Here is a 55614-nt window from a genome sequence, read left to right as displayed (position 1 = left end):
AAAATAATTAGTACAAAAAAATGATCTATTTCAATACTTTTTATTTACAATTATAAATAACAAGGTAAAGGTTAAAGAAATTGTTTTGGAATTATTAATTTTTAAGAAACTAGAAGAAAATTTATTGGATATTTTTGAAACCAAAAAATTCCTGATTAAAAAAGAAAGATACACATACCTTTATTTATTTTATAAAAACACTAAAACATATGAATTGCAATATGTGTTGGCAGTCATGACTAGTTAGTTTGTCAGTATGTTAGGCCATCAAATTATTGATGTTAAGACAAAGATCTGCTTAAAACGTTTGACTTACATAGCAAACTTCCATAAAAACAAGAAAGAAGTAGTAATATCCTAATTAATTTAGGTAATGTTTATTGTTAATTTCTTTTGTATTAACAATATTTTAAATCCTTTGATGGAAAATATAATATTGTTTATTGTGTTTAAATTTAGTTTTCAACGAAAATAGACAACAATACCCTAAAAGATGTAGGTAGCTAAGTTATATACAAACATACTCGTACAGTAGTATACATATTGTAAGTATTGGAATCATGATCCCCTATAACCCTATGTTTATTATTTTGCATACAACTACTTAGTGCATACATTTTTAGTTAGCATTTAGCACTGAAACTTATTATGCCGTATAAAATAACAAGTACTAATGAATCGTTCAAACAACCTACACTCAGCACTCGCACACTTCAACAATTGTTAATTATTGAACTTTTTAAAAACAATTAATATTAAATCCTCTTAATCTAAAGGAGTGTTATAAAAATTTTTAATATTAACAAGTACAAATCAACTATTGATATCATCATTCCATAGGTACAGCAAACAAAAAAATAAACTGTTTTATTCGGTACCTAATTAAAAAACAATATACCTATTGTGCTCATAATATTAGGAAAAAAATAAACATAATTAGATTAAAAAGTTGTGTGCTTTATGAACTAATATCTTCTGTCTCACAAAGGTGCCAATTATCTCAACTTTTTTTAGAAAGAAATATAAAATATCATGGATTAAAAAAAAGCACCTACATTCATAAATTGTTTGAGAACGTATAAGGGCGAATGGCCTATCCATTCTTAATTATCTATGTCTATAAGACCGTGAACCGGCCATTGAACTATATGATATCATATAGTTCAATGGAACCAGCCTAATTCGGACGATTAAACTATGATTAATTTTAGTTAGAGATGGTACTACTGTACATCTTTTTAATCAGTTCTTATTTATTTTATTTTATGTGCAGTTGTGAATTTATTAGTAGTGTTAGTACAAAATATTAAATAATATCAAGAAAGTTTGACGCAAAGTTGGAATTGGAAAAATATAAAACGTATTTACGGCAGATGTGGTTGGCAGCCTGCGATGACTCAATACTTCACCAAACGATTGTTGATTTTGTCGATTATCAGTTAAAAAGATGGAAATTATATATTATGACATTATTATGTCAAATATTTTAATATTGATATAAAAATAATAAAATTCGAGCATTGCGTTTACAAATAAATTGCAATTATCTTGACATTTGTTGGTTCAACTTCTGGGCTAACTTCATGTAGGTAGGGCCCTATAAAGATCTCTACAGTGCCTTAGTGTAGGTACGTCTAATTGATTTGAAGGAAGATTGTTTTTATAACTTATTTGGACAAGGAGGCAATCATTTTGTGACGCTACGAAGTGTATGCTTTATTTTAGTTTCTGTTTAATATCCACGGACAGTACTCTCCATCTAAAGTCATGTTAGTGGTTATGTAGGTAATAAATGTGCCGTCTTTCCATTACAGGTAATGAACAATATTAATTTTTATATAGAACATTAGATATAATGATTGTAATTTTATTACAGGTTTTGAGGCTGATACTATAAATTCTGTGCAGTCAAATCATACTGGATATAAAACTTATCGTGGCCAAGAATTAAACGAAAGTAATTTGGGTAAGTTGTTTATTTATTATAGGTATTATATTTTTGAATTTATTCATATCAATAAATTAAAATTGATAACTTTTTAGCAAAATTAATAACTGGTCTTGTTGAGAATGAATTGCATAATTATTCACATCTATTAAATGGTTACATCGGATGTCCAATGTTTTTAAAGTAAGTTGTAGATGTTTATAAAATATTAAAAGAGAAAAATCCAGATTTGATATATGGTGTATATTTTATTTGTAAATATATTAATTTTAGATAAATTTAATGCATTTATATGGTAAATAGAAAACAATTCTAATTATTGCAAAATAAAACTAAAATTATTCATTGATTCTGCATTATCAGTTATTAATACTTAATTTTGGGTAAGTGTGAATTTCACATGCATGTAGACTGAACAAAAAAATACTTTTGCAACAATTAATCTCACTGTCATTAATACACAAACAAACCATTATTTTAATATCAATAGGTACACTTGTTGTACATAAAGTAAAATATAGTACAATTAGTACTTGTTTGTCATAACCTCGCCGCAGCGAGTGAAAACTTTATAGCCCTGCCATCCATAATAATAATAGTAAATTCACTGGTTTAAACATAATTGAGTTAATCATAGATACAGTTTTGTGGACCTCCTTAACTCAAGAGCTCACACACAAAATATTGAGGGAATGTTGAGTTCTGTCAAACAGGGCAACATAAACAGAGGAATAGGTACACGGCGGAGTGTATATGGCAATCAAAACAAAATAATAGTGATTTGAAACAGTTTTAAGATATGTAGCAAGATTTTGGGAATCACGGAAAGCATAAACATTTTTATTCATTTTAAAATTTATTATTTGATTATTAGAATTATTAGATTCATAAATATCAATAAATAAACTCATTATTTTGTATTTATGCAATGGTGAAGAGATAATAAACCTGTCGCGGAGCTTTACATTTTCCACTCGCCGCCTCAGGGCAATTAACAAACCAGTACTGTATAGTTTTAATTATCTATTTCCAGATTTAAGATTTCAGGTTTCTAAAGTGGTGTTTTTTAGAGATTACTCCTTTTATTCTTACGTGTTTCATATATATTTTTTTATCACAGACAAAATTTAATGATTGTCTTCAATTATGATCTCACATTTTAAAAAAACGATTTGGAATAGAAATTATTGTCAGTCTATATATTTAACAAAAAAATTTGTGACTAACGTTTTTAAATTTTAAAGTCTTATGGAAAAATATATGAGATCTTATAATCAATTTTCAAACCATATCTATAAGCTATAGGTATAATAATTAAATTAATTTTTAACTACAAAATGGATTTGAGAATGCTTTTAATATTTTAAAAAATTTACAGACATTTGCAATTTAAACACTTGTGAGAAAAACTGTACAGTATTTTAATTTTTTTTATTAATTTACGAAAACTTTGTGAGGCACCTTGTAATAAATTTTCAAGTATTTCTATTTGCAAACAATTATTTTAAAACTTTCCAAATATCTATAAATAGCTTAAAAAGAGCTAAATTAATGCATAAATGCATATTGCAGATTTGTTGTTGAGAAAATATATTAATAATGAATTTGACAAGGAAATTAATATTGAAGGAGTAATACTATTTAATTAAAAATATTATAAATGTTTTTAAAATAGCTGAGGCTACAAAACATAACCTAGTTTTAGTGAACATTTTAGAATACTATAATGAAGGTTGGCCGAAGAATAAAAATAAGATTTGTGGTGAGACTCAACATTACTGGAGTCTTCATACTGATATTGTTGTTGAAAAAGGAGTTTTTTATGTGAAAAATAAAATGATTATGCCTTACAGCCTGAGACGGTTGGCATTACAGCAGATACACGAATGACATAATGGTGTGAATAAAACTGTATTTAGAGCTAAGCAGTTAGTATACTGGCCTGGGTTGGATAATGAAATAAAACAATATATATTGAGTTGCAAAGTTTGTGGTTAAAAATTTTAATACAAAAGAACCATTAGAGCATCACAAAGTGGCTAAACTACGTTTTGAAATTATAAGTTCTGACATGTTGACTTATGGTGGTAAAGACTATGTTATTGTATTTGATCATTAATCAAAATGGCTAGAAATAATCAAAATAAATTTTAAAATAGCTCAAGAAATTATAAATCAGTTAAAAAAGATCTTCAGTACACATGGGTATCCACAAATAGTATATTCTGATAATCAATATTATAGTTCTGATATATTTAAGCAACTTTGTGTAATGTATAATATAAATTTAATAACATCTAGCCCTAAGTCTAATAGGATGGCAGAAAGAGCAGTACAAACTGCCAAACAAATGCTTAGAAAAACTGATTTTGAGAAAAAAGAAATATTAGACATTTTGCTTGAGTATAGTTGTACAACTTTACCACTTTACCACTTTACTTCACCATGTGAGTTAGTCATGAGTAGACTTTTAAGAACCAGGTTTCCAGTAAATGAGAATATTTTAAAACTTAGTAAAATTAATGATGAAACAGGATGTTAAACTATCAAGCCAACTATAAAGAATATTATGATAAAATAACTAAATTTAAAGATAAGTTTAATGCAAATGATGATGTGGTTGTAAATGAAAGAAGAGTATTGTTACCTTGTAAAATTTTAAGTAAATTAGAAAATTATCCATGGTCATATGTAGTCAAGCTACAAAACGGGTAAATAGTCAGTAATACATCATATCATTTACGTCACAAAAAAAGGACAACACTATATTGAAAATTATGAAGACAATGATGATATAATATTAAGATTAAGTAGTGATTAAAAAGTTAAAGATGTCAAAGTAATGAAAAAGTGGTGAGTGAGAGATTGAATGGTGAAATCACTAAAACAAAAGTTGAAAGAGTAGTTAAAAATCCAACCAAGCTAGATATTTATGATCTCAGACTTGAGTAATTAATTAAGTTTTATTTTTATGTAGTTTATCTAATCTTCAATGCTGTATTATTAATCGTTATTTATTACTGTAATTATTATTTAAAATAACTGCTAATGCGTATGATAACAACATGGTTTTGTTATCAATAGTTATCATTATTCATTATATTATATAATAATATCATTTTTTTAAGTGTCAGTTGCTAATTGCTATATGATGTATAAGAGACGGAAGCACATGTCATGTGTAATATGTATTAATTTATTTAAAAAAATAAAGTAAAACAATATTTAATTATCTTTAATATAAAATATAAAACAATAGACATATCACGAGTGCGTAGTAGTGTAGTAATTTTTCGGGTCAAAATAAGAAAAAATGCACAATTTCGTTGTACGTTGCATATCACTTGGATCGAGTCTTACGACTGTGTCAAGATTTGACCGAATCAGTCGATTGTCTCCTCGAATACCGCGGTACTAAAGTTTCCATGACTCGAATTAAAGAAAAAAATAAAACGTTTGTTAGGACTGAAGGACTGGCATGTTTCCATATTTCTCGGTGGTACAGAGGTCAGAGATAAACTTAAGATCACAGGAAACCAAATATAATCGAGTGTCATTTTTATTGTGTGTATTTTTGTATTATTCTACGGCGGCGGCGAACCGGGTGGTCAGGAAAAAATAAAGGACTATCACTGTAATGTTACATATTTATATATTATGATAATCATTATGTAGGAGTATAGGACTGCGATACGACATGGTTGGAGGGTGTGGGGGGTTGACCGCACGTTATACAACAGGCGGAGTACAAGGGATATTTCCCTTTTAGCATTACTAGTGCCTTCTTAATGGATATTTTTGGCACTAGATCCAATAAGATGGTTTCTACTGGAATTTTCAATTTTCAAACCAAAATAAAGATTTACGTTATAGTACCTATAACATCTTGAATTTATCATACTATAATAAATATAATTATTAATTATTAATACATTTTTGGATCCACGTATAAACCTGGACTGTACATATCTGGACCGTATAAAAGTGGATCATACTAATCTGGACTACGGTCCATAACCCTACGGGGTTCTGGACATACATATCTGGACTCTGAAGTGTACATACCTGGACCATACAATTCTGTGGTCTAGAACCCTAAAGTCCAGATTTGTATGATCCACATTTATATGGTCCAGATTTATACGTGCTCCCAAATTTTTAATAAAATATTGATCAATAATTGAGTAAGAAGTAAAATTATTGGAAAAAACCAAGTTGAACTCATCTTACTACTAACTACTATTATAAATCACATTCAAATCTCCATAACACAAATCCTGTAAATTCTGTAGTGCTGAAATTACTATAATTTAACATATTGATAATGATAAACCTGAAACAATATAAGAATCAAATAGGCATATACGTTAAAACATACTATTTTTTGGACATAGTTACAGTCAGGTATTGAGTGCTATAAAATTGGTAATTGTTGACTGTTTAATTGTATAGTAATGGTTAATTAGTAAGTAATAGAATTACTAATTCATAATAATAAAAAGTTTGTATGTTTTATATACGTGTTTTATTTGTATTTTTTTTTTTATTTTCTATTGATTCTTTACTAAAATATCGAGCTATTTTACTATACAATTTTAAAAATAATTCAGTTAATTAATTTGTATTTTTTTTTAAATTTTAGTCAACACAATACAGTAATGTCTCTGATGTAAGCATATGCCTGAACTAATGAGAAGATTATAATTAATGGAAAAACTTAAGACTGTTCCTATTTAACATAAATAATGTTCAAGGTAGGATAAAACAGTTAATATTATATTAAATTACTATAATAGTGTTAATTATTATAAAAGTTATTTTAGTCTACATTGTGACCTTAGAAATTCAGGAAATCACTATAAATACATATTTTATACTGCTATTAATTATATTTACAAAAACTATTTTTTAATTACATTGTTGCACAGTTAAAATGAAATTTTAATAATATATTAAATATATTATATTTTGTTTTATTTAATTCTATTTGACAATATACATATATTGTTAATCATCTAATTTATGAATGATAAAATCAATAAAATAAAATGCATACAAAAAAGTTTTTACATGTAATTTTTTTAAGTTAAATATCTTCTACTTAGAATAATATTGGACCTTTTCTTGTATATTTTTTGAAACAGAAGTAATAAATACCTTTTATACTTAATGTACTTACTCAAGGGCAATATTATATTCATTACTAACTGTTTAACTGTGCTACTTGTATATATTTCTTTAATTATGTTCATGATCATGATTATTAACATGATAGTTTAAATATTTAAAAAAAGATATATTATTATCCTAAGTGTATTATTATTGAACTCTATTACTTAGGTTTTTAGTTCCATATATTTAACTGTATACTTTATATTGTATGTATTATATAATAATATTCTATACCTTATTGGTTTGCTCTCTGAGGTATTTGAATAAAACTAAATGATAGTATTTTATAATATTTATTTTACACTTAGAATATATTCAAAAGATTTATATTTACATTAATTTGTTTTTTGGTTATAGTCAGCATTCAGCAGCAAAAAAAAAGAGTTTCCAGATAAATTAGCATAACAATAATGGACTCAACAATCTATTAATCAATTCATACATTTACTGTCATTTAGTATGACAACTATATATATATTTTACCTTTAAGATTATATTTTGTTTATTTAATATATAATTTAGTGTTTATAAAAATCATAGTTTTGTTCTTTTTTATATTATTATCTATATGTTTATCTTTTGTAACTATATACCTAATACCTATATATATATATATATCTATTATGTGATAAATTAAATTTTTAAATTTTAAATTCTGATTAATTTACAACTGATAGGGTTATATCATATTCGATATTTGTTGCATAATTTAATTATTAGATATGTAAATTACTCAATCATGTACAGTGAAACCTATACACATCGGACAGTCACAAGACCAAAATAATTGTCTGTTATAGACAGGTGTCCGTTTTAGATAAGTTTCAGTGTTCTATAAGTAAAATTAGATAGAAACATATTTGTGTAAGGGAAAATGAAAATTTTGTACATATATTATATTAATATTGTACATACTACATATTACATATTATAATCTTTATCATCATTATTATATTATTTTATTTAACATATACCTTATAAATTTAATTTTAATATTTATCAGTATGCTTACAAATAGACAGACTTGAAACCGCTAGACTCTTTACAACGAATAATGTTCACCTTTTGTTTTAACTTGAAAAATGTCTCAATACAATAATATACCATTATTACATGTTAATTGATTATAAATAAATTATAAAATACATTTGTATAATATATATTATTTAACAAAAAAAAAAAAAATACTTGAAAACTGATTATTGAAAATGGTGATTGTTGTTTACTTGGTTGGTTTACATAACCATTATTTAGTTTCAGTAGTTTCTTCGTCTTCTGAAGATATAAGATCATCGAAATCTGATGATGGCGATGAATATGGGGTTATTTCTAATGGCTCAAATTCTTCATTCGTCATCCTACAAAAACTTTACAACATGAATCATCATTCATCAACAAATATCTTAATAATTAATAATTTTTACTTCAATGATAAACCAATAATCATTGGATTTTGGATATCATCACTCAAACCATAATATGACAAAAGTTTTGTCCCATCCATAATCTCGTCTTCGTAGTAAAGTTGTAGATCTTTAGAAAATTGTTTAATAATACCTAAAATAATAATGCATACTGTAGAACATTTTCAAAAAAAAAAAAAAAACCAATAATTTAATCTAAGTCTAAATAGAGTTTTTACAAATTGTTTACATAAATGAAGTAATCAAAATTTTGTGTAACAAATTGTATGATATTGCCGCCAATTTTGTAGCATACATTTTTAATTATCTTACTTATGATTTAACCATTTAGATAATTATTAAAAAATTCCAGTCATAATATTTTTAATACTTGAAAGGTTGTATATCACCCTATCTCTCCAAGTGCAAACACATGACTTTCCAATGGGTGGGATTGAACATTTTAAATATTTTACCATCAAAAAAGTATTTATACTTTAAATTAGAAAATAATATTTTTCACATTTGTATATTAATTAAAATATATATTGGTTAAATTAGGTATTTTTTTCCAATAAATACATTCATCAATACTATAAATGCATAATAACATAATATTTTATGCAATTTAAATGCCATCTAATGTTCCAAAATATTTTCTAGATAGTTGTAATGTGGGTTTAAATTTTTAAAAGTTTAAAACAAGAATCTTCATCAATTATTTTAGCTTTTAATAAAAAGCTCGTCACATTCACAATATAATTATGTAATATATAATAAACCTTTAAAATATATGTTTTCTATTTCCTTCCAACACAGATTTAACACTACAATAAAGATACTGAAAATATATTTGAACATTTTTGTACATAATAAAAGTAGAAACAATAGATTACTCCATATATTGATATTGATCTGCAAAACGAGCTTGTGTAACCTAATAACTGAATATAGCTTCAATAGCTTTTGTTGTTTAAGATATTACCAAACACTAAAAATTAAAAAATGCACTATTCTTTTTGTGTAAATATATTATATAGCTATGATAAATCATAAATTTGTAACCATTTTTATCGGGTTAAACTTGAACTATTATTATCATTTTAATTTTATATATCAACAAAATAAATAAGATATACCTTTTAATTAATTAATAAATTAAATTGTATTATATTAATACACTTCCCCACTATTTTGACTACTTAAGCACTAAATTTAATTAAAAAAAATAATAATATAATTTGTACATACATCCAATGATTCGTTTTAGTTCATTAACCAGTATGTTGTTTTTAACATCCATACTTATGGTTAGCTTTTTTCGGTGTATTGATAAATAAGTTTCCTTGCCATCTAAATCCTATAATTACATAATATTTTTAATATTAATACAATTAAAATTATTGTACTAACCATTTTAAATTGAAATTTAAAATATTTTGATAGCGAATGATATCTTCTTCTTTCCGTTACCTATCTATACTCACTGCGATTTATAAATTATGAATTCGAGTAATCTTAACTCTGGATTACACCTAGTACCTACATGAAAACCTAGCAATAGATAATACATTAATACAATTTTATAGTTTGACAATTGAACTATACAATAAATAATAAAATTTCAATTTACCATTTATTACGATTAACTTTATTTAATACCTATAATGGTTGCCAGCCACATTGGCATTGACACATTATACGGTTATACGGGGCACGGAGGTATATGAATATTATGTTCAGTGATACACTTCGTAACAGTACTTATCTCATCTTAGTATTTATCGCAGGAACAGCTGTTTGACTAACTGAGAAAAAAGATCTCTATCCGTGAAAATAATGTTCCCGCTTATTTTAAAATTGTTTTCAAATATATAACCATCACGATATAATATTTTTACTAAAACCGTAATAATCGTTATAAATATATTTTTATGGTGTTTTAAAAAAATTATCTTATGCGCGTTTTAAAAGTATTTTTACATTATGTATTATTAATTTATTAGGTATCCGAAAAATCATATGTCGTTTTTATGTTTTTGCTTTTAAAAAGCTTAAAACCAGTGCCAAAGAAAATGTTTTTAATATGTAAATGGAAAATACGCAAATCAGGTGCCTATAATAAGAGAGAACTCAAGGAAATGTCAATATCATTTAAAAAATCAATAGGTTCATAACAAGCACATGAACATGTAAAGTTTAGACAAGGGATCAGCATCATGTATACAGTTATTATTTTATTATATTAAATTGATCATAGATAATGTTTTTCTTCAAATTTTCTTATAAGAAAATTAAGTATTTTAAATAGAAAAAAATATAAATTTCAAAATTGTTAAATAAGTATCAGATACTTCGCGCAGATACAGTTCAAATTAAGTTTGAATTACTTGACATTATTCATACAAAGTCCTGTTTTCAATTAACAAGTTATTCATATAATGTGTCTATCGTCTGACCATTTTGATCGTAACAATCATACCTTAGAGCACGGTACTTTAATCAATGAAATATTCAAATCAGCCAAAAAAAAAATATAAACTGGAGGCTTCTTTGTATATGCATATATATATAACATTAGGTAATCAGTGGCGGACGCAGGGAGGGGTTTTGGGGGTTCAACCCCCCCCATGAATGGATTGTTAATTTAAAATAATTAATAATTATTTCAAAATAACAGTAATTATTCTTATTTTTTCAACCACCCCACCACCCCCCCCGGATTTTTTTTCTGCGTTTGCCCCTGTAGGTAATCAATTTTAATTTTAAATTCTGAGTGGAGTGATTAATTTATTAATTTTACGATGATGTATTGATATTATGTTTTTTCGTTTTTGAGTCGGTCATTTCTTTTTAAAACAGTAAAAATGCTTTAATTTTCAACATTGATGTATGTATTTGGTAAAAATTGGTTCTAGTTGGTACTCCGGAGGTTTAAAAGTAAAAAATGCTTAGTACTTTTTTAAATAATTATGGAAAAGTGAAAACAAAAATAGAATTATAAAAAAAAGGAAATATTAACGTAAAACTAGTTTTCAACAAAATTATATACGTATATCCACAGGGCTGGCCCAAGGTATTTTGACGCCCCGGGCAATTTTTGAAAGACGCCCTTAAACAAATTCTCTATAATACATTTAATACTTTTTATAGTTACCTACATATTTTGTTTAAATTCTTATATTTATGGATAGGTAAAGGATTGCAAAATTTATTTGGATACAATTTATTATTATTATTTATAATGAATATGTATTAAAATTATTTCGTTAAAGTTAATCGTATACAATATAATAAATATTAATAATAATACATTTAGAATTTTTTTAAACTATTTATAAACCATTGAAATTTTCAATTTTTTAAAATTTTTTTTCTTGAAATACCGATAAAAGAAATTTGGCTTCCAAAAAATCTCTAAAATTTAATACAAGGTTTATTATAAGTTGTACTTATCGTAGTAAAAAAAATCAATGTTAGTCACAATTTTTGTTTATAAGCATTTAAAGTTCAAATGTTTACAAAATATATCAAAATCGCGAAAATTTGCAAGGAATTTTGAAGTTGAAAATGTATAAAATTGTTGTAATTTTTACCTAAGGTTGAAAAATCCAATACAAGGTTATCCATAAGTTATCCTTCAAGTAACTGTAAAAAAAAATTCTAAAAAATACGACCTTTTTTAGTTTTTTTTCCGCGTAAATTCCACCGGTACGTTTTTTTACCTGGAAAATTTTAATTCCACTGTTTTTATACAATTTAAAATATGTATATGATATAATAATCAATAATGATCACTAATTATTCATTAGTTGAAAAAAACATTAATATACAATTAATAATATATATATAATTATTAACTATCAATAACAAACAGCTAATTTATAAGAAAAAAATTAAATAAATTAAATACAATTTAAAATTTAGATTGATAACGATTAGATGCCAATTTAACGAAAAAAATTGTTGTAATTTGCGGATTTTACCATCGGTGGAGTTTAAGTATTTTAAAGGTCAAAATAAAAGTATCAGTGGAATTTAAATATTTTAAATCGAACCCAAAATTCGACTACCTGTATATCGGTGAAATTTACAAACGGTCGTAAGTACCGTTCCCGGGCCATATTTTTTAATTCAATGTTGATTTTTATGTAAGATTACAGTAAATTAGTGTATAGAATATGTATTTTAAATTAATTTTAGGGTAACCAAAATAACTGAAATTGCATAGGTGTATTATAGCAAAACAAGCTGTATAACCAATATTTTAGGTATCCCTTGTAAAAATAAAATCTTTAAATTAATATTAAAATTATTATAAATACAACGAGGGCTCGGAATTATTTACAGTACCGTAGTTGAAAAACGCTTCAGAGGGGGGAGGGGCTGTGTGTACATAAAGTAAGTTATAAAATACTTATTACAAATTGTATTTGTATTTATATATCTTTTATAATTGGTATATGATTTTAAAGCACGTGTATATAGTAGGTGCAATTAAAAAATTAGGTTGTTGGAAATTATATTGTAGTATGCCAACCTAGTTATTTCAAAAGTAGGTACATAAAAATATATTTTCCTTGTGAAATGATAATCAAATTCTTTAAATGCCATTGAAGATTCGATATTAATAAGTGCCCTATTTTAATTAGATTAGTTAGTTTGTGAAGAACATATAATATGAATTATAAAAGGAAATTAGTGCATTTTTGTCATTATAATTTAGTAGGTATTTTAATTAATACTCATTATAATATGATGAGGGACATTTTAATATCTACTTTATAGGCTATAGGTAAACCACATCCTACACTAATAGCTAATAGTGTATAATTTTGAGTATTACTGAATATCCTGTTCTTTATACATAGGTACCTTTTAATATTCACTTATAATAGATAAACCAATAAAATATACATTCTATACTAATATAGGGTAGGTATAATAATAGGTACCTACCACGACGAGTATCCTGTCCATTAGGCATAGGTATAATTAAGTCGATTAAGGAATTACGGTTTGTCCGCAAAAACCAGTATTCAAAAAAATCAATTGTGTATTTTTGGTGTAACTGAAAACAGAATAATCGTAGATACTTGAAATGTTCACAAATCACAAAACCTATAGGTATATTAGTATTTTATATAGCCATATAGGTACATACTTAAAACAATTTTCAATTTATTTCACTTTTCCATTGATAAATGTTATTAAAAATATTTTCACTTGGTCAAATAATTTAATAATTTCATCAGAGGATTCTTACATATTTGTTTATTTACGAATTCAAATATATCTGGCCCGGAGAGTAACGCGATAGTATGCGCGCACCCAGATATCAAAATATTCCTATCGTACCAGTACCACTAACGGCACTAACGTCTAGAGCAGCGTTTCCCAAAGTACGTTCCATGGAACTTTAGAGTTTAGGGTTCTACCAGATGTATGATGTGATTATTGAGAAAATTATTTTATATTACATACTTGGATTATTTATATTATTAAAAATTATTATTGTATATGTTTAAAAAAAAGTTTGGCTTCTTCGTGAAATGTTTACAGCATTGAGTTTAACTATTTATTCGTGCACGGCTGTGATAGAAAAAAACTAGTTTTACGGTGTTTTAAAAACCGTACCACATATCTTTACACAATCATTATTATTTTATATGTTAATTTTCTTTAAGTAAATTTTAATATTATTTAAATTTAGTTTTAGCTTAAGTGGCTGATAAATTTCGCTGTATATAATATACTATTGTAAATTTCCGTGACTTTTAACCTTGAGCTTTAATGATTGCTTTATTGACTGAACGAAATAAAGTTTAATTTGAAATTTTATACTTGTAAATTTAAACAGATACTCATTTATAATCATATTCATTCTTAGAATATAAAAAATGTTACTATTGTAGGCAGACCCAGTGAGAATTTTAGCTTCGATAACATTTTTATTTAAAGATAGTACACTTAATCTCGTTTCATGGCACAATTAGGACACATTTAATTTTACAAAAGAATGATATGGTACTGATTTTAAAATCAAAGTTGTATGATGTGAGTTTAGTTGGATTTAAAGAATTCGGATGTTCAAGAAACATATCACTGGTTTGATCTTGATCAATAAGCGTACCTGTCAAAATATAGCGTTAACTTCGATAATACAAAGAATGCTTTCATACATTCTTATGTCTAGTCCTATTTGTTGAACAACCTAAATTGGATTTTCTTTTAATTTTACAAATGAATCAACAAATGATAAAATTAACAAAACAGAAATACTAAGATAAAAACAAATACAATGCTTACCAGTGGCGTGCACAGGAATTTTCGATGGGGGGGATATATGTTATAAGAAAAGACAGGATTTAATTTCATTAAAAACACACAAAAACTGTATAATTATACCAAAAAATACATAGAAATTACATAATAAATTGCACAATAAAAAAATACAAGTCCTATAAAATACTTTAAATTCTTAATTATAATTAAATTAGTTTTAAAAAAAAATTGATAAATGTAATACTTTTTCGAATTAAAATTAATAATTAAATATATTTCTATAAAGTTCTACTACTCTAGTTATTAGTGCATATTAAAAAAACTCAATAATTTAGGCGTTATACCTAAATAAACATCTGCTTTACCCGACATGACTTTATAGTAAGATTTAATAGATTATATATTATATCCTTTATTTACATATGTATTTAGATTTTATACATAAATTAATTATCATTATTATCATTGTTAAATAATCTATTTATATGATAATAAATTAGTTTAGTTAAGTATTTTGTTCATTAAAATACAATATTAAAAAAAAAAAATCCAAAAACATGAAAAATTACATTATAAAATTAAATAGGCAGAGAATGAGAGAACATTAAGTATATTAGTTCATATAATTATAATAAAATGTTTATATTATAATTTATAATAAATATATAATTTATGAACAATAACTTATTACTTATAATCAAAAGCAATGACTTTATAACAAGTAATAACTCTAATATCTAATAATTTGTTTTCCGAAAGTTAGAAAAAAAAGTCAATGGGGGGATATAACCCCTAACCACTCCCACTGGGCACGCCATTGATACTTACTTATTGAGATAAATGATTATTTTTTTTATGTTCTAACTAACCAACAATGACAAGTAAAATAAATTGTAGTATTTTGAAGTTTCGGTTCTTTATTTTGCTCTATATTTTTTTTAGAAAATCACTTAATGTCTTTGAGCATCTTCCTTGATATGTAGATACTCTAACTCATAAATCAAGGGATAAACTATGAATTACATTAAGAAAGTATTTGATTTGATCGTAAACCGACGAATTCAACCTACTGCTATAGTGCTGTGAATAATCTTTTATGCGACGAAAAGCGTGGTTTTCATGCCCACCATTCCATGGTCTACAATTAATTTTGTTATTATTAATTATGTAAGGCTAATCGTGTTTGACTTGACGCGAGTTTAGTTAAATATGTACAAGAGTTTGGATTTGATAAACTTCTACTCTCATGGTTTAGTTTATAGTTTATACTTAAATACTAACAGCGTATGTGGATTAAAAGTGTGCAATTAGATTAGTTAGACGAACGTTCTTTCAGGTATTTTAAAGGCGGTCATATCAATTATTCAATTACTTTATGAGAAAGTTATTTTTTTGAATATCTCAAAATATCATGTGATAAACTTATTTTAGAACCCTTGATTAATCCTTTAGTATTGAATCATCTCATTATTCTCGTTGATGAGTTAACCTAATTGCATATATCAATTAAGTGATTGATCTAGGCTTGTAGTAGTCCAGAAGGAAATAACTAAACATACTGATAAGCGTGAGGTCGAATGTATCCAGTGGAAATTCCTTAAGTTCTTATCTTGCTTTTATTTTATGATCGATGACATCATCACGTGACTATTCTCCTGTGCTTCGTATTCTTGACTTAAATTTATTAGCCGACAGAAGGATTAATATTGATCTTTATTTTTTTATTTTTTTTATTTTTTTTTTGTGAAATGAGTGATCCCAATATAGTAGTATTAAGAGCTTTAAGTAATATCAATGTTCTTGGGCTTACTCAAAACCATCATCAATTCTATTGTTTTTTTCTACTCTTATTTTGTCTTTCACGTTATCTAAAAAATAATGCTTTGTGCAGGATAATTAAGCGGACCAATGGGGACTCGTCATTACGTATTTGGTCTATGATCATTATTATTATTATATTATTTCAATGGAATTTTCTTACATTTTTTTTTTATTTTTGTTTTTCAAAATATTGTAAACTTTCTAAATCTTAGTTTATCTGTTTAGCTTTGACATATTTTGAATTAGGTTCAAGGTTAGATTAGATCAGGCTAGTTACTAGTTAATATATGAAATCAATAATCAAATTACTCGAAAGTGAAATACAATATTAATTAATTATCACTATGACATTATTATTTTAGTATAAATTTACCAACTCGTACTTATAAGTATAAAACATGCGCTGTCGCGATAACAAAACCGGTTTTAACTTAATGCGTAGTACCTACTGCTGTTGTGGTGTTTGGAGTAATGGTTTATGATCATTACTGGGTATCGAAGGCCATCATTGGTGACAATCACAGTGTTTATCAAATGTTAGTGATAATACTTTTTTTTCTAACATCATGTTCTTGTTATTTCAATAATACTGTTTTCTAAAGAGTTTTACAGTAAAAATGTCTATTATGTTTGATAATTTGGTATACATCCTATTTAGTCATAACATGGCAATACGTCATCTACTCTACTTATTTTAGTATTTAATTATCTAAAACGTTCAGAAATACATGTTTAAAATTCTGTAAACATTTTAATATATTTATTTTCACGAACTAATTTATATAACCAGTACAATATTCTTTAATGAACGCAGAATCAAATCATTATCCTAATTAAACCACAACAACTGATTAATTTGATTCTATAAAACTGAATCATAAATTATAAGTTTAAGTTGTATATATCTACTAGTATTTTTTTCAAGTATATTATTATTTTTCCACAACTATCAAATTATATCAATAGTAAAATACGTACATACCTAATCAATATATTTATACAATTATTAAAAATTCATAGAAATGTTATTATTATTAAAATATTAAATTAAACGCTATTGCTATAAACTATTTTTTCAAACAATACGTTTTTTAATCTATCGAATACACTACAACGATTTTTTGAAATTTAAACAATTTTCGAATATAAAACGTATGATTTGATAAAATACTTTCAGTTAATTATATTTCAATAATTTTTAAATTAAAATATCTACTTATAATTTACCATTTTAGATAAAAAATATTTTCGTGCTCATCTTCAACTATTATAATTTGTAATCTAGTGTCACAGTTGAGTATCAAAATCCAATAAAATATTGCCATCGGATAGCATGTATCCGATCACAAATCCGATGATTCTTGCACCTAAATTAATTTATAATGTGATAAGTTGAAGATTTTATTAAATTAAACAATAATTGTTTAGTTAACAACGAAATAGATATAATAAATTATAAACAATTTGATTTTTCAATTTTCCATTATCTTATAGGTCTTATTAAATATTATTAGGGCTCAAATATAAATGCCCTTAAAAATATCAAAAAATGCATTTTTGACCTAAAAACTTTACAAAATGTCTTAAAAATATCAAAAATGCATTATTTATTAAATAAATCTAAATTATTATGTAAAAAAAAAATATGATATAAAAAATGAGTATAAAATAGAATTACGGGCGTATACCAGTTGCCCTCAAAAGTACCTTTTTTTATACCAAATCCTCCAAACTACCTAGAGCAAAATGCACCAGTTGCCCTCATATGTTAATATATACACGATTACAATAAATAGCCCTAAAATAAGAGAGGTAAATATACGAACAATAAACAAAATTATTTATAAAAATAATGTAAAATAGTATAAAATGATAGAATCAAATTTTAATATTTAAAATTATATAATATGATATTGTATTTTATAATAAATAATAAATATAATATAGCATACAAATAATATGGATAAAATAAAAATTGTATTAATAATCTTAGAAGAAGTTGAAAATATAACTAATCGCACATACTTAAACAAAAAAGCCCGTATTGAAGATTTTATAAATAAATATAAAAACAAGAATATTAATAAATTAGATATTGTAAAATCTGTTAATAATTATTATAACAAAACATAATACATAATTATTTTTTTTTTGACAAATTATAACATTGAATGCCACATAATTATAATATTTATTATTTCATTGACTTTTGTATTCATATTATTTTGTTAGTAATTATTACAAAATACAATATTAGGTAGAGGTATACATAATTCCAAGCATATGAATTTTTTTCTTTCATTTTATACTATTTTATATTATTTTTATAAATAATTTTATTTATTGTTTGTATATTTACCTCCCCTATTTTACGGGCTATATATTGTAATCGAGTATATATTAACATGCGAGGGCAACTGGTACATTCAGTTGGGGGCAACTGGTCAACACCCAGAATTACATTAGGCACCGTCCTCAAGAATGGGAAAGGAGCGTTCGCCCCCCCCCTCCCCACAACAATTTTTAATGTATAAAACTATTCTCATTATGTCAACAAAATAATAATGATCCACATTTTAATTTACCGTTATACCTAAGTAGAAAAACTAATCACCACAAAGATGATAATTATAATCTATGGATAACTATTACTGTTTATATAAAGATAATAAGTAATAACTAGATTGACTGGACTAGCATTAATGCATGTGCATAGAAATATAGAATTAGACGTAAATTATGTAATTGACCAGTTTGCAAAAAACAAACGAAAAATTGATTTTATTGTATAGTTGTACGTATATACTATTATTATTATTATTTATTATTTCATTGTTTGTACTATATACAATTGTACTTAATTGTACTAACATTATTAACAACACTAAAAATTAAACATTAAACTATTAAAGGTGAATTTATGAAATGATACTTTATTACGTAAACTTATTTGTAATGTAGTTGTATAAAAAAAAAATAAGTTAGTAATATTGACTTAAGTTCGCTCAAACTATTGAAAAATACGAATAGGGTAATTATTGATTTATAAAATAGATTCGCCCCCCCCCCCCATGAAAACTGTCTAGGGACGCCTCTAAATTACATTTGCATGAAACTGTGCAATAAGAGCAATTTACAACTAATACAACTTCACCCTTGTTCGGTGGCGTAATTTCAGTTTTTGTTTGTCCAGGGCAATTACTAACTGATTTGCCAACTCAAAATGTTTTCCACGTAGTTCACATACAATAGTGTCTAGTTTGTGAGGGGGGGGGGGTAAATTTTCAGGTATATGAACGTCACACACAGGATTTTAAAGTATTAAATACAAAAAATGTTGGCAAATATTTATTAGAATTAGAAAGTCAAATATAGAATAATTGAGTAATGTGTAAATAAATAATAAATAGGTAATAGGTATACCTTTTAATACTGAGAATTTACGAGTAGTTAGCAGTATTTACAGTCACGTAATGTAAATACTAACTATCTTGATTAATAATATAATATACTTCTTTAAAAAATACAACAATAAATCTAAATACTTATAAAATATCAATATTCAATATGATGATTTATAACAATTTAGTAGTTAAAAATAAGACTTCTTATAATTTTTAAATATGCTGACTTAAGGTTGATGTAAATGAGAAAATGTTAGACTAGGGCAAATGCCCAAGTTGCCCCCCACCCCCAAATGACGCCACTGCCCTTATCTAATTTTAAAACCGGATGTTAAATTCAAAATAAAAATATTTTATATTATGCAGTATACTATGTAGTACTTATATTTTAATGAAGTCCTAATACGAAAAATAGTTCAAAAATGTTCTAAAAAATTTAAAAACGTCAAAAATGCCCTATGAAGTATACGCTTCGCTGAAATACAAAAAATGTTGTGGTTAGAACATGGAGTTCTTTACAAACACATTTGTAACTCGGAAAGCATCGTGTAAAACATTCCATAAAAAGATGCGAATGCATCGAGATCCGAGCCCTAATTATTATTATCTCAACTTGTTTAAGTTATTAATTATAATTTTATTATTTTACAAAACTCTTTTTAAAAATTGATTCTATAAGAATTCGTTTACAGCTCAATTTGACTATACAAGCAATTGTGAATCTCTCTCTCTATATATATATATATATATATCTGAAATGGGATTTTAAGACTCTCGATCCACACCCACTATCATGGGATCAATTATATAAAACTCGGTTTTATAAGAATAGTGCGTATAAAATGTAGTTTTGTCATATGATTCTTCTGGTGAAGGGTGTGGTGACGGGGTGTAAGCCACGCTTAAGTGATCGATGAGTGGGGTGGGAGGCCGGACTGGTCGGTCCGACATCCTGGTGCCGTGCAGCCGACCGCGCGTTGTACGATACGTCCAGTCGAACGCGCGCGCGACACTCCGAACGACGTGACGAAGTTTCTGCTCTCTTCTCTCTTTCGTCCATCATCGAAGACTCGTCGCCCAAAGTGCGCTACTCGCGTTGGCATTCAAATAATATCACAAATTCAAATCGAAACGGTTCCGAGCTGTGGAAAAATGGCCGTCAGCCTGCAGTGGCCGCTGGTGTTCCGGGCGGTGGCAATGCTCCTGTGGCTGCAGTCCACGGCGGTGGGCGCTCACAATCATTACCGACTGCTGGTGTTGCACACCAACGACATGCACTCGCGGTTCGATCAGATCGACGCGGCGGGCGGCGCGGATTGCGCATCGGTCGGCCGGCCGTGTTACGGCGGTTTCGCGCGGCTCAAGACGGTCGTCGACCGGGAGCGCCGGACCGCCGACGCCGACGGCACGCTGTTCCTCAACGCCGGCGACACGTTCCAGGGCACGGCGTACTACACGTTACTCAAGTGGCGGTCCGTCGAGCGTATGGTCGGAGCGCTCGGCATCGACGTCATGGTGAGTTCGCGGCCGGGTCATCGCGCTTTATCTATCCGCGCGATAAACTTACTAAAGCACACATTCACCCCCCTTGTTTATACCAGTACTGTAATAATATATCCACGTGGGTCTCCTTGGCCGTCAGTTGTGAGAAAAAAAAAATACTCGAGGATTTTGAACGCCTTGAACAATAATGGTAATTGATTTAGATTGGTATAGAGCAACTTTTAAATATGCGTCGACTACGCGTTAAGTCTAACGCGTTCTTAAGACGTTTTCAATCGGTTGTCGTTGAAAATATCACCACATGTATATATATATAAATATTTTTAATGACTATTATTACATATTAATACTAAATTTTCGTATTTGTCATAGTCTTTAGGTACCTCGTTCAAATTGATTATAGTGTCTACCAAATAAATACGTAATTCTTCTTTTACGACAATCTATTAATATCCTATTATTATTAGAGCTCTCAGTAGAGATTAAATATATTAATAATTACAATTTAAATTTAAAATTATATGAACAAAGTTCAAAATAATATTTTTAATCTTATTTGTTAACAATAATAATAATTAAAAAAGATGATTTAAATGCGATAATATTTATAACATTATTTTTCGTACATTTTCGAAGTGACCTTCATCATTTGTAACAGATAGTTGACGTATTTAACTCCGACATTCTTAACATTTTTTAACGTTAATGATGTGGTCAACAATTTGTGCATTCTTTAATCTACATACCTGACCTATCCCCGTGTGCAATTATGTGATCGTAATATTTCGACATTACCAAGCTTTTAACATTAAACAAATCAATGAAATAACTCATTACTTACTTAAATCATACGTTAACTAATATCTACAATATTTAATCGATTTTCATGAAATATACATGTACATATTTTTAAACTGTTTTAAAAAATATGTTCAAAAAAAAGATCATCTAGAAAATTAAAAAAACCAAATTGCAAAAATATTTTTTAAAACTTTTGAATTAAAAAAAAAAATTGTAGCTATAGTACATAATAACTACAATTATTATACTAATTACTGTTAAAAATCACATTGATTTATAATGATTTTTCTCAAAGATACTAAGTGTGATATTCAACATAGAATGATGTTCTTTATTAAATTTATAATTGTGAATATAAATTATAATTAATATAATTAGTTATTATTCTTAATATTTTTATATATTTTTGACCATAATTTGTTATAGTGTTTGGGAAATCACGAATTCGACGATGGCGTGGAAGATGTTGAATCGTTTATACAAAACATAACTATTCCAGTAGTAGTTAGTAATCTCGATCTAACCAACGAACCGTCATTGGCCAGCCAGCCAAACTTGATGAAATCTAAAGTTTTGACGGTAAATGGTCGTAAAATCGGAATTATCGGATACTTGACACCAGAGACAGCGGTAAGCATTACACCTACCAATATATATATATATACACGCCTTTCCGATAAACTTAAAATTATTATAAAATTATACAGACTGATTCTTTTATTAAAATTATTATATATTATTATTATATTATTTCTCGGTAAATTAATGTAATTTAGCCTTGAAAACATTGAAAAAAATAATAATTTGAAGTAATAATTAAAAATTTAAAATCGTCTACGAAAAAAGAAAACCAACACTAATCAATGGATGAGAGATTGAAAGGAGCGAGTTTTAAAAGCACGCATCGTTTCCGCCAAAACAAAGATTTTCCGTCTAGGTATCCCAATTATTATTCTTGCTAAAAAGGTAAAAAGGTCTTTTCCTCGTTAACGTTAAATCGATTGGGTGGATACCTATTACTTTTGATCACAAAGTATAAAAATAGTAAATTACAATACGTATCGTAAAACGATAAGTGGTTAAACTGAGTTTCATTATTGTCGAGCGCGCATAATTCGTATGGTTTGTGGTGATTTCATATGAGGCGTATTCACCATATAAATTAACCTTACTGTGAATTATTTTATAAAATAGAATTTTTTTTAATAGAATTTTTAACTAGTAAACGTGGAAACCTAAAGATTTTCATTTAATTTTACATGCGAATTGGTACAAACAAATATTTCACTATATACCTATAAATATAAACATTTAGTCAAAACTCGTACTATACTTAAAACTATTCACACTGATGGCAATAATAGTTTAATTAGTAAAACAGGTATGTTAATGATAATGTGATTTTATTCAATTTTATAGTCTATACATTTATTTTTATATAAAAGTTGTTTAAATGTATTACTGTAGAACACAAAATTGTAATGGGCTCTTTATATGATTGTATACTATAATATTGATAGACAAAAAGTAGCAACTGCTTAAAAATGAAAAATAGTTTAATACGTAGCTATGGATGACATTGTGAACTCTAAATGGTTTTTCAAGTATAATTTATGAAGAATCCGATTTGGCGGAAACGATTAACTTCCGTTTTCAATGTGCGTATTAAATATACGAATAAAAGGGAGAGAAAAATAGTAGGTATATTATAGAGAAATTAGAGAATAATAAACACACAACTGCTATTAACAATAAGTCGAGTGCAAAAAGGGTATTCAAATTACAACAATAGCCCGCCCATCTTTCGTGGCGTGTCTATCGTGTAGACATTCTCGTGTATAATACGTGTTTAAGTGTACATTATTCTTCGACTGTTTTTTATAGTGTCCCCAATACACATACCGATGTGAATATAGATACTTACCTTTAAGATGGTATCGTTGTTGCTTTTACAATTGATTCAAAACTTCAATAATAATATAAATTATAAAGATAGACATTGGACATTTAGTCTTGTATTCGAATAATTTTAGTATTCCTCGAAATCTAAAAGAATGTAAATACCTATACAGGCTATGAGATGGAATACTATTGAGAGTGTGCGGAATAGACGTACGTTAAGTGAATTACTTTGTTAAAAATAAAGGAGTGTCAGGAGAACACTGATGATTGACCGTTTTTAAGGCTTGGTTTGGTTTATATTTATATTATGTGCCGAATAATCTTGATATAAGGTACATATCATAAATTCATAATATATTATATGATATATATTATTTTTCAGTGGCGTATACAAAGGGGGGCGAGGGGTCAGATCCCCATTGGCTTTTTATTATTTTGTGTTTTTACTTGCATTATGCAGTATGCACTATAGTGTAATAGTTTGTCATATGATTCTATCGAGATATTTCAGATATTGGGTTTTGACAATTCTGTCAATTCTGAATACCATTATAATTTTATTTTATTTTATTTGTAGCAAAGTAATGTTTATTTAGTCGAAATGGTCAATGACGACAATGATTATACTTTATTATGGCTTAACTTATTATTTATGGAGACAATACTTTATATGTAATATGTATGTAGGCTCGGCTAAAAGGGATATGCTTCCACTGTGAGTCTGTGTTTAAAATGTTATCAGATATTATCGTTGCGGTTATTCAGTTATGAGAAATGACTAATGGTCACATTATCGCTACGGGCTGCTGCGTATGCATAGTACATAGTACGGACCTACCATTCATTTATCTGAAATCTAAAAAAAGACACTCACGGGATTGTTGAAAATGTGTGAAAATGTATTTGTTGCAGGTACGGCTAAATGACCTAACACTTATGCCAGTTTATAGAAATATTTAATTACAGCAGAAGTTTTAGACTAATTAGCAACAAAAAAAAAAAGAGAAAACTAGATTTGTTAATTTAATTATTATTTTTATACATTTTATGATGTAGTATTTTATAATACAGAAGTTTTGACTTAATAGAGTATTGGAGTGGATAATCTTTTCTATATTGTGTTTAATGTGAATTTTGAATCAATTCAAATTATATTCATTGTTCCTCGTTTGTTCCTATACTTTACTACCAAAGTAAAAAGTTTTGGGAGGGTAGGGGATTTTTCAATTTTCTTCTCCCATTTAGCTTTTTTGTTTTTATCCCCCCCCCCTTCAAAAATAATGTCTACGTTACTGATTATTTTATGCGTACACCTATATTATAATTTTGTATATTTTATGCATTTTTAAAAATATTCGTTTCTAACCGTTTGTTTTCCGTCGATGATGGTGGTAGGTATATTTCATTATTGGTTATTACCAATGTAACGTTGTTGATATTTTATCTGTTAAATTTCTTGTTTTTTGAAGTAGTTTGAGTGTCGGGAGTTTTTCCATTTTTTTTGGTTGTAGTGACGTAGTGCATTAATCTACGTTTTAAGTAGTATTAAACGACATTACATGTATATCTAGGTACCCAATGTTTAACTTGGTAGCAGAACCGTTGTGTATAATAATGAATCCCGCTATGTATCTACATTATTTTATAAATGCTTAGCATAAAAGATAGGTATATGCTGTTTAGTATATTTTTGAGTATAAATATAATGGAAATTGTAATGTATTTTTTATTACTATGCTGTGTTATTTAACATTTTTTGTTTTGTAGATTAATTATCTTCGTTCATCTTTCGTTATTTTGTCTGAAGTGTTATTTCCATTCGTCTAATGTAAATGTGATGTCTTTGGTTAATTTATTGTACAAGATGAGTTCAATTAAATAATTTACATTATTTATTTTCAATTCTATTTTGTATAGTAGAACCCCATAGTCCCGGATCTCCGTAGAAAATCATTATATTATATTAATTCTAATTATATGGCATGTTCTAAATGTTTAATGTAGCCTTTTTGAAAACAATTAAAAATATTAATTGAAATAGTGTGAAAATTGACCAAGTTAAAGAAAATTAGGTTTTTGATTTTGTAAGAATAATAAAGTTATTTTAGCGAAACACAAATTGCATGCTTTAAATTTTAAAGTTTAAACAATCTTGATTGAAACGCTGATTTTTTATAAGAATCTGTAAATATCTTAATATTTTTTGGAATGTGGAGTACTGGGCAGATTAAAATTATGAACAAATTTTTAAAATAATAGCTTTAATTGTAATTGTTAATTTAAAAAAATAAATGATTTTAATACATAAAAACGAAAATAATTTAAGTACTCATTACATTTTTTATAATTTATTGTTCGAAAAGAGTTGGCGTTTTTTGATCAGACATATGTTTATTCGTGTTCTTTCATTGACATATTGTATTTTTTCTAGTTCGAGTGTAATATTATTGTGTTTATTAAATACAGCTCTATTATGAGTTCAATCATATTTTTCATATTTAGTCTAATTAATATCTATATCTTATATTGTACATTAAAATTTAATTTTCTGTGTGTACCTATTATTCATTTTGAGATTTTATTTTATTTTGTATTACATATATGTATAATACTATCGCAGGTGTGTTAAATCCTAGGTTGTTAACAAAGCCTTCTCCAGTGTTGTCAGAATATATTGTATAAGTATCAAAACCATAATATTTCAATACACTGGCTAGTTGGTTATTATTCCATTGGTAGTTTGAAAGTTCTGGTAAATACTAAATTCAATAAATTTAATATGACATAGCTACCTAGCATCCTAGCGTAATAATTTTTATATATATATTTTTTTTTTGTCATTTTAATTGCATTTACCAGGGCATATAGCCCACATTTTCCATTAAATAGTAAATTTTTTCATAAATTATATTTATATTGATACGAGCATATCGATAAATTATAGATTAGTTTATTTCTTTTCAGCTTTATTTGTATTACAAAATCTCTGTTCTATTAAATATTTAAAACATCATAATATGTATTTATTATTTCCCATTGCAATTCATTATAAATTAAATTTTTTTTACATAATGATATATGTGATTATATCCTTATATATTGGCTGAATGTTTTAAATTCTATATTGCGTGAAAATAAAAGGATGTCAAGAGAAAACGTATATTTGATGCATTTATTGTCTATTTGTAAGATTGTAGATGATAATCACTTCCTTCCACTATATTGGTTGAGATATTTAAAAACTAGAGCGTAAGAGGTAAGACTGCGTAAGAGGACTGGAAATTATGGTTGATTTTTAAAATATTTTTGAAGGTATTTTTATTCAACGTGTTATTGTTTTTTGTTATGATTTCGTTCGATGGTAAAACGCAACTATGTGTGTAAGGCTCATTGGAATGTGTATCTGAATCACTACGAGGCAAGTACCAGGATGTATATTTTACATTATTGTTCAGTAGTATAGTATTTTTTATTTGCTCTATATATTTTATTGAAGTGTACAAAATAAAGTTATGATACACAAGCAGTTACTCTTGTCGTTAGTTGAAATAGTTTAAAATTAAAATATATATACCATCATATTGTTATTTGTTTTGTATTAGGAATAAGGATGAATATTTCATTCATCAATCTTTGAGAATTAATAAAAATAAAACTTTTGTATCTGGTTACGTTATTGTTTTAATAATTATATTTGAATTCATATATAGATATGTATATATAGATTTATATTATCCGTAAACAGTGAATCATCATGCATTTAACATTAAACTCTAATGAACGTGAGTATTACCCGCCGGACGATTGATTAAAACTAGATATGTGAGTGTTGTAAATTTACTAATTTACTATGCAAATTTTTACAGATAAAAAATGTACCGACCTTTCTTTACTGGTTAGTGTTTAAATAATGTGTGGCTCCTCTAACCAAATGGAATCAAAAACGCTTTTCCAGAATTATAAAAAGATAATTTTTTATCAACTGATAATATAATACAATAATTATTGAGCTAGTCATATTATTTTATATTAATGTAGGTAGGTGAACCGCCAAAAGAACTTACTGTAATTGTATCATTTGTCATATTGATGTATTTGCTAATTTACTATAATTTCTATAGTTTTTTGTCGCTATTATTATTTATTAGTTATTTTAACAACAATAAAAAAAATATAAAGAAAATGCTGTGATAATTTTGATAGTTTAATATAATTAATTTATTAATTGTATCATGAATAATTTAGTATTCATAATATGTACTAATATTGAACTAAATTTGACAAGTATAAAAATAGAAATAAAAATGGTATTTAAAAATCAAAGCAATAGCTCTAAGATTTAGCTATTTTACTATTTCAACCACTTTTTTGGTAAATTTAGGTACCAATATTTTTTTTTACGTAAATTCTTCATCTCTAATTAAAACATATATTTTCAAGGTTATAACACGAGTGGGCAACGTGAAAATATTACCTGAGATTCCGTCGATTGTGGCTGAGGCAAAACGTCTGAAAAATGATGGCGTGGACATTCTTATAGCGCTTGGACATTCCGGATTAGAAATGGATACACAGATAGCCAGAGACGTCGAGGACATCGATTTGGTGATTGGTGGACATTCACATTCGTTTTTGTACACAGGTAAACATACTCAATACTTGCCGTCGTGATTTATTTTAATATATACAGTATTATACTAATTAATTGAAAATTCAGTAATCCCGCAAAGACGTATTACAGTTATTTTAAAATATACCTAATCTATACGGCCATACATACATAAAGATATATTATGCACTAAAGAATGTGTAAACCATAAAATTGTGTAATATGTTATATTTTTGAAATTTGGTTGTTCTCATCCATTTTAATTTCATAACAATTTCAATTAATTAATATCAATAATTAACTTTATAAAATGTCTATTATCAAATTTTGAAAAATTTTCAAATCCATAATTTTTTTTCTAAATCATAACGCACAGGAAGGCCATTTTATCATTTATTACATTAAAAAAGTGCACTAAAAATATATTCACACAACATTTTGGATTAGAAATACTGATTTTCCAGTTAATTGACTGTATTAATTAAATTGTATTATCTGAAGTTTGGGCGATAGGTAGTTATACTTTTATGTAAATGCGTAACTCATCATATTATACATACCCAATTACAAAATTATATAATTTACAGCGAAATATTTACAATATCATAATAGCATATCATATATTTAAATATAACCTATATACTCATCGGATAAAATTATAATAACTAAAATCGGTTATTTTCTTTCAAAGGAAATCCACCGGACATCGACAAGCCTGTTGGTCCTTATCCTATTTGGGTGAAACAACCAAGCACTAATAGGAAGGTGCCCGTCGTCCATGCATATTACGTCACAAAATATTTGGGAAAATTGTGGATGGAGTTCGACGAAGCCGGTGAAGTTGTCAAAAGTTACGGGAACCCGATTTTATTAGATTCCACTATCGAACAAGGTATAATCAAAATTATATTTTTTATAATGTTATTATAAAATATATTTTAACTCTAATACAGCTCGTCAAGGTGAAAGTGAGTTTAACATTACAAAGTCAACATTTTTTTCAAAAATCATCTCAATCTATCCTAGTTAGTATACATTATGGATACTAATGATGTATATTTGTTGGCAAAAATAAAAATATATTTATCGGATTCGATATATTTACATTTGCATAGATATAATTAGTTATTTTTGAATATTGTATAGCATTTGTGGGAAATCTTAGTTTGAATCAAAAGTTTTAATTTCAGCACTATAGTTTTTTTTTTTTTTGTATCTTCCGAAAGCCTGGAAAAACAGATGTTGTAAATTATAATGTGTATATAAAAAAAGAAAAATTCGTAGCCATATTTTGATAGGTAGGTACCCATTTTTAGGTGTTTGATGTGTGTGCCGGTGCTACGTCAAGATAGTACTGATAGGTAACATATTCTGTAAATGAAAAAGTAATGTCACATATTTGTATTGTGAAGTATGTCTTAAGGTTGTAGCATAAGCGTCTGATATAAATTTGACGAACATAACTTTGTTAAACATTGTTCATTGTATCATTACTATCATTACATTTATATACTTACACAGGACTAAGATAGCACAATAATTTATATTGTATTGTTATAGACCCCGAACTATTGAACGAAGTAAAAACCATGAGCAAAGTGATTGAGGAGAAGACTAAACAAGTGATTGGTTCGACAAGTGTATTCTTAGAAGGTATCAATGAATACTGTAGATTTAGAGAATGTAATCTGGGAAATTTCATAACGGATTCTTTCGTAGATTACGTGAGTAATAACTAATAAAAGCAATAATAATATATTGATTAATTATGGTAAAATAAAAAAAAAAATTGGATTGTGTACAGAATATTCGAAATAATATCAAATCGTTTGACTTGGACAAATACTGGACCGACGCGCCGATAGCGTTATTACAAGCTGGCGGTATACGGACAAACATGAATAATATCAATAAAAGAGGTAAACTAAACATACAAACAAAATAGAAATATATTAATTAAAACGTACTAGATTTAAATCATCATATTGTATGTGATCGTTGTTATTATTTAAGGTAACGTCACTTTTGGCGATTTGCTGTCGTCGATGCCATTTCAAGACGACGTAGGTAAAATTACGACTAAGGGTTTGGACATTTGGACAGCTTTTGAGTACTCCGTTCGACGGTACAGTACAACGGTGGCAAACGGTGAATTTCTTCAGGTTTCGGGTAAATGAACAAATTTGGTATAAACCAAAAAAAAATCTTATTACTTTTATATTTTATCTTTTATTTTATAGAACGTGCACATGACAATATCTACGATCTGTTCGTGATAAATGTTGTAAATTAAATATATAAAATATATTATAAATTTGCTATAAAATACAAATTATTAAGTACTTAGTAATCTGACTACTCTAATACTCGTTTTATAAATTATCCAACAGGATTAAAGGTCGTAATAGACTTTAGTCAGCCCAGTGGTAAGCGTGTGCAGTCCATTTACGCTAGGTGTGGAAATTGCCCTGTGCCCATATATGAAAAATTGAATTTAAACGACAATTACACAATAATCATTAGTAGTTATCTGTCAGAAGGTGGGGATGGCTTCTCGTTCCAAAAAGTTGTCGAGTACGAGAGTTTTAGTGAGTGATGTCAGATCTAAAATTTTAAAAAACATTTTATTATTATTATTATTATAAATTATATGCACGACATTTGTTTATAAAATCAGGAAAAACGGATTTGAACATCGTAGAAGAAGAGTTTCAAGCTAAGTCTCCGATATGGCCGGAAGTAGGTCAACGGATAGTGCTGCTCAGAGTGGATGAGTTGAACAAGGTGCCGACAACCAGCATAGACAGCCAACTCGCTTTTATATCCTTGTCAGACTTGACAATACTACTGTTGGCGATCGCCATCGCGTTATGTGTATTCGATCATTGGATTGCTTATGAGAGATAATGATGGAGCCATATATTCTCCTTTTCGGTTTTTTTTTGCATGCAAAAAAATTATAATAATAATAAGTATAATTATTAAAAAAAAAAATGTATATTTCTGATAATATTTCATATATTGTTTTAAATAATTAAATAACCTTATACAATTTAAATGATTGATTATAATAAAATATGTAATAGAATATAACAAAAAATAAACATTATTATTAAAGATACAAATATATAAAACATATTTATAGACTATAGCCACCGTAGTGTGATTTATGCTATGATTTGACCAAAGTGTTACTAATTTATTAGAGAATTTTTTGGAGTTTGTAGGTCATACATTTTAATAATTTTAGGGATTGAATGTTCAAGTATATATTTTATAGTATTGCTATGAATTTCATGTAACTTCTTTAGTTATGTAAGTACTTCCAACAACATTCAAATACTTTTGAAGTAGGTTTTTACTCGAATACTTAGGTACTTATTTTAAAAACTTTTAGAAAAATTATCTATGCCTATTTAAAATCAATTAAAAATCTATTGTCATTCCAAAAAGTAAAAACTTGAAATTTTTTAACGACAACAATATTAAGAACAATAAAACCATATTTAAAAAAAAATGTATTTTATTTTGTTTGTAAATTATGCAAGAAAAATATTTTCAAAAATGTTAATTGATCTTGCAATAATGAGTGTTCAATGATAAAATAATCACTCTGTACTCAAACAAAGTCATAAAAAAAAATATTGATAGCTTATTATTATTTATAATAATTTTACATTACAATATTACTGTAAAATGTACTTTAAAAAAATGAATAATCTTTAAAGTAGGTACTTATAATCGGTCTTTGGAAACAAAACGAAAATTGTTTTTAAAAATGTTTTGGTTGTATGTTAATAACTGATTAGACTTTACATATTGACACATTCCCTGCAAATTTAGTTATAATTAATTTTATTTGTATATACATAAATATTAGCAGAATATAAGTTAAAAATGTAAAATTATATAAAAAATATATATTATTATTAATAAAATTAAATAATTTAAAACATTAATTTGAATAAAATATACAGTTTAACAATACTATTTATATTATAAAAAATCGAAAATGATTTAATATACTATAATTGTTTTAGTAACAGTTTCGCGAAGTTACTGCATGCGATGTCGTATGCCAATGTTCTATGTTACGTCACATTATAACTTCCATAACCAGTCAGGTTGGGACTACCCATTTTCATCGCACTGACTTCGCATAAAGTGAACGTACAAAATTAATATCCAGAAAAAAAATGAAAAAAAAGTTCTTATCAGGGCGATAGGGGGATACCGGCTACGCTGGGGAGATTCGCACCTAGTACCCCTAACTTACTGAACCTACGCCTAACCTACTGGGACATGCTACTGAGATACATTCGTGATGGTATTGTAAAGTATTTAGAGTGTTTAGACTCGTGTAATGTAGTCAGTATCTGACTGCCTCAAAAAGATCAACCGTGCATTTTAGTTTGAAAGGCCCTCATTTTAAACACTTAAAGTCACACTACGTTTTGTAGAATGGTTGAAAGGTAACTTTTTTAATTGACCTTTATTAACAACTGTAGCTTTATTCTCAATCAATCTGTGAACATAGTTGTTCTCTGCAATCTAGTAAAGTATTTTCAAATACTTTTTAAGTACTTAGGTACTGTAATACGCATTCTAAATACATTTAAAAAAAGTATTAAGACACAATAGGTAGGTTCTAAATATATTCTGTTTTCAAATACTTTTTTCTAATGTATTTTTTATATTTGAATATTTTTTTAAAGTTAGACAGACTATCTATTAAGATTTTGAAACCATACATTTTATATTAATAATAAATAAAAGAAATAAGTAGGTAGGAAGTAAATATATAATTAAATTTTGTTCGAAAACATTAGTTACAACCTGATTTATTTTAGTTACCTATTTATATACTCATAATTCATTTTTCCTTTCAGTTTTATGTGATGTATATGCGACTTCTCGGAGAGATATAATGGTTAATATTAAACCATGTAACTTCTATATAAAGTCGCACAAATATTATCTCAGAGATTTTTTATCGCGAGTTCTTTGGGACTTCAAAAATTATTTATAATCATCTGTAGTCTATTTAACGGTATATAGAAGTTCAAATGTGCACTGACTTTTTATATCACTTGGATATAAATGCGATCACATCCATGCGATGTGAACCTGGCGTTATTGCACATAGGGTAGCTACACTTAGTACAGTTATTATACAGAGTATTCCAAAATGAATGTAACAAGTTTCAGCAAGATATACTTAAATTAGGAAAAAAATAATCTATGTGAAAACGTCTTTGAATCATATCATTTAAACTAATTTGATATTAATTTTTTTTTTTATTAATTAAAAAGGGGGAGGTTCTAGGAGTAACTTTTAAAATTCAAATAGAAACAAAACAAGATTCATATAGGTAGGATTTATTTTTTAATGCATTTTGATACATTATTCATAATTATTATGTGTCAATAATTAAGGAACCTAATCACATTCAAATTTTGTATTTAATTTGTAAAATACAATCAATGAATAATAATATCCGTTTGTGCTTCTATTATACGCCGATGCATTGTTGTACAACCTTAATAATCTGTACGCTATCTAACTAACAAATTTTTATAATTTATAGTAATAAAACATTTGATAATATACCTGTACCTACCTATGTATGTATAATGTATATTGTAATATTTATAATCAACGCTATTGCCTATTATTGGAATAGTTTTTATCTTTTCAATAGTTTTACATAATATTTATTAATTAAAATATAAAATTATAAAAAAATACCATACAGTAGATAAATAAGCAATAGCTAATTATACCAAATTGTTGTATAAATTAAATTATACAGCATATAACTATTTAAAATATATACATACCTACCTGTATTTTTTTAAACTAATGTAGGTACCTAAATATATTTTTTCAATTTCAATAATAAATGATAACATGCCTATTTTCATATTTCGTTTGATCCAATTTAATATTAGATACCATTTCTAAACACTGTAAAATTACAAAATTGATTTCAAGTACTATTGAATGATTAAACTCCACGTTCAACATAACGCTAAATGATGCATTTAAAATCAAACAGATTTTGAATGAAAGAACATCACCTTTTCGCAACATAAAGATATTATCAAATTGATCAATCCAATATTAATTATAAAAATTAGGGCTTAGATGTTGTTACATTAATTAAAATTAATTAAATACTAAAGGTTATAACAAAAAGGTAGACCTAGGAATTTAAAAACTTAAAACACAAACAAATAAAAATAAAAATATAATGTAGCAAATACATATATTTATATACATTAGACCAAGACAATTTTAACTGAATTTATTTAAAAATGTATTTATTATTTATACATATTACCAATTTTTCCTTAATCGAATAAATGTACCTATTGTTCCAATATCAATGTCATTGAATAAAAAAAAATCGATAGATCCATAAGAGTGATTATAATCCGTGGTATGGAGCGCAAAGCCAATCACACAATATTCGTAAAATACATTTCATAATAATGCATGTAATAATGAATTTTAATTTTTAAACTATATTTATATTAAAAATTTTTTCCTCTCATAAGTAAAAGCCATATAATATGCAAAATGCATAGTTGCATATTACATAAATTCAAAATATATATAGCTTTATATTTTTCATGTTTTGTTATGTAAGATATAAATATTATATAATATGAGTTTTTAATTTAATTATAATAACATCAAAGTCCCAATCATGACATCAAACATAATTAGTAAGTATTTTCACTAAAGTTAAAAGCAAATTCATTATTTTTGAAAGACTATCTTATAATTTAATTTTCATAAATGTGAAGATATTGGAAAAATTTACAACTTTGATGGTATTAAGACAAATTATTGCTGCCATTTAGTACATTTTAGTATAAAATAAGCGACACATAAAGATGTGTATGGCATTTACTAAATTACTATTTCGCTATATTTATTACACAATTAAATGTGGTACCAATGTTTGAACAAATTATTTAAAAATCATGTTTGATTATTCATATACTCAGATTAGTTAAAAATGGTTGGTTCCATGTAAATAACCTTGTAAAATATAAATGTAAGTCAAATGTTCATAATGGCAGCAATACACAAACTAGCTATGATTTCTTCAATCCTGCTAAATTAGAAGCTTTCAAGTTTGCACCTATAACTTCTGTTAACATAAAAGTTCTAAAGCCCTTACAAGAACGTATTACGCCCCACTCGACGTTGATTTACATTTGAAAACTGTTGAATATGCCGATCACTTGAACTTACACTTGGCATTATAGGCCAGCATGATGGCATATTGTACAACACATTTGCTATGGAACGAATTCTGTCTGTTATACAACATTAAACCAGTTATGATAAATTACTCATTCAATGTGTGCTTAATATTGAGTATAAAATAATCCTCCAATTAGATTACCATGTCTCCTTTAGACTAATATGCAAATCAGAATTTTGCCTGTTTGATAATATACTTATCTTCTTAGGATGTCGGTTTGACCAATTTTACCAAAGTTTTAAATCTGAATGCATTTGATACCACAATAGTAAAATATTATTTAAGTGTAAGTATGCTTTTTAAATAATAAATTATTACTTAATTACTTAGTAATTTTTTGGTGTTATCGCTTTATGGTTAGGTTACCTAACCTATTTATTGAATGTGAACAATTTACTTATTTCACTAACTTCATACATTCAACATTAAATATTTTTTCTTTCACTGGTTATTGAAGTCTTGTAGATGTGACTTCATTGCCGTTTGTACACTTCACCACGGGTATTACTTTAAAAATATAATTGGGTTGAATCTGTCAACATTGAACACCTTGACTGTAACAATATCATCTTCTAATGAAACTAAAATTGTATTGTAGATGGATTTCCAATTATTAAGAGCAAAGCTTATGATCTGTTTCTAACTATGAACATTTTAGAAACCTGAATCATATACAAAATTGTAATAAATATTCGTTTAATAAAATATTTACAAAGTCTTTTAGTACAGTTTGGTAGATCTGTAATCACAGCTCAATCACCGATCATCAGCAATTCATGAAGGTTGTTGCTCAGAAATATTGGGTATTCTTCGAATAAGATATTCACCTGAACGCTCAAAATGTATTCTTTCTTGTGCATATTTCTGAAGAGATGGAATAATCTAGAATTCATAAAAAATAATTAAATTTAACCAATAAATAAATAAAAAAATCTACTGTAAAGTTAAATTAAATTTTATAAGCATAATATTGGATATTCTATCGTAAAATAATCATTTCATCTTAAAAATTTTTAATATTTTGTTGTGTTTAAAAAAATAACTTGAGTTTTTCACCAAATTTTTATATTATTAATTTCAAAATAGACTCTCTTTGAGCTATCTATAAGCATGAAATATTTTCAATTTTTTTTCTATAAATGTGGATAAAAATTATTTGTGTTTATTCTTGAAAATTTATAAGATCCAATACAAGTTGTATGATTATAACCAGGAACGTACGCAGAAAAAGTTTTGGGAGGTGATTTTGAAAATCAGTTATCGAAAAGTAGAACTTTTTTTAATAAATATACAAAAAAAATGTATGAAGATTAGGTATAGTTAAAATACTTTTTTTTAAATACAAACATTGATATAACAAAATTTACATTAAAATTGAATAAGTTAATTACCATGAAAAAAACCCAAGTATTTTGGGGGGGTGTTTGAACACCCAAAACATCCCCCCGTGTACGTCCCTAATTTTAACAAAATTACGTATTTAAATGATAAAATAGCGATATAAATTATTTTGTTAAAATTCAAAACTATTATTAGTTATTTTACGAATATTTTGAATTTTGCTATAGATATGTAATGAAATTTTCAAAACATGTAGATTAGTTTTAAAATATTACCTATTTATCCCATGAACCTATTCACACTATTTTATGGTGAGGTAGTATTAATTAAAAAACTAATAACAATAATATGATATAGTATAAATATATATTATTATAATATTTAAATACCTACTAATATAATAAATGCAATGTTTTTGGGAAAAATTAAATTTTTAAATCAACTTGCTGTTAGTAAAATAAATTATTTTAATTGTAGTATTGTAGTATCATGAAATGTAAGTTCACAAAGAAGTAAATAAGTACTTTAAATTGAATTTTTTTTTTTAAGTACATTTTTTTCAGTGTTATATGCTGAAAGTTGGTTTCTGTTCAAAATTACATTTTATATACATAATTATATAGCATTGAATTTAAATTTAACACATTCATTTTAACATATGCCTACCTATTTTATTATTGAAGCTTTACCTAAATATCAGTACGTATCAATAATTTCATATTTTATGTTCGTATTCCAAAGCGTATATTTATTATTTTCTCTATATAATAAATTTATATGTATTGAATAAATAGTCATACATGGTTAATATTAAAATATAGATATATTAGTATTTCAAAGAGGTAATTTAATACAATATTACCGTACAAGTACAATACAACTATTCAAAATTAAAATAGTGCATTATTACCTTTAATGAAATTATAATATTTGTTATTTAGTACCCAAGCAATTTTCATAAAATTGTAGCATATTGATAGGAGATATGAGTAATACACTAATAACTAATTCTGTAAATCTTCAATCTTACCCAAAAGTAATTATCCATCACATTTTTTACAAGAAAAACATCTTTTGGACAATCTGGGAGTCCCAGACTGGGACTTTGGGTTTCCTGATCATCCAATGCCAGATATTGTTTAATAAGGACATGATTCCACGAGAACACTATACGAGAACTTATGCCAAATTAAAATGCTGTTTCAGGCGAGCTTCTACCAGTAGATATGAGATTTTGTAAGTGAGCAACACTGTGAAAAACTAAAAGTTTAAATGATCTTAGCAAACTAAGAAGATGTCAACGCATTGTGTTACAATTACTAAATTTTCCTCATGTTAGATGTGCATTATTGGACATTGACCTTGAATTATTTTAATACATAGACAATAGATGTTATCTTAATTTATGACATTGACACAAATGTATACGTAGACTGTACTAGTATAAGGTCTACGATATAGACTGACTAATACATACACGGAGACAAGTAACTCATATGACATTCACGACGTACGGTTATAGTTGATAATGATAAAATCTCAATTCTACTTCAATACATTTTTTGTAGGTATATAATATCGTCAACGTTTTAACTATAGAACAATATTGAATTATAAATAATACTCCATAAGGTTCTAATTTACCTGTAAACCTCTGAGGAACGGACAAAATGGAAATGATTGTGAAAGCGAATACTATAGATCTATCCATAATATTTGGTTTAAGTAAGGAACGACTGGAACGAGACTGCGAACTAACCTGACTAGGTACCCGAAATTTTATTATACGAGCACGTATAGTATAAACCAACGTTGTCTACTAGGTAATACTACTGCGGCTACGAATACCTAATATTTTATTTCAATAAGCAATAACTGATAAGCGCGATTTGCCGTTTTTCAATTGTATACAATTTCCAAGTATTATTTTTGAAACATCAAAATTTCAACGAAACGTCAAAAAATGCAAAATAAAAGTTTTATAAATGGATTTATTGTTTCCTACATAATTCAAATTATATACTTACAAAGCAACGTTTCACAATCACGCCAAAAATATGCACTTTCCTACATCCTACAAATTTACAGATCTAATTATTATTAAAATTATAATGTTCAAATCAAGACCCACTCAATCGCAGATGAAATCTCTGGTCGAACTTATGACTAAAAATTATTATAACTCAAAATTTGCCATTGTATTTAAAGAAAATCAATTAATTACGGCTTAATACGAAGCAATTTACAAAACGTAAAATGACAAAGCGATGATCGATAAGAATAGGTATTAATTATTTCTATTTTCTGTTGTATAATGTGAAAATTGATATCACATTTCATACATTATCTTGGAATTAAGATTTTTCACTGACTTAATCAATAGACAAATAGTCGAATATTTTTAGTTCGACTAGTCATATATCTTTTCAATTTCAAGAATATCAAATATTTATTTTCATCATTGAACTACATGATATCATATCATATAGTTCAATAATTTTCATGTGATAAACGTTTTATCACAATTTCAAAAATTGGCCCCTGGAATTCATTCCGAGCCCTACGAACGACACTCATTGCAGCACCGAACGTATTTCGATTCCCAATGCGTGAAATTAATACAATCAGGTAGCGGTAGCGACAACGCACCATTACGCGCCTTTTTTTTAAATACACAAATAAAATAAAGTATACAATTATTATACTTTAGCAATTAGTAGAAAATATTCAAACCTTTTCATCCCGCGACGCACATTTTGAATACCTATAATCTATACGTATAATATATTATTCGCATATAGATACATCATACATACTAATGTAGATTAAATTCTATCTAGAAGCAAATGGACCAATTTGGCTACATTAAAAAAAAAAAAATAAACAAATATAAATATCGCAGCTCCTTACCTACACTACTATACATGCCAAAGGCAACCGCAAACATAAGTCAAAGGGTATCACAAACTCCTTTTATTCAAATTTATTGAATATATATATATATAAAAAAAAAAACAAATGATAATTCATGTGAATAACGGGCCCAATAGCACTGTCGTATTATTGCAATAATAAAACATTATATCAACAATATACTTACTATTATTTTCTTTAATAATTATTAAAATGTTCAGTGATAAATTTGATTTTTATAATAGTTGCAAAATGAATAGAAGATATTTTAAAAATGTAGTTTTCCATGCTATTCCAATAATACTGAACTTGCAAAAAAATGGATTTTAAACTCGGGTAGGAATAAATTAATTAATTATAACATTTTGTAATTATTCTTCATATAATTTTACTATAATAATACTCTATTTATATGTAATATTTATTATTATAGGATATTATGATTGCAACAAACATATTAATCAGCTATTAATCCGTTAATAACATAATAATTTAATAAAAATATATTCTTTGGTAAAATGCATAAATATCATAAAAAAAAATGATAATAATTTAGGGTCGAGTTTAAGGCTGCCTTTTTAGCTTATAAAATGGGCGGAACAAACTTAATGCACTCTTGCATAAGTTTGCAACAGATTTATAGATTTTATAAAATATACAATAAGATCTAATCACCTATCATCTTCAACACTTAGTTTTTGATAGATAGTTATGGGAGTCCCCAGGGGGGGCAAGACAGGGCACTTGCCCTCCCCTCAGAATAATGTTATTTCCATAACAATCGGTAAAATTCAAAAAAGAATAATGTATAATAATAATACCTAATTGTAATAATGACAAACATAATAATATATTATAAATAAAATGTAAGTATAACATGTATAAAAAATCATCATTTATTTTTTAAATTAATTTTGTCCTTCCCCATAGAAAAATGTCTAGGGACACCCATGCAGATGGCTATTAGTACCTTTAGTTATTTTTTCATTATAAGTGATAACACTAGCATGAATGCATAATCCACATTAACAATTTTATGATTAATTGTAAATTGAAGTAAACAATAAATATCTATTTTCTATACCTAATATAGTACATTAAAGAAAAAGATCTATTACAATCATTTCTAATTTAAAAAATATATTAAGTTGTGTAGATTCATTGATCTGTATCGAAGGTTTAGTTTTTAAATGATTTTCTTTTATTCCAGATTGGACGAATTTTCATTAATAATGTTAAATTATTACTAATACATAAACTTATAGTTTATGCTAATACATTTAACAGTGGATTGATACAAAAACTCGACTATGCTTAAGCAGATTAACAATCGGTTTTAAATTGATATAAATTGTAATTTATCACTGAAATAGTTAAAAACAAGAAGTTCTTTAACTATGGATCACAGTTATTTCTTCAAAATATTTTTAAAACTCACCAAGTTAAAATAATAAAATATTATATTCAACAATATTAATATAATATAAAATTTAACTTATATAAACAAACAAAAAAATATTAAAAACCAGTAATAAGTATATAAAAATAAAATCTATTTTAATAAAAAAAAGTGTAAATACGTCACATATTAGAATTATTTACAATAGCAATAGACAAAACTGAGAAATGAACTGATAACTTTAGTTTCAAATAAATTTAACACAGCCCACAAATATGTTAAATATTAAGTAGTTGGCCAAACTGTTTTTACTATGTACTCAACTTATTGAATGACAGCCTTATACCATCCTTTGCCTTAAGCAGCATTGAATGTTTGCTGTATTCATAAGGCACAGTCATTTGGTTACTCAGATCAATTGAAAAGTCTTTTAAGAGATGTACCATTCCTCTTTTCGTACTCATTAAAGCAAACCGTAGACCTAATAAAACACATAAAATAACATCATGTTATTACAGTTATAATAGGTGTAAACATTTATTTAATATACATACCAATACAATTTCTTGGTCCAGTTCCAAACGGTAAAAATACATAATGTGAACGTTTAGCTTTCTCTTCTGGAGAAAATCGATTTGGGTCAAATTTATAAGGATCTGGATAATATTCTGGATCATAGTGTAACCCAATGACAGGTATTTGAACAGTCATGCCTTTTTTCAGTAATAAGTTGGAATCGGGCACCACATAGTCTTGAGTACTGACACGTTCTAATTGTGCTACAGGTGGATGCATTCTTAAGGTTTCTACGTAGGTATAAAAGATTAATTATTATTTTTTTTCTGATTAAAGTTTTATCAATACAGCTTGCATGATACATACCCATTAATACCATGTCTAACAAAGGCATTTCTTGCATGGCTTCATAAGAGCATTTGCCATTGTATCGTTCTAAGACTGAACATATTTCTTCTCTTAATTTAACCTGTATCGTTTGATTTATTGCCAACTCATAACATGTGAAAGTTAACAATGTACTTGAAGTCTCAAATCCAGCAATCAAAAACAATATAGATTGAGCAACCACTTGAGCTTCCGTCAATACATCTGAAATCAACCATCATTTGCATATTCTTAATATTTGATACATGCCTATTATAATAGTTATAAGGAGAAATTGTTGAGTTGGGTATATATATTTTTTTTTTTAATCAAAACCAATAAAAACTAAAAAATTGATTTACCGTCTTTTGATTTGTTTTTATCATTTTTATCTAAATCAGTTTCACTATCCAGTAATAACTGCAAGAAATCGTTTCGCCTTAAAAAACAATGAAAAAATAATTTTATTTTAGAAAAACAAAGAATATTATAATATCATATACCGTGTATCTACAGAAACAGGGTACACTTGATCACTCATTACCTTGTAAATATTTTTCAATTCTGTTTGCGGGACATATTAGATTAATGGATCATAATGTCTTATGGTTATGACTTACAATGTTTTTAACTCATGTATTTTGTGCATGCACAACACAACTTTATTTTTTTGGCAACTCCCAATTTAAGTTTCATTTTTGAATTAATCAATTTTTTTTAAGCAATTTTGATCAATAAACTTTTATTCTAATCCCAAAATTGGCAACATGAAAACTAGGTAGGTAGTAAACAATTTATTACTTTAATAATAAATGTATAATGTATCATAAGGTGTTTAGAACGACGTACAACTAGAAAATTTAATTTAATACATTTATTTTTTAAATTATACCTACCTAGATTCAATGTTGCCAATTTTGTGAATAGAATAAAAGTTGGTTGATCAAAATTGCTTGAAAAAAATTGAATTGTGTTGTGCATGCACAAAATACATGTTAAAAAAAATTGTATGTCATAAGACATTATGATCTATTAGTCTAGTTTAATGTCCTACAAACAGAATTGAAAAAATATTTACAGGGTAATAAGTGATAAAGTGTATCCTGTTTCCGCGGACACATGGTATATTAAATTATTATTATTATTTTTTAATAATTATAATAATACATTATATTTTATTATTAATATAAATAATTAATTACACCATTATTGTTTATTATTTATGTATGAAACTTGATAAAAATGTAATTCATAATACTTAAGATAATACTACACCCCATGTGCTATCTCTATTTTACAACATGTAACATAGCAAATTTGCTGTCAGTAGAATCAATTTTGTGCTGTTAACTTTAATAAAAGAGCAAATTTACCTATTATCAAACTCCAAAATGAGAATATAATCTAGGGAATCTCATGGGATTTTATTGATATTATCATTTTGAGATGAATTAGTAAAATACTACAACTTTAAAATGATCATAAGTCACATAAAAATTATAATATTAATAAAACCTTATGATTATATTTTTACTTTGAAGTTTTATAATAGGTAAATTATTTACTTCAATATTAACCCGTCAGTAGTCGCGTATGACCGCTCACTCAATTTCTATTTTCGCCACTATTGGCTTCAATTTAATTTTAATATTGTTGATATCTATTTATACTTTATGTCATCATACTTGGGAATTTTTCTATAAATAATATAACCCAATCCAAAGTCTTGTGTTGAAATGACAATGGATTGAAATGGCCAGTCCCGACGAAAGTGAGTGCCACAGTATATTAACTATAATGTAAATGTAAATCCGGTCAATCGGATTCAGAAGCAAAATCAGATTCATATTAAATAATTGTAACTGATCTGTGCCTATGTATTGGAATTTTTTAATAATAAATAATCAGTGATCCTAATTAATTATTTATACCGGAATTTTCACTTACACTTTGAATAACCATTTTTAATAGTATGAGCATGACGCTCATACACGCCTGATTGTGTTACAAATACTAACGTGCCTACTGACGGGTCAAAGCTCATAACATAAAATAGATTCTGCTGAACGCAAATTTGGTACGTTGTGCGTTTGTAAGACAAAGACAATACATGCATGCAAGCGAGTGAAGCATCCTTTCAATACATTTTAAAAAGTTGAATTAATAATATTAAAACATTAATTAATAATAAAAAAAACATATAAATGAAAAATGTATTATTTATAATTATAATAAAAATATAATACTTTTAACAAAAAAAAAAAAAAAAAATGATTATTCAGCAGTTACATAATATGTTATAATCATATTTTAGATTTAAAACGCATAAGTGACAATGTACATACTTTTGTCCAGTGGATTGTCTGCATTTTTTTGCTTCTTTGATCACATTAGCTAAGAAATGTATCACTTCCATATTAAAAAAAGATAATGGTACAAATCGTGCAATACCAGGCATAAAGAGTAGTACTATGTAGAGGGATAGACGTTTCATAATACTTAAGCTAGCAAATTTAGATACACGACTGGCAAAACCACCGTTCTCATCTTTCAATGAATTTGATTCCACTCCAAACGCACAAGTTGCAATAACATCCAAGGTGAATTTGCCAAAAAAATCTTTCATTTCCAAATCATAACCTTGTTCTGTAAACCAAGTTTATATCAAACTAATTGTATTATATTGTTAAATGTTAAAATAATTAATATTTTAATATTAAAATGTACTTTTAATTTTTATCAGAATCTAAAAAATCATTATTATAAGGTATGTTATGCCTGTTATGATATGCTCCTATAAATAAAGAAATTAATTAAAAATTTACTATTATCAAATATTAAGAAGAATGTTATGGATTAAGCTATATATATATATATATTTTAATTGGTATCTGTAAATAAATATAATAACTGAATAATCTATTAAGATCACATACTTTAGTAAAAAATTAAATTGGCCCTATAATATAAACATGTGAGAAATTGCAATTTAATTCTTTAGTTATTATTGATTGACAAAATATATATTTAATATACGTGATAAAATAAATGTTCATATGTAACAGGGATCAGAAATGCAATGCTACTAGAGAGCTAATTTTTTTTAAGTTAAAATCTATCTAGCGAGCCAGAGAACTTAGAAAGAAAAAAAGGGAAAATTTACAATTGAAATTTATTTTTTATATTTAATTATTAATTTATTAATACATGTGGTATTAATTAATAAAATAATTCATATCTATGTTTCACGATATAAACATTATATTGATTTTATAAATATAATAAAATAAAACACAAAAAAATCCTAACATTGTATATTTGTATAAAGTAATTTGAAATGTAGCATAGGCTAGTTAAAAATGGGCCGCCAATTACTCATTCCTGAGATATAAGCTACCAAGTTACTTTTACTTCCACACTAAACTACCATATACTTTGAATACACATTTAAATACAAATTAATATATATTATAATAAATTAAAGTTATGCGTTTATAATTACCACTTTTGATATTTTCATTTAAAAAATCGCTCATATTGTTACAACAAATATCCACGAGATGCTCCATAGTTCTAAGTTTGCCTGAAGTAAATGCTGGTGTTAATTGACCTCTCATTCGTTTCCATTTGGAACCTTTAAGATTAATCAACATTTCAGTAATATATTCTGATGTTCGAAATTTCATTGTTTGGCGGTCCGTAAAATGATTAAAATCTTTAATCATAATACATTTGATAATGTCTGGGTCAAGGATAATTAATGATGCTCGGCGTCCGAGATAATATCCTAAAACAAAGAAACAAGTTATTTTTTTATTGGAGTTTGAAATTTTAAATATTTAATGTATAATTGTAATTTTAATATAATTAAGTGAGCTCCAGTTAATGTGATCACATTAGTGCAGATCATTTGGATTATATTAATGCATTGATTTCATAAAACTTTTTTTTTTATATATAATAATGCTTTAAAAATATGTACCCATGTTTAAAATAATACAAAAAATACATTTAAAATAAATAAATGTAACTATCAATTTTTTATTGGATATGCAAATCTTGAATTTCAGTCGATGCATTTTTCTAACACATCAAAACAAATGAGCAAATATTTTTTTCCATTATTGATAAACATTTTTGTTTGCTTAATATGTTAAAAAAATATTTAAACAACTTGCTTTACTTAAAGATACAATGTACAGCAATAATTTAATAAGCTCAAAAATACAATTTAATTGTACATCGGTAATATCAATTTGTAATTAATTCAATAAAATGTTCATAAAAGTGATTAAAATTAAAATTATAATTTAATTTCCAAGTACATAGTTATTCCAATAAAAGGTTAAATGAATAAATAAAAGACTTGGTTAGGGTAATTTTTTTTTGATTCTATTAAATGGTTGATTGTTGATTAATTGATTTTATTTACCAGTGATCCTATTAAGCAGAACTCTCAGTAGGTTATTATAACACCGATTTGTTATATAATAATAAATTAAATTAAAGAATAGTAATTCACAGTTAAACAGGGTACTAACCAGCATATCTATGTCCTTTGAACTTGAAGTACAAGTCTCTGTGAAACTCGTGAAATGATTTTTTGAAAAGAACACGATCCTTAGCATTTCCAAAAAAAAACGTTGGTTCCAAATGATACACTCCCATTTTCTTCCAGTAGCTGTATATATTTCTATAATATAAATACACGGCTGTAAACAGAACAACTATTGCAGAAGCCGTGTACATGAATATTGTTTCCTTTGAAATCATTTTGAGTGAAATTCTAAAACATATGTTTAAGTAAAATTTTAAATTAATTCATTTTATTATAATGGGAAGGTAAAAATATCAATACAAAGAGTCGAGCATAACAGAGAGGACAAAGTCCTGTAGTCACACAATATATTAATAAACAAACAATAGATATAAATATAGATCACAGACAGTAACATTTATAGCCTTATATGTTAGTCCGTGGTATAGATAGTACAATCACTGCCGTTCAAAAGCCTGAACGTTGTTCCCACTGCTATGAATGATCATCACGTCTATTCTAATATAATTAATTTACAATTGAATACCTATAATATTGTTAGTCATAGTGTGAATACGTAAATACTGATATTAATATAACCGCTGATAAAAATGTATAAATAATAATAATTACTATTGTCGATCGACAGATATGGCGTATTAAAAATGAAAATAAAAGCCACTACCACTCAACGGCCAAGGACTTGAACGAAAAGGCGGGATTAAAACCGTCGGGTGTTCGGTAGATACGATGGAAAATAATATGACGATCACTATATTATATTATCATATAATTATAGCAGTGTAATACCGGACGGCGGCGGGCAGCTGCCTACCTAAAACGAATCGGTGGTCCACGGTATACGCTCTGTCGCGACTTGCTCGGAAATTTTAACGAAACGACGACTGATTTTCAGACAAACTGCGCGTGACGAAAACGTTCTTAGGCATTTCGGCGGTCCGACGACATTGTCTCGATCGCGTCGTATCGGTGTAATCGTAGAGCGGCCCCCGCTGACGAATCGTTTAATCCACGGACCGACGTCGACACGTAATTATAGCGCTGCGACAGACGCATCTCGTCAGTACGTGCGCACCGCCGACTGCCGACAATAACAAGACGTGAATATAAGTGCCAATAGTGGTAACAACAAAACAATTATTACTATTACTATTATTATTATGACGATTAATCAAAGTACGTACAACACGATAATTATTATAACAACAATATTAGACTGATAGTAAAACACCGAGTGGTCACGAGTCGCAATCGCTTGATAAATAAAAAAAAAAAAAAATGATAATGACGGCGATAAGAATAATAATAATAATAATAATATGTTACAACGTATTACGTAAAGAAGCGGACGAACGGAGGCCAAACAGTTGTAAGATAATATATCCGTGTGTATCGGTTTCATTGTGTCCGATTCCGTGTTCGAGAATTCGAGATTGAAAAATATTATAAATTATTATTCATAATGACTGTTTTTAAAACATAGTATTTCACTGTCTTAGACTTTTTTGTACGGGGTATATTTTTATAAATTATAGTTATTGTTGCTAGGGTTAGCAAACTACGAAATGTGCCCTACTGTCCTAAAAATATGCTGCAAAAATGTCAAAATAAAATCTAAAGAATATTGTGCTATGCATTTATTGTACAAAAGAAGACGACTATATACATGTAAAATGCAATCTGTATAAGCATAAAACAAAATCGAACATTTTCGTTGACAAAAAATAAAACTAAAAACAAATAATATAAAAAAAAAAATAAAAATAAAAAAATGTATATGTTAAGACATTTTAAAAATAAACTCACTCTATGATGAAAAAATGTCCAAGTATTAAAATATGCGATTGTCTTCAAAATGTCCAAATTATGTGAAATAAAAATAGCATATTCTTATAATATCCAACCGAACCTAACAAAAAAGGATTTTAATCTCACTTTGCTATATTTTGGACTTAACAAAAAAAATATGCAACATTTTACAACATTTTTAGCTAATTCAAAACAAAATAACATCATTGAACTCGTATAACTGTATATTATATAGCTATATTACAGTGATTTATTTTCGATATCTTAACTTATATTGACATACATATAATATATGAGTATGTATTCATACGTGTATATAATATTAACATTTGTGAACTTTAAATATTTTAAAGAAATAAGAAAGATACTTAGGTAGATGTAAACTTTATTAATACCGGATTTTTTTTTAATGAGATATTGGTACTAATTTTTATTTGTGCTTCAATAATATTTTAATTAAACTTAACCATACATATTGTTAAATTATTTATTATTTATTGTAATAACCAGTGACCACTTAGTATTATAGTTTGAGGGAAGCTAATTTTTCTGTGTGTGCATTTTAATCGTTCTCAGTCTCCTCAAGCTCTTCCCCAATTCCCACTTATATCCCATATTATGTATAGCCGTATAGGGCCGCAACCAGACTACATTATCAGGGTGAGAAAGGGGAAATGATACAATTGAAAAAAATATAAATATATGCAGGACATTTTTTTTTTTATTACAAATCTGATATTTTAGATAAATTAATAATATTATATACAATTGTTTGAAATTGTAGGTGGATCAGTAATTTTATTATTGTATAGTGAGTTTAGTTTTTGACTTTAAGTATTCAGGAGTTAATGACAAATAAAAAAGATGCTTATATTACTGTGTTATTTCCAATATTATGAAAAACAAATTGACGTTGACCTTCTTGTGTAACTCAAATAATATTTAACGTGAGTAGGTTTATGTATAACTTAATATTGAAATTATAATTTAGAATATTAGATATATTATAGGCTAGCTAAACCTACGCCTTAGTCGTCCTACTTAGACATAGATGCCTTCACTGGCTACACTTGAAATAAATACACGAAAATGATGTACGCAACATGATTTTCCGGGAAATAATTTGAATCGTCAGGTTTGATAACGTTCAGAAATTGACAAATCGTTGAATTGAATGTATTAAGTATTATAAGTTAATTGTTAATTATTTACATAGTGTGATTACTATTTATAAAGCTCTTGCAATTAATTTATTCCATCGACAATACCATGACGAGATATTCAGATATACCGAAAACCGAAAACCTTTGAAGTTTAAAATAGGATTGGTATCAAATTGGCACCTTAATAATTTCGTATTTCAAACTTCAAAGGTTAGGTACTAGGTAGGTATTTATTTGTCGACAAACTAAGATTTTACGAGTTAACAGCTTCAATGCTTCATTACACAATACGCTTTTCAAAGTACATGGAATTGTACACGTTAAACTTATGATTTAAAAATAAATTGATTATACAAGTAATAATAACATAGTTCAATATAAAAACGTTCCAATGATGAATTTTATCATTAGTATTTTGTGTTATTATTAGTATTGAGTTATCTAATACTAGGGTTAGTGAAACAAATGACTGGTACTTACATATTATTATACTGACCTTATAATATTATGTTTACTACGTGACGGCGCCACGGAAGTATTTCTAGGGGCCGATTCTCGAATTCATGATATATATTTTATCGCACGCCATACAATTTTTCAACTTATCGAATGTGACATAGTTTTTACGAGTGTGACAAATTATTCGTATTTTCGAATGAAATACGATATATTATATAATTTTATAATTTACTTACTGCGATAACATTTTGTTACTTGATTTCCATACCGTGGTAGATTTCTGGCCAAACGACGGAATAATAGTCACGAAAGTAATTTGGAATTAGGTTTTTTTATCTGCTTCTATATTAGAATTCACATTATTCAATATTGCTGTACCACGTCATCTGCAGTTTAAGCGATGATAGAAAAATAGTATTCAAGGTTACTCTATAGTCTATGTTCATAACATATTATTTATAAATATAATGTACATATCTATATAATATGATATAATATAATACAATATATTATTATATGTTATATAATACTGTAATTTATATATATGTAGCAAACCAGGTAGCCAGGTAAGTATTTATAATGAGTATGGTCTACCCACGAGTTTTTTCTTATGAATATTTCAATTGTTTGAAAAGCGATACAAATATTGCAGTAGTATTAGTAGTAAATATAATATGTAACGAACTTGGAGAAGTTTTTCGAATGTTGAAATATTCACTCTAAAAACTATGAATATTACATAACGCACATGCACCCGCTGTATGTTGTATCTACCTGCTCGGCCCGTAAATAACTTGGTGCTACGCGGAGAAAAATATCCTCTTTTGAATTAAGTTTCTAGGGAGGAAATATTTAAAATACATAATTTAATGTAAAGTATAGTTTGTAATTCTAATTAAATTAATGTCTACACATTTTAAATCTTCGTTTTTTATTATTTATATAGGTATTTTGTATTTTATATTTATGTTAGACTTTTTCATGAGAAATTTGAAATTCAAAAAAATTTATCATCAAACTGATAGATTCGTGGCAAAAATAGATTTTGTTTTTAGTGGTTTGTGTGTTATCACGTTTAATTGTAACCATCAAGATACGTTCAAATATTTATTCAAAAACATGTTTAAATTAAATAAAACCAGTGACTATGTTACTATGATAATACTTAATAGTATACTTTTTCGTAAGGTTTTAAGATATCATCAAGTACCCGAGTACGTTTTATATGTAGTGTATAATGTATTCACAATTTAAATTAAAAACTGAAAGTTTTGATTCATAATAGTTAGTATTTTAATTTTAAATTAGTAAATTTTAATTTATAAAATGGTTGTACCTATTATTTACCTAAGTTATACATAGTTACCGTAGTTTAACTATAGTTAGACACTACCTATGTAATATTATAGGCCATACTGTTAATTGGGTAAGTCACAAAAATATAATAGCATGAACGACTAAATATGGTACCTTTATATTTAAATTTGATGTATTCTTATTTCTTACAACACTAATTAAAACCAGGTTATTTTTTGGAACAGGGTAAAATGATTTAACTATAATTGCTTTACCGTAATTTCAATTATATTTTAAAACAGTCCCAAGTTACTTCGTTTGATATAATAGACTGACTCTATATTAAAACTAATCGGTGAATAGTTAATAGTAATAATAATAGTTAATACGTAGATATATATGGCGTACGTGTATAAAGAGCGGCATGCAATATTATTGTGGTACGTTACATTAATAATTGCGGACGTTACCTACCTACACTCAAGTAGCTTAGTGTTATGTGTAGGCGCGTTGGGCTTGATATAAAATCGTATATAATATGCTTCAGCTACAGCAAATAACATAAATTATTATTTATTATGGCTTGTCGACATTTATATATGGTTGATATAAAGTACCTATTTACGCACTCAGTACTCACTATTATATAGGCACTCCTCGTCTAACACGTTTGTTTATTGTATTTATATCTATACACTATTACTACTTATAACTGTGTGTTAATACTAATAAGTAACAACAATCTACTTGTAGTATTATATAGGTGGATACCCGCAGTTACCTATTCACATCATAGCTGAAATATAATAACTCATAATAGGCTGTATAGGTAATACGAATTGCACATTATAATGATGTTACCACCCAGCATGATTCTATACAGTATCTTGCACGTGATGAGTTCCATACAATAATGGACAGAGAAGGTCTTCAACGTAAAATAATTTTAGATTTATAATTTTGCTAAGCTTGGTAAAACAAAAAAAAAAATTGTATGGAGAATATTATAATGAAATATATTATATCATTTATCAGTATACACCGCACGACCGCGTATGCATATCCTACTCTTCCAAGAATTACCTATCTAACGTGACATGATTGTTACAGGAAACTTATATGATTCGAGCACTATAATATATAAGTAGGTTACGATAATTATTGTTAATATAATATTGTGACGCTGCGATGTATCTATGTAATAGATATAAGTACTCAAAGGTTTGACTAGGAAAGTCAAGAAGATGTTTATTATTGGTTTGACTAAATAAAAATAAGCAATTATATTTTTGATAATCAAATAATTGACGGCATATCTACTTATTAGTATTTAATAATAATAAATGATTTTTAGTATAAAATTGTAGTTAATGTTATTACTTATTAGAAACAGTGGTGTGGCTAAGGTCAAATAATCGCTAGCCGTGTCACTTTAACACTAACCTATTGGCGCAAAAGAAGCATTAGCTCCAGTTTGCAAAATATAAAATAGGTACCTACATATAAAAAAATATAATGATAATTGTAAATAAATAAATAATTTTTCTTAACAGCTAAATTTTTTAAAAATCATTTATTATTATTAATGGAGTTCATGATGTTAAATCATTATTATTTTTTTATTTATTTAGAATCTTTTTGAAAGTGGGGAGGGGTTATTAGTAGTGGCTAAAATAGTTGGCTCGTAGTGGCATTAGCTTTTAATCCAGCGCTGTTAGACACTTTTTATAGTACAAAATACTCTGATCATCAATTTTGAGGGAGGTTTATGGTAGAAAATTACACCTAGTTTATACATTGGGGAACAAAAAGTAGAAATTTTTTAGTAAATACTTTTAATTAGAAAAAAAAAGAAAATGTTTACTTTTGTTGTAGTTATTCAAATACGAACACGGAAAAATTATAGATAGACAATAAACCATCAACATATTTTGTTTATTTATAAACATATGAATAAATGTTTTTTCAAGACATGAAGCCATTTTAAAATATTTAACGTTTACATTTAATATATATATATATAGCTACAATTTGTTTATAAGCGTTTGAATTTTAAATGTTGAGAACATTTTTCAAAACGATAAAATATTTTGTTAAAATATATACACTATAGTACTATTCAGTTTCTTCGTCAGTATCGTTTTTTTATTGTGTACAACACTTTATCATTGAATTTAAATTTAACACATCCATTATATGATTAAAGAGACCTATTCAATGATGTGGTGAGCTCGACATCAACTATATAGCTAAATGGTTATTTTTCAACTTTTTTTCTCAGAAATTTAAATTATAAAATAAAACATAATTAAATTAATTAAAATTCAACAATAATTTGGTCCAACGTTCAAAATATTTTATTCTATTATTATGATAATATTTTATACAGTATGCTCGTTGCTTAATTATCTACATCGATAAATTTCGAAAAAATTTAATTTTTAACTTTCACACGAAAAAGATTTTTCGATAAATGTATAAGACTTATTTCTTATTTAAAATTACATGAACAATATTAAAAATGCGTGTGTTCCTAATTATACAGCAAGTGAATTAATTAGAAATTTAGTAGCCCAAATTAAAATAAAATAAAATAGGTACTTGAGTGCTTTAGTTCCTTTGAATGTAATATATATGAATATGATCGATAATGACCATATTATATTTTATTAGATTTAAAAACAAGTTATGTTTAAAAGTACTCGTAATTAATTTTTTAAAAATTGTAAAATATTAATTTTATAATTACTTGTTAGTTATTGATAATTTTAAAAGAATAATGTTCAAATAAGTTAAATTTTGCACAAATTTAAAAAATACTGCGAATCGGGGAATTTGACAGTTTTCATACTTTCATAAATAGCTTGTGCAAACCCAATAACGAACATACTTTACTTGTTTACATTTTTAATTTTATGCATATTTTGTTTTTATAATTTTTGTTCAAAACGACTACCATAAAGGTATAAACTTTTACTTTACCCAAGTTAATTTTAATTACATCAATACAAAAAAATATAGTTATTATATTTAGGTGATGTTATTGATACGTGTCAATAATATTTATCTATCTGCAGCTATCATAATTTTAAAATTATTTTGTACATATTGCATAATGCATGCATACGTCTCATACGAGTAGGTGTGTTTAAATAACTTCATTTTACATTAGTTTTAATTTTATTTTTTATTTCACATTATTAAATTTACTAAAGTATATAGTTAATTTTATTAAAAATATAAAATATTATAAACAAATTTCATCGAGTAGACAGTGTCATCGTTGATGAATTTGTATTAAGTAGCTATACTTATATCTATAAAAATAAATTTTAATTTGCTGTGCCTAATTTAAAATAATTAATTTTATTATTCTCATTTATTTAAAACTCAATCGAAATAAATAGTTTGTCTTCGAAAATAAAAGTAAAATTACAGTTAAAATTATTGGTGACGTTCATCTAAAAAAAAAACGACCTAAGTATGCTTACAATACATATTTAGATTATTATATATTTATAAAAAAAAAACAATTAATAAAAAATATGTAAAGAAGATAATATGGTAAATTGGTGTTTATAATAAACTCTCGTATAATATGCATTATAGAAGACATCTAATTAATTGACGACTACGTAGTAACTAATATTTATTAATAAAACAAAT

At 26.6% G+C, this 55614-nt stretch overlaps 4 protein-coding genes and 1 long non-coding RNA gene across 9 annotated transcripts; 2 read left to right on the top strand and 3 right to left on the bottom strand.

Annotated features, from left to right (window-relative positions):
- The first annotated feature begins 1535 nt into the window (after nucleotides 1-1535).
- On the top strand, nucleotides 1536-4663 carry LOC113555650 (pyridoxal kinase-like). The gene is made up of 5 exons (XM_026960123.1): nucleotides 1536-1814; nucleotides 1877-1966; nucleotides 2044-2131; nucleotides 4250-4429; nucleotides 4483-4663. Exons 1-5 carry the CDS (start codon nucleotides 1793-1795, stop codon nucleotides 4661-4663), a joined length of 561 nt encoding a protein of 186 aa, XP_026815924.1. The 5' UTR covers nucleotides 1536-1792.
- Nucleotides 4664-8130: 3467 nt separating this feature from the next.
- Nucleotides 8131-10251, bottom strand: LOC113558792 (elongin-B-like). Of its 2 annotated transcripts, none has more exons than XM_026964337.1 (5): nucleotides 10157-10251; nucleotides 10011-10077; nucleotides 9775-9883; nucleotides 8545-8677; nucleotides 8131-8478 (listed from the first exon to the last, which is right to left on the bottom strand). In XM_026964337.1, exons 3-5 carry the CDS (start codon nucleotides 9824-9826, stop codon nucleotides 8367-8369), a joined length of 297 nt encoding a protein of 98 aa, XP_026820138.1. In that variant the 5' UTR covers nucleotides 9827-9883; nucleotides 10011-10077; nucleotides 10157-10251; the 3' UTR covers nucleotides 8131-8366. The 2 variants fall into 2 exon arrangements, with proteins under 2 accessions (XP_026820138.1, XP_026820137.1); XM_026964336.2 differs by having other exon boundaries at nucleotides 9937-10077; nucleotides 10157-10250.
- Nucleotides 10252-21185: 10934 nt separating this feature from the next.
- Nucleotides 21186-31755, top strand: LOC113555652 (protein 5NUC-like). Its single transcript, XM_026960125.1, has 9 exons — nucleotides 21186-21548; nucleotides 22764-22967; nucleotides 28680-28881; nucleotides 29540-29740; nucleotides 30409-30572; nucleotides 30653-30767; nucleotides 30862-31017; nucleotides 31239-31436; nucleotides 31526-31755. Exons 1-9 carry the CDS (start codon nucleotides 21186-21188, stop codon nucleotides 31753-31755), a joined length of 1833 nt encoding a protein of 610 aa, XP_026815926.1.
- Nucleotides 31756-36807: 5052 nt separating this feature from the next.
- Nucleotides 36808-38684, bottom strand: LOC113558757. The gene is made up of 2 exons (XR_003405695.1): nucleotides 38500-38684; nucleotides 36808-37010 (listed from the first exon to the last, which is right to left on the bottom strand). It is a non-coding gene; the product is annotated as an uncharacterized LOC113558757 (long non-coding RNA).
- A 3238-nt stretch (nucleotides 38685-41922) lies between these two features.
- Nucleotides 41923-48422, bottom strand: LOC113558790 (cytochrome P450 6k1-like). Of its 4 annotated transcripts, none has more exons than XM_026964334.1 (8): nucleotides 48406-48422; nucleotides 47205-47449; nucleotides 46166-46450; nucleotides 45009-45309; nucleotides 43026-43102; nucleotides 42664-42888; nucleotides 42336-42587; nucleotides 41923-42262 (listed from the first exon to the last, which is right to left on the bottom strand). In XM_026964334.1, the coding sequence occupies exons 2-8, from the start codon at nucleotides 47434-47436 to the stop codon at nucleotides 42093-42095; spliced, it is 1542 nt and encodes a 513-aa protein (XP_026820135.1). In that variant the 5' UTR covers nucleotides 47437-47449; nucleotides 48406-48422; the 3' UTR covers nucleotides 41923-42092. The 4 variants fall into 4 exon arrangements, with proteins under 4 accessions (XP_026820135.1, XP_026820132.1, XP_026820134.1 ...); XM_026964331.2 differs by lacking the exon at nucleotides 48406-48422 and adding an exon at nucleotides 47834-48393; XM_026964333.2 differs by lacking the exon at nucleotides 48406-48422 and adding an exon at nucleotides 48011-48393.
- Between the last annotated feature and the right edge of the window lie 7192 nt (nucleotides 48423-55614).

The sequence above is a fragment of the Rhopalosiphum maidis genome, chromosome 3, assembly GCF_003676215.2.
Source record: "Rhopalosiphum maidis isolate BTI-1 chromosome 3, ASM367621v3, whole genome shotgun sequence".
Lineage (NCBI taxonomy): Eukaryota > Metazoa > Arthropoda > Insecta > Hemiptera > Aphididae > Rhopalosiphum > Rhopalosiphum maidis.
Note: the sequence above shows the minus strand (reverse complement) of the source record. Positions and strands in the feature narration are given on the sequence as shown.

Excerpts from the sequence above, each read along its gene's own strand:
- LOC113558792 (XM_026964336.2), bottom strand. Across the intron at positions 8,678-9,774 it reads ACTAAAACGAATCATTGGAT|GTATTATTAAACAATTTTCT; the intron begins GTATGTACAAAT and ends TTATTATTTTAG. Across the intron at positions 8,479-8,544 it reads ATTATTGGTTTATCATTGAA|GATGACGAATGAAGAATTTG; the intron begins GTAAAAATTATT and ends AAGTTTTTGTAG.
- LOC113555652 (XM_026960125.1), top strand. The coding sequence starts at position 21,186 with ATGGCCGTCAGCCTGCAGTGGCCGCTGGTGTTCCGGGCGGTGGCAATG. Across the intron at positions 29,741-30,408 it reads AGATTCCACTATCGAACAAG|ACCCCGAACTATTGAACGAA; the intron begins GTATAATCAAAA and ends GTATTGTTATAG. Across the intron at positions 31,018-31,238 it reads TGAATTTCTTCAGGTTTCGG|GATTAAAGGTCGTAATAGAC; the intron begins GTAAATGAACAA and ends ATTATCCAACAG.
- LOC113555650 (XM_026960123.1), top strand. The coding sequence starts at position 1,793 with ATGTGCCGTCTTTCCATTACAG. Across the intron at positions 1,815-1,876 it reads GTGCCGTCTTTCCATTACAG|GTTTTGAGGCTGATACTATA; the intron begins GTAATGAACAAT and ends ATTTTATTACAG. Across the intron at positions 2,132-4,249 it reads GGATGTCCAATGTTTTTAAA|CCCTAAGTCTAATAGGATGG; the intron begins GTAAGTTGTAGA and ends AATAACATCTAG.
- LOC113558790 (XM_026964334.1), bottom strand. The coding sequence starts at position 47,436 with ATGATTTCAAAGGAAACAATATTCATGTACACGGCTTCTGCAATAGTT. Across the intron at positions 46,451-47,204 it reads CAAAGGACATAGATATGCTG|GATATTATCTCGGACGCCGA; the intron begins GTTAGTACCCTG and ends TCTTTGTTTTAG. Across the intron at positions 42,263-42,335 it reads TGGACCAAGAAATTGTATTG|GTCTACGGTTTGCTTTAATG; the intron begins GTATGTATATTA and ends GTGTTTTATTAG.